General features: G+C 42.7%; 2 protein-coding genes across 2 annotated transcripts; both read right to left on the reverse strand.

The window, feature by feature from the left end:
* Positions 1-12509: 12509 nt before the first annotated feature.
* PKD2 (polycystin 2, transient receptor potential cation channel) lies at positions 12510-44357 on the reverse strand. The gene is made up of 15 exons (XM_074154782.1): positions 43856-44357; positions 35143-35256; positions 32138-32271; positions 31542-31792; positions 30092-30316; positions 29298-29526; positions 25940-26110; positions 23864-24045; positions 22680-22800; positions 20133-20231; positions 19311-19432; positions 18389-18506; positions 17973-18136; positions 16351-16498; positions 12510-15349 (listed from the first exon to the last, which is right to left on the reverse strand). The coding sequence occupies exons 1-15, from the start codon at positions 44250-44252 to the stop codon at positions 15116-15118; spliced, it is 2709 nt and encodes a 902-aa protein (XP_074010883.1). The 5' UTR covers positions 44253-44357; the 3' UTR covers positions 12510-15115.
* Positions 44358-44678: 321 nt separating this feature from the next.
* SPP1 (secreted phosphoprotein 1) lies at positions 44679-49199 on the reverse strand. The gene is made up of 7 exons (XM_074155038.1): positions 49087-49199; positions 47784-47850; positions 47629-47679; positions 46614-46727; positions 46415-46459; positions 45902-46153; positions 44679-45401 (listed from the first exon to the last, which is right to left on the reverse strand). Exons 2-7 carry the CDS (start codon positions 47835-47837, stop codon positions 44994-44996), a joined length of 924 nt encoding a protein of 307 aa, XP_074011139.1. The 5' UTR covers positions 47838-47850; positions 49087-49199; the 3' UTR covers positions 44679-44993.
* Between the last annotated feature and the right edge of the window lie 22890 nt (positions 49200-72089).

The following is a 72089-nucleotide window of genomic DNA, read 5'->3' on the forward strand; positions in this document are numbered from 1 at the left end:
TCCAGCGAAGGACAACGAAGATGATTCAAGGATTGGAGCATCTCCCTTATGAGGAAAGGCTAAGAGAGCTGGGACTCTTTAGTCTGGAGAAGAGAAGGCTGAGGGGAGACCTATGCCTATAAGTATCTCAAGGGTGGGTTGAAGGAGGAGGGAGCCAGACTCTTTTCAGTGGTTCCCAGTGACAGGACGAGGGGCAACGGACACAAGTTGGAACATAGGAGGTTCCACTCGAATATGAGAAAGAATTTCTTCACGGTGAGGGTGCCAGAGCCCTGGAACAGGCTGCCCAGGGAGGTTGTCCTCTTCTCTCCATCTTCTTTGGAGATTTTCAAGACCCGCCTGGATGCAGTCCTGAGTAGCATTCTCTAAGCAATCCTGCTTCAGCAGGGGAGTTGGACTAGATGATCTATACGGTCCCTTCCAACTCTAAAAAAATTCAGTTAAATTCAGTGAAAAACATCTTCTCCATCTCAGTGCACGTCTCACACTTTTCTATTTGGGAATCATTACTGCTCTGGAGTGTACTTGATTGATGCCACCAAGCTCGAGTGGTAGAAACATTATTTTTTAAATAAAGGTGACTGTGTATAATAAGAAAATTCTGCCAGTTTGCATAATCCTTGTACTGAAATTTGCATTTTCTCTGTGTAACTGCAAGACATCTTCACTGACCTGTAATTACTGCTATTGTGAGTTCTTAGTCTTTTTTATGGTGACCAAATTCAAATGTACAGCTAATCAGGATGGTACCACATTTGTAAGAGCCCATAGGTGGCAGCAATCCCTTCCTGGCAGCCCAGCTTTTCCCCTACCGTACGCAGCAATGGTAGTTCCTCTCCTTCCACTCGGTACAGATGCAGCAGTGCTTCCAGCAAGGACCTCTGCCCTTATCACTCCCCGTTATTATTTCATGCAATAAAATTTGCTTTATTTTAAAGACCTGTTGCTTAATTTTTGCTGTGGTCTAGGGACTCCTTGCCAGCGACCCCTCCTCTTGAGTTTATTTAGGAGTCGCACGTGCAGTACAGTAACATTATGGGGGACCGTTAGCCCAGCTGTACAACTTCACCAGTGTATCTGCCATCTTCCACGAAAAGTCCACACGCATCTCTTGTAGATGACTTGGTTTTCTCCTTGTATGCAGCCCGCATGTTGCAGTAAAACTACATGAGCGGCCCGAGCCAGGGTTTTGTCCTGCGAGAGGCGGGAGGAGCAGGCGGGCAACCCCGCAGAGCCGGGCAGAAGGTTCCCAGCTGCCGCCTGGGCAAACGCTCCACGTGCTCTCCAAACACAGGTCCTGGGTATAGCGGTTCCCTGTCTGACACATTTTCAGTTGTCATCTAACATCAGATTAAATTATTTGAAAACAGAGTGATTGCAATGCAAAGGATTTTACCTGCAGAATTATGCATAAAAACACATGGAAGACACAGCTTCCCAAATATACCTGCAAGTTGAGTTTTATCATCTTGACAGAGACGTCCTTGCAGTGAGATCCTTGCTCTGAGTGAAATTGCTATCTCATGCTCTCACAGGCTTCTTTTGTCGCCAGCAGTGCCTGTCCTCAGCTGTGACAGGGGAGCAGTTCCACCACAGCAGCCAGCTGTTGGAACCCGGCACCGACGGCTTTCCCACAAATTTGTTTTCTGTAGCCAGACACGGGTTTTCCGGAGAAGCTGCTTTACTTTCCACAACATCTGCTACAGAATTGTGAAGTGGCATTTGATGTTATCAAAAAAGTTGATATTTTAATAGATATCAAGTAGGTGTTTTTAAAAACTTAATGTTTCGTACCTTTTTTCATTCACCTTTGTCACAACTCCACATAAGCATCCAGCAAATGGACTGAAAAGTAAACAATGAAAGAGTGTAATACATCTGTAATTACAGATTCACAGACAAAAAGCATTGAGTAAGTTAATGTTTCAATTTCCAGTTCACCTAGAAGGGGATCTTGTACAGAAAGGTGTTAACATAGACCTGAATTTTAGGGAAAAACACATGTAACTAAGAACACAAATAGAGTATCATACACAAAAGAGATCCCCAACATTACAACGAGCCTTGAAAAACTGAGGAAAACTTGCTCAATCATTAGTATTTCTGTGTTTAGTTATTTGAATGTAGCCAGTTTTCAGAAAATAGGTTACGACCCTGTTAAGTTTTAAAATCCATCTACATGACTCTTGCGTTACAATAGTCCACTGTTGATTTAAACTTTGGTAAAGTAACTTTTAAGTTTCTGAAAATAAAAACTTTTTCTTCTTCTTAGATTATCAGGAAACAGTCACCTTAAAACTAGACCAACAGACAGTTACACTGGTAATCGTCTACATTTACACTGGTAGGACTGAACTATAAGTGTAACCTCATCTATTTCTATGCATGTAACTAACAATTAGAACCAAATATGAATGAAATCATAGTTTTATAGTTCTCAGGCCTTTTACTAGTTCTTGACAGATTTTCAATTTTTTCATTTATATCAAAACAGACATTCAAATTAACAAAATGAATATACAAACAGAGTAATTTTGGTTTTGTTTTGCAGTGGGATTGTGAGACCCAGCCTTAATGCAATCTTGGGATGCACTGGTGTAGCAAATATTCCTACGTGTTCAAGCAAAATATTTGTTCCACATCAGCTGCATTTACTATCTATGGACACGTGAGCAAGCAGCACAGGACCACACAGTTTTGCTAAGGGTGAACAGATATAATAACCCTAAGCATTCTATATTGCTCCTGTTCAAGCCCAGAATTTGGGACACATACATTCCATCCTCGTGGCACTTCTTTGCTCAGATTAGGCACTTTGATGTTTAGTGACATGAGTTGCAGAGCAGAAATATTATTTGTGGCATAAATTTAAGTTCAAGACTTTTGCAAGACGGCACAAAGTTAGAAGAGATTGACAAAATGAAAAGCAGGTTTCTCAAAATGGCTGTTCCAGCTGTACTTAGTGACTGAACAAATTTTTAATTTGGAGAGAACTACATTTTATACTCAGCACAGAAGCAGGAAGTATCTGGTAACTAGACAGGCAAGCCGATTTTTACTTTGTTTTTATTTCTCTAGATTCCTTTCAGCAGGATTTTTTTTTTCTTAGGCTCTTAGATATTTTGGCTGCAAGGCAGAATGCACATGATCTCTCTGGAAACATTTTGATAAATGTACCTCTGGATGTGCAGTAGAGGTAAATAACTGCTTTTGCTGTTTATGTCCCCTAAGGGAAATACTGTGCATTAGAATGAACTGAGTCATTCCGTGCAGACTTGCACTAAGATGTCAGGTATCAAGCTTACTGTGATAAAACCTCTGCATACTAGTTTCCATATATCAGTATCAATAGATACTGATACTGATCAATAGATACTGATCAATAGATACTGATATATATATATGAATATATATTGAATATATTTCCATATATTGATAGATGGATAATTTATGTACATGTCACTGTTGTCCTATCTCCCATCCCATAATTTCATGAAAAAGATTTGGTTTAGGCTTAAACAACACATCACTGAAGACAGCCTCATTGCGTTAGCTTTATCTTGAAGTCCTTGCTTATTCGCTTTTTCTTCAAAGCATCTTTTCTGTTTCAAATTTGGGAGAGAGTCACAGTATTACCTTGTAATATTCAAATTTTATTTAGTTACTTGCCAGGAGAATTTATGACAACTAATTCAAGAATTGGGTCAGCCATTATTAAAAGACTTAAACTGAAGCAGATATTCTAGATTCTATTTCACAGCTTGCATCCATGAGTACTTGTGGATACAATTAAGGCTTGACTACTTGGCTCAGACCTGCTAAGACTGTAACATAGACTGTGTTTTAACCTCCTAAAGAATTCAGACGAACTTCTTAACATCCTGAACATAAGAAGTCCTTTGTTAATTTTTTGGAAGCTGAATGAGAGTGTTCATCAACTATGTCCAACATCATTAGAGATGATACTCAAGAGAAGTATGTGCTGTGTCAAATAAAAACACATCATTTCTTAACTGTGCATCTTCCTTGATAGTTGCAATAACCAGAAAATACTGAGGAATACAGAGAAGGTAAAGTGGCTTAATTAATTCCTTATTCCTGCCTCATTTAGCCCTCTGTCTCATGGCATTGCCCCAGTATGAATTTCTCCTCTGATTCCTTCCTTTGTGCAGAAGGCGACAGTGATGCGAATAAAAAAAGATAACAGAGCTTTCAGGAGTACAATCTTCCACTGTGACTGTTTTCTTGAAAATGGAATCAGTTAGGATTTGCGGTTTGATGCTGAAACATGTACTTCCTGGAATGCACCATCATTCTTGGTGGTAAAATTCTGATCACAAAATATAAGTCTGTTCAAGTCTTTCAGCTATGTTTTGTATTTACAAATCTGATCTTCAATTTCTATTCAGATTTTGTCTTTCCAGAATATTCAGAGCTGAGATGCTACTTGTAAATAAATGAAAAGATCTAAGCGTTTGGACAGCTCATGTCGGACAGTATGTTCTAAACAACATTTTGATACATACGAATTCAGGATTCTTGCTGAACTAATCCCTAATTATTGTATTGTTTTGATGGTAGTATATAGTGCTGTTGGGGAAAATGAATGCTTCAGAGTACAAAAATTGGCAGAAAGTGTTCTGTACCTTCAGTTTACTTACACATTTTTCCTTTCTAAGCAGAAGGAAACAGTGAGGAGGTAACAGTGATGTAGCTGTTGCAAAGAAATCAGCAGAGGAAGTACTTCAGATCCTCATACTACACAGAAATGGAAGCAGAATGGAGAAGTTGTGTTTGCAGAAAAAAAAAAAAAAAATCCATCAGCCTAGATTTAGAACTGTAGAATTCAACAGCCCAGGTAGTTGTAGCTGGTCCTTAGCACGTCAACATTGAAAGAGTTATAAATTTGATCACACTGTGTTCCAATCTGAAAATAAAATAAATTTCAGTATGCAACAGTCGCTTCTATGAAAGGAAATCATAGAATTATGGAATGGTTAGAGTTGGAAGGGACCTTAAAGATCGCTGAGTTCCAACCCCCCTGCTCAAAGCCCCATCCAACCTGGCCTTGAACATCTCCAGGGATGGGGCAGCCACAGCTTCTATGGGCAACCTGTTCCAGTGTCTCACAACTCTCACAGTAAAGAATTTCTTTCTAATATCTAATCTAAATCTCCTCTCTTTCAGCTTAAAACCATTACCTCTCATCATATCACTACACTGCAGATAAAGAGTCCCTCCCCTTCTCTCCTGTAGCCCCCTTTAGATATTGGAAGGTCATTACAAGGTCTCGCCAGAGCCTTCTCTTCTCCAGTCTGAACAACTCCAGCTCTCTCAGCCTGTCTTCATAGGAGAGGTGCTCCAGCCCTCTGATCATCATGGCCCTCCGCTGGACCCGTTCCAACAGGTCCATGTCCTTCTTATGTTGGGGACTCCAGAGCTGGACACAGTACTCCAGGTGGGGTCTCACCAGAGCAGAGGGGCAGAATCACCTCCCTCGACCTGCTGGCCACACTGCTCTTGATGCAGCTCAGGATGCAGTTGGCTTTCTGGGCTGCCAGTGCGCACTGCTGGCTCATGTTGAGCTTCTCATCCACCAACACCTCCAAGTCCTTCTCCTCACGGTTGCTCTCTAGCCATTCTCCGCCCAACCTGTATTTGTGCCTGGGATTGCTGTGACCCAGGTGCAGGACTTGGCCTGGTTGAACTTCATGAGGTTCACACAGGCCCACCTCTCAAGCCTGTCCAGGTCCCTCTGGATGGCATCCCTTCCCTCCAGCTGTCAACCGTGCCACCGAGCTTGGTGTTGTTGGCAAACTTGCTGAGGGTGCACTCAATTCCACTGTAATAATCAAATTAAGTTAAACTACTTACATTTTGAACAGACTTTGACACAGTATTGCACAGATAGTATTTACCAAGGAACTCCTAAACTTTTCTTGCTTTACATGACTCATTTTAGTAGTTGTCCATCTACAAGAATGTATTTGCATATAAAAATATTTTTCTTCCTGCACTGCCCAGTACTTAACTTTGTATTTCACTCTGCAGAGAAGTTAAACATACTGCCTTGAAACGACTTCATTTCCACTGAAGCAGCCCGTGTGACCAGACCACAGAAAATCCCAGAATTGTTGCCCAGGAAGAATTACTATTCATGTCAGTGAAAGGACAGACTCTGCTACTCTCAAGTGCATCACTTTTTAGCTTATTTGCTCCCAGTGATTTTGATGAGAATGCCCACACACTAATGAACTGACAGCAGCACAATCTGTCAAACAATCTAGCTGAGCTCTGCAGCTCTGTAATGAGATTTATAAAATTCTATACCTTAGCTCCATGAGCAGAAATTACAGTAGTAGTCATGTCAGACTTCACTGTCACATTATAGGCTTTAAATTAAGATTATATTTTTCTTTTTTTTTTTTTTTTAATCCTGCATTCTACTTTCCCTATATATCTGTATCAGAAGAAGACAGGACTAATAAATTGCAGGTTGATCACTCATGGCAGACAATTTTCTTGTACTGTCGAAAACAAACTGACAGTAGGCACTAATGCCAACCTGTCCTCATTCAAGATTAAAGTTAGAACTGCCAGCCCACTACAGCAGAAAGATGAGAATTCTCCTTTCCTTTCTGCATTCCAACAGAGAGGCAGACAAATCAAGCTGAGAGAAAAGCAGAAGTGAAATAAATAAAAGCTTGGTTCTCCACTTTGGTTTGGGCACTGACTACTACAATTAGATCGCTTGCACAAGCCAGGAGATACATCATCTGCATAGGTACCATAACATGTACCTTTATGAACAAAGAAAGCAGGAAAAAAACATAGTGATTAGTAGGAAAAGGGAAATGAGTCCAGAATCCCTGAGGTTAAAAAGGTTTGAGTATGTGTGTGTGTGTGTGTATGTTGACAGTATGGAGATCCTTAATAATTGCTTTGTAAAAGCTTGACCTTGTGACAAGAATTAGACTTGCAAGGATCTCGTAATACCCCAAGGTTAACAGTCCTGACTTGTTTCTCACAATCTTTTCTATCTCCCCACCCTCATTAGGGATGGATTTTACAAGCATTCTTTGAGAGGTACATGGCTCATTAAGCCTTTTTTCATTAATCTGCTCCAAATTGGTCTTGATATGATCCCTGCTTTCCACTGCAATTGGCTTAGGAGCTGAATTATCCCTGACATTTGCTCCTTTCGGTGGGATCTTAGCAATAGGGTACCATGGATCAAGTGGTTTATAGTGTTAAGACTCACGCATTGCTCAAGTTTAAAAATGACCAACTGCCTGATACCATTGTTTTCCTCAAATTTTTGTCATTTGAATTTAGTATTAAACAATTGTGATGTACATAATTTAATCGTTCTGATTATAACATGAACTCAATTGAAAACGTGTTTTTGTGTATGAAAATTCCTGTTTCAGTTTGCTTAAATTTAACAGTAAGTGATTTAATGGGGACTCTAGGAAACTTTAAGACTTACTTATGTTTAGGTTTTATGTGAAATTATTCAATATGGTTTAAGATTTTTTCTTTTAAATCCTCCATCTGAACAACTTTAAAATAATTAAACATAAATCACAAGCTGAAGGTTTTTACTTTCTAAAGAGGTAAATTCATTTGAATTGATTAGTTTGAAGGAAACTTTATGTAACAAAAATCTTACAAGCTACCACTTGACATTTTATTGCTTTCACTACAGAAAGTAAGGTTTTTATATTTTCAGTGCCAGTAACTGAAAGTAATTTCTCATTCCTTGTAATGAATGCTCCATTTGCTGTAATTGACTGAGTAATGCTTTCATTTTAAAGGTTTTAAGTCAAAGTTGCAGCCTTCTTCACAATGGTCATTACTGTCATCCTAACACCTATACAGCCAGTTTGATGGCTCTAGCAAAAGCAACTGGACAAAACACAGTGAAAATTGCTAATTTCCTAATAAACATTTATTTTGTTTTTATGATTGTGAGCACTGAAAGATTTTTCAGTTTCTTCTCCTGCACCTTTGATATGACACACTATTAGATTACTTGAAATAATAATTTCTAACGTACACTTTGAAACAACTCAGTGCAACCCCCTGGAAATTTGCAGTATGTTTGCAGTATTATTTGGAACAATATCTGACAACGCTGTCACACTTACTACACTGCAAACCTGATTCCTTTAATACTTGAAAAAAGAGCACGTCAAAAGGGCAAAGGTGCCTCGTGCAGAGGAAAACTTGTCTTTGATGCTCAGGCCTAGTTACCATTTCTGCAGTCTCTGTTATTTTACACTTAGCTCCTTGATGAAAGCACTTCACAACCGTATCACCAAGGCTGCACAATTCCTGACATGCTAACGTGCCACTGAAAACCATCTTTATCCAAAAAGATAAGGACATTACATAGAATTGAAACAATCATAAAACGAGGGTAAAAGAAGTCATCAGACATACTGATTAATCCACACAGCTCATGAACCCAAGAACAGGCAGGTCAAAATGTGTTCATAGACCTATACACTTTCTACCAGTTCTTGCCCCCGTTTTTGACTACATTCCTGCTGCAGAAATCCAAACATCACTAAGTCCTAACCTAGCCTGTTAAAATAAATAAAATAGTAAATCATGCTTCTCCAGTCTCATGAATTTCCTTCATATTCAGAGAGAAATACTTTTTGCCCCCCCGGGGTTTTGAGTCATGCTGTCTCAGCAGGCCATTTCATTCTCAAGAAAGCTGCCGTGCCAATATTCTAGGCACTCTTCTTCTTCAAATAACGCACCTCTGCAATTATTCCCTCACTCTCCGGTATTGTGAAAGAGCCACCTGCCTCCTGTAAGGCATTGATTGTATTTCCATTGACCTAGTGGGCACTGAGTCAAGTGCTTAGGATGCAACACCCTCCTCTGTACAACTGCAGACAGGCTCCTCAGGTAATGTGATAAGAATGGTTTCTGGACAGGCACTGGCATCAGGCCACGGCGAGTCAAACCTCTTCAAACAATCCCTCTTACGGATCTGTAGTTACATATTTCCTGTTTGCAGATTTTCTCTGGGATGCTGACAAATATTACAAGTATTGAAATTTTCCTTTCCTGGATGAAAAATTTCAGTATACCTCACTACAGCCTAATAGTGCTAGGTTTTCTGTACATTTTATTCAAATAATCTCCTGAAAGAAACCACCCTTTTTCGAAAAAAAAAAAAAGGAGCAGTGGTCTTCTAACACTAACTGGTAAATGCTATTATCATAAATGTCAACTTTTTCATAAACATCAATTGCCTCTTGCACATTCAGTAAAGTGGAACCGCTTGCTTTGTGTTTAGCTGCGTATTTTTACACAAAAGGTATGGCACAGTAAGAGAGTACAATCTGACAATGTAAATAGCAGCAATACCAAAAAAGACTCCTGGAATTGCTTCCCTGGATTTTCCATGTGACACACTTCTATTTTCTAAATAATCTGTATCTGTGTGATTATGGTTCTTACAGACAGAAACAACTTCTTTAAATCTAAATATTTGCCTTCTTTTTTAATGAGTTCCCCTTCTGTCAGATAGAGTGTACGTTTATCTCACTACTAGCTATCAAAAAAGGGAAAAGACTTCTGAACATAACATAAATTCTTTTTCTCTCCCAGTCTTGAGTCTCCCTCCTATTGCTTTCTCAGCATGAATTAACAGCCAGTTAAAACCCTTGTCAAACCTGGTTTTTTCCTCACTTGTTTTAAATTAAGCGAAATCCAACTGGCTTTTATTACACAGCTCTAACATAAGAACATTGAAAGAAAGGGCAATTTCTTACCATGAGAAATGCATGACTCATGCAAGGATTTCTGCCCTGCTTTCTAGGGGTTGAAATGACAAGGCAATCATTTTTTCTGAAATCGAAGTTGGAGGTTCTTGCAAGGGGAATTGCTACCTGTTTAGAAAAAGGGGTAGAAGTGTCCCAAATTTTAGGCAAATTATCTGTGCTCAAGTTTCTAAAGCCGTGCCTCAAGTACATCCACCTCAGTCCTTGATAAGCATTGCTATGATGAAACGGGTCATATTGGGAAAGGAACTCCTGCTAAAGGAATCTCCTCTTGACGTTTACCCGGCTCAGAAGGACTAATTGGCCAGGCACGACTAGTACCTTTACAGTAACAGTATCCAAAGCTCAGTAACATATAACAGTTGTAAAACCAGAATAGCTGCATGCCTTTTCTACATGACAAACCTACTTCAGCAGAGAGCTTTTCAGATCCTGAGCTGTCTCCTCCTGAGTCAGGAGATGGTTGGAAGGGAGTGAAGAGGCTGGGTGCTGCCAGCTGGGAAGACTGCCCAGAAGCCCTGGTCATGGTGCTCGCTGGAGTTAGTTGTTACTCTGGATTTGCAGTGGTAGAAGTCTCAGAATCTGGACAGCAGTTAAACAAATTAAAGCTCTATAAGTGTTTAATATTGTTGATCTGGTTTGTGTGAATAGTCTTTCAACGAACATTTAGTCCCTGTGAATATCTCCTAATCTATTCTTCACTCATTGCAAGGCTTTGCAAATAAATGAATTTACTGGTCTAAACTTTTGTCAAAGTGTCACCACTAAAACTGTAGCTGATGCAAATTGTCACCATCAGTCCTTTGGCAATCTGAGTATATTGAGTTTATTACTAAAAACTTCTTGAGAGCCACACAAACCCAGTACACTCCCCATCTCAAAAACTTCTTGCTCTCTTCCTAGCACCCCACTGCTGGTAAGCCTGCTCCAAAATACCCTGGAGCAGGAAAGCTGCTCTCACACCGAGTCCAAATTCAGGTCTGTTACAAAAGTTTGCTGCCTTTAGGCCTGCTCTTTGCTTCCTGGGATGCAGTTTCAGTCTCCCCGAGTATTTCTTGGAGTAGAAGCAAAGCAGAAGAGCTGCCAGAAATCTCCAGTCCAAGTAAAACTTGATTGTGATCCCACTGCTGTTTTAGCATTACTGACACTTAAGCACCAGCATGTTTATAACTGTCTTTGAACCAAGCTGGGACCGGTTGAATTTGTGTATTAACGCATCGGGGTGAGGCGACGCATATAAAAGAGAGACAACTCCTGAATGTCAGTCTACCACCCAAACCATTGAGCTGTCCCTCTACTTTTCTGTGCCTCTTTCGCACAATCAGCGCTTAAAACCTGGAAGGACCATTTTGGCACAGGAGGCACACAGACTTCCTGTGAAATCAGAAATCAAAAATGCATTCCTACGTTCCTGAAAACAAGTAAGAACCCAAGCTGCTACTTTTGTTAAGATTCCACAGCTTTTCTGCATTTCTCCATTGTAGAAGACTGGTTTGATTTGCAAACTATTTATTTTCTTTTGAAATGTATTTTCTGGAAGGCTGCATGGGGAGGGGCTAAGGACACAAACAATATAAACTTTCTCCCAAAGACTGCCTGCAGAACAGACTCTGGAGAAGGAGTCCTCCACCTTCAATTGCCATCCTCTTCACTCACACTGCATGTTGTATACAAGCAGGGAATCAAAAAAAGCCCCACTGGTGCCTAAATATACAAGTAACAGTTGCTTGCAGACATTTTAGCATGAAGTTATCTTTCTTCCCCTTTTCTCCTTTTTTTTCTTGTTTTGATTTACTGGAGAAAAGTATTTGAATATGCAAGGCATCCGAGTGATGCCTGGAGGATATGGAAGAATTATGTGGTTCTTATTTCAAACAGCATCTCAAACTGCACGTCCTTAAGAAATTTTCAGAAGTCAGCAACACTTCAGCATGCACACAGTATTAAATAAAAATGGTTTCCACTTCCCACACGCTGTGACTTTTATAACACACTGACTAAAGGCTTAATATACTTAATAAACTCAGTATGTATGTATTTCATCAAAGACTAAGATGGATTTACATTAAGCATTTAATTTTCATTAATATGGTATACTTTTGAACTGGTGAGACAGCTGCCCAGACAGAACTATGGGGCTTACGTGTGAGCGTGGGATTTTCCAAGGACTGTTCAACCCTCCAGATACTGTGGGATTCCCTGAAACAAAGGGAAAAAATAAAGGGGAGAAAGAGTAGAGAAGTTAACTTAGACAGCAACTGTAAAGTAATAAAGGGACAGTGCTACTAGCACTTGGAGCTGCTACCTGAAATAGCAGAAAATAGACTTGTGCCTTTGCACAAACACTAATGTGAAAAAAAGTGTTAAAAAAAGTACTGTTTGGGCAATGGAGAAGTAGGATCAGCCCAGTCCTCTCCGTTCATTTACACCCTGTACTCCTTTTTACATTATTAGGTAATCTGAAAATAAGGTATGAGACAGAAGTAACACACACAAATAAAATGTAGGATTCTTAATATTCCATTCTGAACAAACCAAGTGTATGGCACAATGTTTGCTTTATAGATTATACAAAATGTTTATTAGGAAATAAAGTGCTCAGTTTTACAGATCAATACATTCTTGATCATTGTAGAAGACCTGCATAATTAACAGCTTCCTAATAAGACCAAACACTGTACATTACTATGCAAAAATTTTACTTTTGTATTGTGAAAAATGATATTATAATCTAAAGTTGAAAAATGAAATAATAAAATGTTTATAACACTTGTCAAGTGGCCATGCACTTACTGCAAGACCCATTGTCAACACACAGGGGTACCCCATGAAAACTTACTGCACTTCAAGATGAAGTTTGTTATTAAGTAACGACACGTTACAGAAATACACCTCAACAAATACGGCTATGAATGCAAACATTTTCATAATAATCATATACTACAAATAAAAGACGAAACACGTGATTAAACTTATGTTTTGAAAGATATGTTTTTACAGGAAACCTATTAAAAACCATACTCACAGGTGTAGTTTTGCTTTCATCCCCCTCAGGAAGGCCCTGCCTCACCCCCAGATGACCAACAGATCACTTCTGCGTGCTCCCCAGTCCCTGCTGCCATAAACCTCCTCACCGGCCACAGGCATAAGCCTTAACACAAGGTATTCTTAGTAAGGTTCCAGCTGATTGCTGGACAACTCAAGTTGGGTCATTGATTTTAAGTACATGATTATTTAAATACTGTCTTTGCATTAAGGCAACCCTTGACCCTAGAAACCCAACATCAACTACATGTTACACACATGTAATTAGTTAGCATGCCTCAAAGTTTAAGCTGTAAATCATGCCACGTACCAGCACAGTACACATTTTGGATATGAATATAATGAGAAGGCTACGTATACTTAAATTGCTTTGTATTGTATTTGCTATTTTCCTCGCACACCAGGTGGTCATGTGTACAGCTCATGGGTTTGTTTGTTTGTTTGTTTAAAGTCAGAAATGCCAGTTCAACATGGAAAAGCTTTCCTCAGAAGGGTTTCTAAGGTCCAAAACCTTTCAATCAAGGCAAGACAGAGCTTAGTCTGAATGTCTCTCGTTTCATACAAACGCCCTAACCACTGTGCTGTATGCTGTTTTGGGAAGTTGACGGGGCCTCTTGGGTGAAAAGAGCATGAATTTCTTCCTAGTGCAGAACAAAATAACCCACAGAAAGAAAAAAAATACTTCACGTCGTTCTGTTCTCAAGCCAAAGCTACTAAGAAATTCCAGCCTCCACAATGAACTTCCTCCTGCTTCACCTTACATTGAGTTTCTGTGCATGCGGTTTCTCATAAACTTAAAAATAGGGAAAGACATGAAGTCTATTTAGTTTTAGCAAGGTATTCTGAGTCACTGCACATCCAGGCAACTCAGCTGTAAGATCAAATGCAAAACATAAGCTTTGCCCAAGCAGTACTACCAAAAGAAAAAGTGCTAACCCCTGGCATTTTTGAAATAAAAAGCATCAACATAACATATACATGCTACTTATACTTTGTGAAATAGACATTTTTTTCCTCTATATAGCCTAATAGCTAAGATGTGTTTGATTATGTAACTTTCAATTTTCTTATACACCGTTAGTCTTTTCAAGACAACTTCAGGAAAAAAGCACAATTGACAACCTCCCTCCTAAACTGGCATTCCACGTATGGAAACATGTTGGCTCGGCAAAACTACAAGCACTATGCCTCAACGCTTTCTATAGGAAACCATCGTAATTTCAGTGTTGCATCTCCTTTCAAAAGCAAAGATTCTACAACTTGGAAAGCAGAAGAAATGAAATACTACAAATCAGTGATTATACTCTGATTTTCTCAACTTCTCTGCCCTCTTCCCTGTCACATCCAAGGAAGAGTTAATGTTTTTCAATTCTGTGTGCTCTTAAAGAATGTATTTTCTGCAAAGTAACTATATTTACCAAAGAACCTGTGGAATGTTTATCCCAGGAACACTTAGATCATGAAAACATAGCATTAAAAAATGGCCACTTTGAACAAAGCTGAAAATTATTATGTTAGTTGGGTGAGAAGAGACAGTTCTTAAAAATAATTTTTGAAAGGCTAATGAAATGCAAAAACACATAATGCGTACAGTTTCTAGTATGGAATAATGTGATTTACAGTTGTATAAACTAAGTGCAACTAGTCTTCTATTTAAAGAAACATAGTATTTCTCAAAAACAGGAAAAAAATGAACATTTTAAGTTAATTAAATTGTTTGTACACCAAGAATCTCTCAGAAAAATAGGCAGAAACTCAAAAAAAAGTGCTGTTTTCTTTGAAAAATGTCAGCTGTTATAATGAATGAGACAAACTGATGCCATGTTTTTTTTGAAATTGCTTATAAAAGCATTTAAAAATCCTATTTTCCAACAGAAAGCAGAAAGCTCACAGACTTTCATTTCAGTGTTTTAGCCACAGCATATTAGTTTGTCTAAAGTTGCTGCCCTCATTAAAGTGTTCCCCGTAATACATATATGGAACCAAAATTTTGTCTAGGTGGATTTTGTCAGACCTGGTTTCCATTCGGTTTCCTGCATTTTCGTTTCCAAGGCTGACAGTCTCACTGTTGGTAACTTGATCATGACACATGGCTTACACAGGTCTGTAAAATGCCTTATGAAGAGAATATTTACTTTTGCCCACGAGTAAAAATTGTCCTTAGCAGGCTGATCAGGATGATCATCTCATACTCAGAAACAGTGTAGTAGTGTATTTGCTGGCTTAATACTGCCCTGAAATAATTAGAATCATCTACCAAGTTAATCCTACATGTGGATGTTATTCCCCCCATTTCCTCCTCCCCCATCAATACCATCTGACTGGGAGGAAGATGGCCGAGAGTTCCTCGAACGAGGCTGGCCATTCAGTCCAAGTGGTGTTCCCAACCGATGGCTCATTTGGGATGCTGTATCATCTGATTCCCATCGCTCCAACTCCTCTCGCACAAGTCGCTCCATTTGTTCCCTGTGGATTTCATTGTCACGACCCAGTCTTTCATCCTAAACAGATCAAAAGACACAAGCTGGAAGAGCATCTTCCCAACTCCAGTCTAAGCAAAACCCTATGCAAACACGGGAAATTATTACGCCACTCAAGTATTTCCACAGGCTAGTGAAGAAACACAGCTACTGCAGTAAATTATTTTCTTTCCAGTGATGTAACACCCAGGTTGTCACCTTCACTTACCAAAGCACAACTTGTACTACAGCTTCTAGTATTTAAGTCCATGTCCAGAAATACAAACTATACTGAGGAGAACACATACACAAGGAAGCCCCATCTCAAGAATCAAGCAGAATTAATGGCTATAATAACAGTAACAGCCACGAATACCCTATCTGCAACAGGGCAGCTGCAAGTCTGACCTACATAACCCACCAAGACAGTCCACCTTGCCCACCCCTGAACAGCCCTGTTCTGGCTGTTCTTGCTCCATCAGGAAGCTGACAGAAATAACACGTTTGTCTCACTGGCCACTTCCGTAAGGCCCTCAAGAAAGACAAGGTGGGACGGGAGGCAACAGAAGCTAGATAACCCTGGTGACAGAAGTCACCACCCACCACACACAATCCCGGAAACAACATGGGAGAAGAGGAGCGGGCTGCAAAGGATTGCTGGGCTGGATCCCCCACACTCTCACAGACTAGTCCATAGAAACCTTTGTATTAATCCTAACAGATACCAAGGGATAAAAAAGATGTTTCAGCTGCTACAAGTACCAAACACCACTGCTGTCCAGTTCAGGGGTTTAAATCGTGCTGTTGCCTCAGCGTGATGGAGGTCTGCTAAAAGATGGGTTGTCATGTTTGAAGCTTGCATCACGTCCCTAACATTTCATGTTTTCCTAACACAAAACTGAAATCACTTGGCCGCTGCCAAAGCACCCACCTCATCTTTACCACCACTTCCTCAACCCTCCCAAACCAAGCAGTAGGAAGAAGTGCCAACAGTAAGCAAGCCATGCAGGTTGTCACCAGACAAGAGAGAGTGGGTTTCTTACCTCTGTCACTCCATCTAAGAGTCTTCCCAAAACATCTCTCCTTTTTAGCTTGGCTCTCTCCATCGCTTCAAGCTTCACAATAACCGCATCAATTTTAGAGACAATACTACCGATAGAGTGTTCCATGCGATCAACCCGCCTCATGAGTCTGAGGGTAACAAGTGTGAGCTTCAGTGGCTCTGATATTTCTGAGTCAGTATCATTCTAGCACGTCAACACACAGAGCAGATAAGGATGAGAAAGCATTTTATTTCAAGCATGAATCTAACTTTCCACAAGTAAGACCTACTCTCCAGGAAGGGACAAGGTACACAAGACCAAGAAGGTAACACAGGGGTAAAGCAGATGGGAAGAAAGCACACATTCCACTCTCTTTTCCCTGCTTTTAGGGCATCCTCATCAAAATTCATTGGTTCTAGTTACTCAAATTCTTCATTCAGCTAGTGTTGCTGTAATTAATTAATATGGAGATATATTATTTTAGAAAAAAATACACACTTGCAAGTACCTTAATCTTATTAAAAAAACAGAGGAAGTTCCTGAACCTAAAACAATCTCAAGGTTTCATCACTTAAAAAAACCCAAAAGTCTCCTGGTATTATTGTAGCATGACTATTTTCTCTGTCTTTTCAATTGTCAGGTTTTAAGGACAGGGGTTTTTTTTGTTGTGTTTTTTGTTTCTTTGTTTTATTTTTTTGTTTTCTGATTCCCATGATCCTCTCTAAAGGATCTCTATCCAGTTCAGATATTACTTGAAAGCTACTAAAAGGAGTGACTTAAGCACCTTAAAAACATAACAGTTTTCATAGAATCATAGAATTGTCTAGGTTGAAAGGGACCTTTAAGATCATCTAGTCCAACCATCAACCTCACCCTGATAAAAAACCATTACTAAACCATGTCTCTAAACACTATGTCAACCCACCTTTTAAATACCTCCAGGGATGGTGCCTCAACCACTTCCCTGGGCAGCCCATTCCAATGCTTAATAACCCTTTCAGTGTAAAAATGTTTCCTAATATTCAATCTGAACCTCCCCTGGTGTAACTTGAGGCCATTTCCCCTTGTCCTATCACCTGTGACTTGGGAGAAGAGACTGACCTGCGCTTCTCTACAACCTCCTTTCAGGGAGTTGCAGAGAGTGATAAGGTCTCCCCTCAGCCTCCTTTTCTCCAGGATGAGCAACCCCAGCTCCCTCAGGCTCTCCTCATAAGACTTATTCTCCAGACCCCTCACGAGCTTTGTTGCCCTTCTCTGGACTTGCTCCAGCACCTCAATGTCTTTTTTGTGGTAAGAGCCCAAAACTGGACACAGCACTCGAGGTGGGGCCTCACCAGTGCCCAGTGCAGGGGGACAGTCACCTCCTGAGTCCCACTCACCATGCTGTTCCTGATACAGGCCAGGATACTGTTGGCCTTCTTGGCCACCTGGGCACACTGCTGGCTCACGTTAAGCCCACAGTACAATATTTATGAATATTTTTATAATGATGATAATAATAATAATGATTTGAGTTATAGGACAGACTACTATATAACTAAAATCAGAAAACCCATGAGGGGGGAGGGGGGGAAAAGACAACACACCATGCAGATTCATCCCCTTCAGAAGGATAAACTTACACTTGGAACTCTTCATAGGAAACCCCACTAGAGCTGCTGCCCCTCCTCCTGGAGCTGTGTCCACTGTCTTCATCCTCATCCTCCTCAGAGTCGTCCAAGCTCCGAGGAAAGCTGCGACTGCTCAGAGGACGTGGCAGAGAACTCCTATCCAGGTCCAGATCCTCCTTTGTGAAAACACAAGCCACGGACAGAGATGATGTAAAGACTTTCACCTGTACAAGGGGGATGGGGGTGTCAAGGTCTAAGATCTCCTGCCCTTCATCATCTCCACTGCCTTTTTACAGTTCTGCTCAGATAGCCAGAGATGAGAGCAAACATGAAGGGAAACAAGAGGATTCTTGTGGGGCAGCAAACCAGCACAGGGAGAAGGCTGGCAGACGGTGCTGGTGGCATACCACTCCTGATGCTAAGCTCACCCTCTCTTTCTCCAGGTCATCTCTCATCTGCTGATGTTCATGCTCTGTCAATTCCTGGTCCCCATCCTGGTCATATTTGGTAAATATTGCTTCAATCTCTGCATCTGTGTGCCCCTTCCTGAAAAGGCAGTAAAAACAGTTCCCTTACTTTCCATTTTTCAAATGCTGAACAAACTTCAAGAATTAGAAAAACACTTCACTTTGAAGAGACTTCCATCCCCAAGCCAAAGACAGGACTGATCCCAGTGCTGCCTATGAATTCACAACACTGATAACTAATGAAATGTAAGGCCTGAGCTTTCTGCTAATAGCACAAATCTCCCCTAGGCTGCACCCTGCTCCTTCACAACATCCACTTCATACATCCTTATTTGTTCCCCTTCCTTGGACTCCTGCCTGTTCACAAACTCCTGCAGTGGCTCGGATAGAAACATCACCATTTCCTCAAAGGCCTTAGACCTCTGCTTCCCCAGACCCTTCCTCCCCCACAACACACCAACTCAAGGAGGTTGCACCCCAGAGTGACAAATCCTTGCTCCAGTGTGGGGTGCCACCCCACTGCAGCAACACTAGCCATAGTGCAGACTCCAGGCGCCAGAGCTCAGCAGATTTCCTTAGTTAAGCCTTCTCTTCCACCTCAAACTGACAATTCTTTTCCCTCTCTTCTGCCTTTTTCCACAGTCCCATGCTACAGTTTGTTTACCTGTACACATCTGTTTGTTTCCATAAGCCTTCCATCAGATACAGGAAAAGCACAGGCTTTGTTGCCCACTAACTAAAAGAAAAGTACTCTGCTGTGTTTTCTTTATTCACATTAGCATACTCTTGCCACATCACAGAAGTGAAAGAAATTTGCATCAAAGACTTAACATCACTTGTCTCTGGAGTTACTATTCAAGACGAGAAGTAACAGCTTCCTTACCCTTTTAGATCTTGACGGAGTTCATCAAAATTTAGTTTTCCCCCACCCTGTCTCAGACTTTCTGAAATGTCGTCAACAGTAGTTTTCTTCAATTTAAGTTTGATCATGGCTTTGTTGTAGCCCTAAAGTAAAAAGTGAAATTTCGTGTTTTACTTGTCCTGAAATGTTAACACCTGATTTCCATTAACTTTTTTGATTACAAAAATCAGCCAGTGTACACTATCATTCAGTGTGTTCCAAAAGCTCTGCAAGAATCTCTTTTCCTCCAGTTTATCCACCTTTTATTTCACCGTTTAAATGGGCAACACACAAACACCTTTGCAGTTAGAAGTAAGGCTTTCATCATTCAACTTGCACTGCAGGAATGGAGTATTTTTGTCCCAGTAAGACACCTTTGGCAGTTACTGATATTGAAGTGACAGTTTTAAATAAAACTGACAAAACAGGTACAGCTTTCTGACTGCCAACACGTTATCTAAGACTTGCCTCATCTTCTTGCCTGAAATGAAGTAATTCTGAATTCTATGACCGAACCAAACAGCAGTTTTGCTCCATCAGTTCAATATTTCTGTATGGACCTAGGCAGACAAATCCTATGTCACACTCAGTAGGCTGATGATTCAACACAAAGTCTCAGATGACTAAAATACACTGCGACAGAAAGTTTTTATTAATTTAATTTACACTCAGCTCAGATTAATTTATTTTAATTGAGATGTGTATTTTCATCAGCTGCTACCAGCTTTACTTTGTACAGTTCATATAGCGTTTTATGTTCAGATGTGAGGAATGAGATATCAAAAAACAAAATGTTAGTTTTACCTTTCTGATAAGGTCAGACAGTTCCATTTCTGCCTTCTGTTGTGCCATATCTGATTTGACCTCGGAGTACGTATCATTGATAATGGCCAAAAACATGTTCTGTTCATGAGAGAAATGAAAAAGCCCACTTGAAATTTTCAGGAAGTCTGAGCCTTACTACTTCTATGACCTTCATGTGCAGACCTATACATTAATTTTTTTAAAAGGGCCGGGAGAAAATGGTGGGCTGTTTAAAAAGCACTAACATCCAGAGCTTGAGATATTGAAATATGATGCCCTGCAGTATAACAACTTTTAATCAAGACTACCGGCTACTAACATGACTGGAGAATTATTTTCCGGAGAGGGTTCATGCCTACACACAGCAGTGGCAATAAACCATGTCTGTTTAACGTTTCATGTTTAAGTTTGGCCTTCTATATGCAAGGCCAAACTTGCACAGATAACAACTGCGAATTAATCTAGGCAACACAGGTTGGCAACAAAATGCCCGAGGAATCAAGTTAACTATTCATCCTTTAATAACCAGCACAAACACAAGGTTCTTATATAGTTACAGCTCTGCTTGCACTTCAGACTAATGATAAAACCAAACAAAGCTTAAAATCAGACCCTTGGTATGTAGACCACCAACTCTGAAAAGAGTTCAGTCGCTTGTTCAGAAAGAAGAGGTAAAATTGGTCTCGCTAACCCTGTACCAAGCATATGATTTACTTGAGCCATGCTGTCATTACTGAAAGGGTCCTGCTGAACATGGAGTAAACATGATTGAATTGCAACCTGGACATTCAAGTTCAAAAAGAATTACTCAATTTACCAGTGTGTTCAATGTGTTGCTCTCATGCAAAAAGGCAGTATTAACCTCTATTTCCTCATGGACTTGAAAAAAATGTTTTAGGAGAACAATCTTTCAATGCTGTAGGTTTATGCAGTCTTGCTCAAACCAGAGAAGTAAGAGGTAACTTGACTACTCTCTATTTTGCTTTCAGATGTTTTGCTTTCAGGTGTTTCAGCACCAACATTAAAAGTTGGTGCTTTCTGCCCCATCTTTCCTAACTTAGTTTCCAGGTCTCAGACTGATCTCAAGGAGCTTATAGCAACACTTCAAATGACAGGATGCACATATGTTAATAAGCACAAAAATCATAGTGAACATTTTGATTAACCTCCTGTGCCTTCACATTCCAGTGCTTTTCTGCTAACCCTTAGAAAAAAAAAAATTATTTCTTTCCCTTGCTGAACCCTAGCCTCTGGATTTTGTGAGGTGCTTCTTTGACCAGAGTGACTAATATATTATTTTCTGATTGACCACCAGTCCATCTCACTGAACACTTCAGATTCTCTGCTTCCTTACCAGTGAATAGCCAAGATGAAGTCTTCTCCCACAAATAATACCTGTATGCCATTTCTCCTCATCTCAAAGAATATTAACAAGCCTCATGAAGTCCAAGGGTCATTAAATAACTAAAAGTTATAATGATACAGGACTGCTGTACTGTTCTAAGGTTAGTAAAATCCTGCTTTAATGCTTGCCATCTTTATCAAATCACCAAAAGACACACAGTTTGGGAGTAATCTGATGATTTCTTGCTCACATTAACAGCTTCCATCTGGTGACATCATCAGAAACAAAATTACCATATATATTAATGTTGACACCAAACTAACTGAAAACTAAAGTCCAGGTAGAAGATACTGGGGTTTTTCACTTTTATTGACAAAAAAACCCCAACATTATTTACTTGGCCTCCTACATTTCTAAAGGAGAAATCTCCTCCCTCCACTTTGTTATATAAATTATTAGTAAGACTGTGATATGAATGCAGTGCTAGAATCAACAGAGAGTATACAAAAGATAAGTACTTCCTCACAATATACTCATTTGTCAGACAATCATGTCTACATACTGCCTCTCAGATAAGTTGAGCTTCTTATAACACTGTTTGTCAAAAAGCATACAGGTAATGCACACTGGGAAAGTGAGAAAGACAGGGCCCAACTCTGCCCTGAAGAAGGAAGATGACAGAAAAGAGGCCTTTGCAGGCAAACCTGCCTATCTGAAAGCTGCTGCACTGCTGATGAATTAGGCTCTTCTAGCAGACAAGCTGAATGCTGCATGCATCAACTAGACTGTTGTAAACACAGCCAGCCACACACTAGAGCACTTTATAAACCAGGAGCCTGTATGGAACACTACAGCTACTTTTCATCAAAAGATACGGGCTTGCTGTGTATGCCAACGAGGCACTATTCAGATTTTAGAAATAAAAAAGTCTTTCAAATAATAATAAAAAATAAAGTAAAAAACCCACAATGTGGAGCACTATATGGGAATGACAACAAACATACAATGCAAATCTATTTTAAATGAAGTAAAAATTGAGAGTGTGTAGTGACTGCCCATATAACAGTGAGGCCCCTACATGGACTATACACTCACCATAAAAAAAAAGAAAAAAAAAAAGCCCCAAATAGCAGTAGAAATCAAAAAACAAGAGATACAAAACCAGCCACCTACCCACCCCACATAAAGAAAGGCATACATACCAAAAGAATGAAGAACATAAAGAACACAAATGTAGAGAAATAAATTGGTCCCAAAATTCGATTAGCTTCTTCAACCTCTGTGAAGTTGAAGTCTCCCAAAAGGATGCGGAACTGAGTAAATCTTAAAAAACAAAACACATCCAGAAGTTGAAACAAAACACTTTATGGATCTGTGCAAGAATTCTCAATCTATTTTACCCTAACAGTCTGACTGATAAGCAGCAGAGAAGTCTGCACTACTGTAATACTTTATCAGGCACTGCAATATTAATTCCTCAAGCCCATCTCTAAGTATAACCAAACTCACAGATGCCACACACACAGAACAAACCTAGGGTGGTTACTTCTGGCTTTCGGTCAGAACTGATAATGGGGGCAAGAAGAAGCAGAGCAAACCAATGACTACCATTGTGGAGCTTTAAGACCTACTCCTATCTCTCTCCTATCCCTTCTGCCTCTCACATACGTACTACCGCAGACCTCTCCTTCTAAGGCTGCTTGGCACTGTACAGCACCATCAGCATATTTCAATTTCCTCCACTTCTCTACAAGGAACTTTTTGCAACACTGCTCCAGTGTAAGGGGCCAGGGGGAACTCGGTAACTGAACAACTTGGTAATTACCTCAGTTAGAATCAGGTTATGTTGTACCAAATCAATACAGGAAAAACTGATTAACATCCCTATATTAAGTCCTCTCTCTCTCTCCTGGACTCCAGCAGATACTTACAAATTTACTAGTTGGCTGTCTACAATAGACTCCGTTTGTGAGTCAACCAACTACACGTACTGCCAGGAACACAGTGTTATTAAGCACACAACATTTCAGTAAGCATTACAAACATAAGTAAGCATGTAATCATTTAACTACTGAAGACAGAGTTACTGCTTTGTCTAGGAATGTGATGAACTGTTATAAACCCATGTCACTTCCACCAACCAAAACTTGCCACTTTTAGCTCACTGATCTAAATATATTATATCTTTAATCTCACAGCAAAGACAGTTTTTGAACTAAAAATGTTATCAAAAATACATATGCTACAGAGCTACATCAACAGTGATATGTCTGCAGCTTATCTGTTTAGATGGATGTCACGGGATTTGTTTGGTCTCTGAAGGGGCAACCAAATCCATTCCCCAGTGTACTGAGAAATTCTCTGCATTTTTTATTCTTGTACTTACATGCAGTCCTGGAAAGTGCTGAAGTCATCGATTTGAGTGCCAAAGACAAGATAGGCCAACTGAGCATATGCTAAGAAAATAATAAAAAACATAATAGCAAAGCCAATGACATCTTTGACGCAGCGAGACATGGTAGTGGATAACTGACTCATTGTTCTGTTGAAGTTAACAAATTTGAAAAGCTGTTGAAAGAAAAAAAAAAAAACAACCCAACAACTGTAAAGACAAGGAAGACAACAATTTCTTAACACAATCACTCTCTAGCCTTTTGCACATGAGATGCCTTACTGAATTTGACTGCAGACAAAGTCAGTTAATTTACATTTAGAAATACATCACCTCCTAAAAACACTGATGCTTGAAATGTGAAAAAAATACTGTGAAAACACCAACTTCTTGTTTGGGTGTGGGGTTGTTTGTTTGTTTTTTCACTCCTCTATTTGACACCCTGGCTTCAAAGCACTGTTACCGAAATGCTTCCAAAAGCCTATTTATCTTCAATGAAGATGTTAGCTATGAAGTAGTAAAATGTGAGAAAAGAAGGTCTCACAGCTGACTTTGCTCTGAGCAACTGGTTGGACTAGAGGAAGGTCCCCTCCATCCTGCATTATTCTCTTACTTTGCAGTTTAGTATTATTTCTTATAAATGAGCTACTTTATTTCTTAAACCATGATGCAAAAATTAGATGCAACTTTGTCTCATAAAACAGTAAGAAATTAGCTAACTTGCTTGATAAACCTATGCATCAGTTTGGAAATTCACTTATCATTGGTCTTAAATTTTTCCCCTGTTAGACAGTTTATTAACTAAATGTTCCTCTGCAACTTTACACACACAGAGGACAAGAAAAAGAGTATGGACATGAAAAGAACTATCACTAGAAAGCAGGCAGTAAAACAGAGAAATTAAGTTTAGGTAAAGTAATATACATCATTTTCAAATGAATTGGACTAGCTTTACCAACTCTTCTAAAGATTTACAAGTTTTGAATAGATAAAATGGGCACAGTTAAACCAGGCTAGGAAAAAGCAGTACCCAGTAAGAATTACTGACTTATCTATTCAGGAATAATAAAAACATTTCTTTATGTGTCTGCTGTGACAAAGCACTAGCACTGACTCCATCTGCTAGACTTAAACAAGGGCTGACTAAACCTGTGGCAAATTACAACCTTGCTCTGAACATGCAAAAAGTTACGCCTGTGCTCTGACTTTCTTGTTGTCCCAGTTTGAGGTGAAACAGAACCAACTTTCTGTTCAGTAATTTTACATCTTAGCTAGGCCTCTTCTAAATCTCTGAAATTACCAGCATACTGTGGAGAAAACTGCTCGTTCTCAGAGTGATAAGACCAATGTTTATAGTTCATGCCAAGGAACGGTGTGCAGAGGCCCTTGCTTATACTTATTGCTGTAACAACCAAGGGCAGCCAATTTCATTATTTGCCCTGTTGGAGGGTCAGAAATGGAAAAGGCATAGAGGGGTCCCACCTGTGGGGAGGAGCAGACAGGACAGGTGACCCAAACCTGACCAACAGGGTATTCCACCCCATCTGCCCCATGCTCAGTGTAAAAGCTGAGGGATCAAACAGTCAACACACTTTTTCTTCAATGGCCAATGTCCAAAAGGGACTCTGTCTGTTCATCTGCCTTTGATCCCAATCCATGTGTCCCTGACTCCAGAGCTGGAATCCAGTTCCCATCAGTCGCTGAGTCCAGTCTGGGACTTCCCCAGTGCCTGCCGGTGACATCATCCTGGGAGCTTGATAGGGTTTTTTATATATTGTATCTATTTCATGATTTCTTTTATTTATTTATTTATTTTAATATTAATACTTCATTAAAGTAGTTTAGTTCATTCTAAACTTATAAATCTCCTTATCTCTTCCTCTCCTCTCTTTTGGGAGGGGGGAGGGGGACACACACCTGTCATTCGATCGGCCAATTCGGCCCAAACCATGACACTTGTATGACCAATTTCACAAGAAACACGACTAGATCTCAATTAATATATCATGCGAAACTCCAAATACAGCTTACATTCTAGTGTTAGAACAAGGATGCATGTCTTGGAGTTACCTTAATCCAGACAAAAAACACAGTGACTGCAGCAATGTTGTTGAATTGCATTTGCCAATATGCCAAAGGTTCAAAATTGGGGAACGAGTTCTGATCTTCCAGTAGCTTCTTCAGGAGCATATCAATAGCTGATGTCCTATAGATGCTAATTCCTATAGCTACCACAGAGAGCTGAGAAAGATACAAAAGAAAGATACAAAATTACAAATGATGATTAGGGTTTTAAAACAACTTGGTTTAGTCACATAGGTCAGATAAGGTTAAGATGTTCCTGCTGGTGAAGGTCCCACTGACTGGAAAAGGAGAAACGTAATACCCATTTTTAAAAAAGGAAAAAAGGAAGAGCCAGGGAACTACAGGATGGTCAGTCTCACCTCTGTGCCCGGCAAGATCACGGAGCAGATCATACTGGAAATTCCGCTAAGGCACATGGAAAATAAGGAGGTGATTGGTGACAGCCAACATAGCTTCACCAAGGGCAAATCATGCCTAACAAATTCAGTGGCCTTCTAACGATGGGGTTACAGCATTGATGGGTAAGGGGAGAGCAACTGACATCTCCTACCTGGACTTGTGCAAAGCATTTGATGTTGTCCCACATGACATCCTGATCTCTAAATTGGTAAGGCAGGGATTTGATGGATGGACCAGTCAGTGGGTAAGGAACCGGCTGCCTGGCCGCACTCAAAGGGTTGCGGTCAAAGGCTCGATGTTCAAGAGGTGACCACTGACGAGTGGTGTTCCAGGGGTTGGTACTGGGACCAGTGCTATTCAACATCTTTGTTGGAGACATGGATGTTGGGATTGAGTGCAATCTCAGCAAGTTTGCTGATGACACCAAACTCTGTGGTGCGGTCGACAGCTGGAGGGAAGGGATGACATCCAGAGGGACTTGGACAGGCTTGAGAGGTGGGCCTGTGCGAACCTCATGAAGTTGAACAAGGCCAAGTGCAGGGTCCTGCACCTGGGTCACGGCAATCCCAGGCACAAATACAGGTTGGGTGGAGAATGGATAAAGAGCAGACTTGAGGAGAAGGACTTGGAGGTGTTGGTGGATGAGAAGCTCAACATGAGCCAGAAATGTGCACTGGCAGCCCAGAAAACCAACCACATCCTGGGCTGCATCAAAAGAAGTGTGACCAGCAGATCCAGGGAGGTGATTCTACCCCTCTGCTCTGCTCTGGTGAGACCCCAGCTGCAGTACTGTGTCCAACTCTGGAGTCCCCAACATAAGAAGGACATGGACCTGTTGGAATGGGTCCAGAAGAGCATCACAGCGATCAGAGGGCTGGAGCACCTCTCCTATGACGACAGGCTGAGAGAGTTGGGGTAGTTCAGCCTGGAAAAGAGAAGGCTCCGGGGAGACCTTATAGCACCCTTCCAATACCTAAAGGGGGCCAACCGGAGAGATGGAGAGGGATTCTTTATCAGGGAGTGTAGCAACAGGATGAGGGGTAACGGTTTTAAACTGAAAGAGAGGAGATTTAGATTAGATATTAGGAAGAAATTCTTTACTGTGAGGGTGGTGAGACACTGGAACAGGTTGCCCAGAGAAGCTGTGGATGTCCCTTCCCTGGAAGGCCCTGAGGCCAGGCTGGATGGGGCTTTGAGCAACCTGGTCTAGTGGGAGGTATCCCCACCCATAGCAGGGGGGCTGGAAGTCGATGATCCCTTCCAACTCTAACCATTCTATGATTCCAAGATATGAGGAACTTTATGTTATTTATAGCACTACCATAATCTGAGCCTTAAGTAAAAGCAAATATATTGTTTTCAAGATGTCCTGACTACAAAGCTAAAGTTTCAAACAGGAAAGTATCAGCTAGGGACTGCACAGAGCCTAGGAAGAAAAGAAAAAAAAATAAAATAAAATAAAAAATTCACTGATATCACTGATACAAGCTTCTCACAATCCTTCAGGGTCAACCCTGCTGGCGACTGATCACACTAGTGCTTATGCCCAGGCAGTTGTCAGGGCTGGAGGGTGCCAGGTTTCACCACCTTTTCACCTTAGAGTAATTTAACGGCCCAATAGCTGCTGTTTGAGATAAGATCCAAACTAGAATTTCTGGACATATGAGGAAATGCATTTCACAAGAAAATCATTATAAACTGCAGACAAAAAACCTGGGAATAACAAGATTTAGAAATCTTTTCCTTGCCACAGCTGAAGAACAAGATGACAGTGAAGCCTAGTGGGCTCAGAAAAATTAAGCTGTCACAGAGAAAGAAATATAAGGAAAAAAGAAAAGAGAACTCAAAAAGACAAAGGTGAAAAAGAGTAACGAGCAGAAAAGACAGCAGTAGCCAAAAGGTACTAGAGTTTCTCTGGCACACAGACTGACTAGTATTGCCCCGAACAAGCAACAGCAGAGAAGCTGTAGTTTTACCATACAGGTAAGGTTCTCGCTTTGACGTCTGCAAATGTACTTTTTATTAGTGTAAGTGAACACCATGTCATAAAGTACATAATCCTAAATTTAAACAATGTCCCTCAGACAAGGTATAAACATAGAATTTTGGTCTTTTGCGTGAACTGAATTTTATACTCACACTTGAATACGCTTCACTGACTGTTAACAGCAAAGCATCTTATTCCCACCCCCTGTAAGTATAACAAATGGCACACAGTGCCTGTAAACATCCTCCTAAATGGTTCATTTACAAAGCACTGTGATGCAAGTATGATTTCTCTAGATTGCAGGTACTAACTTCAAGACTTAAACCTTTGATTCATCCAAGCCTGAAGTCATAAAATGAGTGTGGGACTGGAACTGTTTCAGCACCGCTGGCTTTGCATACTTTTGGTAAGCTCAGCTTGTTACAAGTTCAGAGGGAATTACATTACGTAGCTTTAAATTCAAAGCTTGTATTTTCTGCTACACCAAAATTAATGATGTGCAATACTGTCCACTTAACCAAGAAAGCATCCCTGAGAGCTGCTAGCACTCTACAGTTTTGAAACACTTCTTCAAACTTGGCGTTAGCTGGTGAGCATTTTAATACCACGTTAAGTCTGTATCAGATATGCAGAAAAGAAATGAGGGCGAGTTTGTTACTCCCCATAATGGCTGTGCCTTTACAGACAAAAACTGTGAAAAAAACATACTGGACAAATACTCTAAGTTATCACCAGGACACGACGGTTGAAACCACCAAAGACAGAACAAGCAAGTTTGCAACTGACACCAACTTTACAACACAGACTAAAGTTGTCTTATTCAGACTGAATTGACCAATAGTCTGTAAGTATCCCTCCTAATGATGCCCCTATACCTTAAACCCACAACAGAAATACTGAGTCATTAATGTCTCCCACAAAGTGCATTTCAGAAGCCTTATTATCAAGATTACTTACCACAATGATAACGATATCAAGGCAATTCCAGAGACTTCTGAAGTAATGCAGTCTATGAATATGAATTTCTAAGATCTCTTCCACCATATAATAAAGAACAAAAAGACAAAATGCCACTTCACAGGCTGCCAGAAAAAAATCAAAAGTGGAGATGTAATGAATCAGCCTCACTGGCTGAAACTGCCAAGACGTAACAAGGCCTCCAGTCGCTGGAAACTCCACTAACAACCTTCATTTGAAAAAAGGCATAGAAAACAAATATCATTTACACAGCATTGATGAAAAGCATTACTAAAAGATACATTGTTTTATTTATATAATTATTTAAATAATGGAAACAGGCAACAGCCCACACGATTGACAGAAGACACTACACAGAACAAAAAGTGTAAACCTGATAGCTCTCAATTTTGACCAAAACCCAAAGCATTTCAGGAACAGTGGTAAAACAGAGACAGAAAGCCCTGTCTTCACCTGCATCTGCTTCATGCTGTCTAAACTAAAGACTGGTATTGTATAACCATGTATTTACTTTAATAAGCCACCTCACTAGAGAAGTCACCTGCAACCTGCACCAAGCCCATCGTGAAAGTCAGAACGGCCTCCAGATGGTGAATTCAGCTGCTATGTGGAGTCCCACTTCTTTGACAGGGAGGCATGCTACTTCAGCTCTCTGTCTTCTTTATACAAAACATATGCTTACCCATGTCCTCAAAACAAAGCAATCACAAAAAAAATCCCAAGTCTACAACCTACACTGTGCTATTTGAACACCGTCATGGTTCTGTTCATACCTGACCACGCAGAATAGGTTGATGTTTGCATTGTATACAGAGAAATCAATGAAAGCTGCTCTGGTCCCTCTGTCCAGCCACAGGTTCTTCTTAAGGCTAGCAATCTGCACAGCTGTCACTTCTCTTGTCCTTGAGAGGTCTTGGTAATAACCAGCCCCACTGTATGTGGCAATCAAGCCCCAGTGGCTGCTCCCATTCAAATCCTTCTCATTGGTGTATGTCCAACTAGTTCAGAAGTAAGTGAAACAGCACGTTAGTCCTTCCACCTTTCACTTAACAATTAACAAAACAGACACCAACAAAACCTCAGCAGAAAAAACCCGATCAGTTACTTAAAGCTGCCTTCATTTAAGAGATACGTCTAGAAAGTATCTCTGCTGGAGTGGGTCCAGAGAAGGGCAACAAAGCTCGTGAGGGGTCTGGAGAATAAGTCTTATGAGGAGAGCCTGAGGGAGCTGGGGTTGCTCATCCTGGAGAAAAGGAGGCTGAGGGGAGACCTTATCACTCTCTGCAACTCCCTGAAAGGAGGTTGTAGAGAAGCGCAGGTCGGTCTCTTCTCCCAAGTCACAGGTGATAGGACAAGGGGAAATGGCCTCAAGTTACACCAGGGGAGGTTCAGATTGAATATTAGGAAACATTTTTACACTGAAAGGGTTATTAAGCATTGGAATGGGCTGCCCAGGAAGTGGTTGAGGCACCATCCCTGGAGGTATTTAAAAGGTGGGTTGACATAGTGTTTAGAGACATGGTTTAGTAATGGTTTTTTATCAGGGTGAGGTTGATGGTTGGACTAGATGATCTTAAAGGTCCCTTCCAACCTAGACAATTCTATGATTCTAAAGTTTTGATGTACCCTGGAGAAAAAGCTTACAAAGTTCCTTTAACAAACACAACAAAATTAAGATAGAAAGATGGGTCATAAGTATGTTAATTGTCAAAAGAGAACACATCAATCCACTCACTCACAATTTCAATCCTTAGGGAAAGAAAATTGGCATTTATGTAGTTATGTTCCATCTCCAAAACCTTTTACAGTTCAACCGACACATTGTCCTCCAAAAGAGGCAGTGCTATTCCCATTTTTAGCCAGGGAAGACAACTCGGTGAAACATACTGCAGTAATACAATTTGGAATTACAGAACAGGTGCTCACAAATTGCAGTGCTGCACTCAGACCACAGCACACCTCCCAAGCATAACAGCTACCAATGGCACAATGACAGCACCTAAATTCAAATGGATTAAGAGAACAGTTCTCTCCAAGTTCGGTAAGCTTTCTCCATGAGCAGAACTGGCAGCAGCTCTGGATGTACCTGGCTTTATATACAAAACATACAGCAAATGCAGAGCTGCCTCTGCCGAGTGATTTATTGTGTAATTCAGCGTAACCCAAGTCAGGAAAAAAAAAACAACAAACCAAAAAAAACATGTCTACAGGAATACTACATACGCTGTTCCATTCCGAAGTCCAAAAGGAGCAGTATCTTCATTAGCTACAGAGTAGACATCATAGCAGTCTTTGATTTCATCCTTTAAATCCTCAGGTATTGAGCATGACCCATTTCTCACTTTTAGCTGCCGAATGCGAGGCACCCCTAAGAGCAGGTTCTCGTAATAAATGAAGCTTTTGTTTTCTGCCATGGTTTTGTTGTTGTACCACATCTCCCAGTAAAGACCGTCCAACAAAGGGCCTTCTGTGAACTGGGGAGGAAGACAGAATTTCAGTTTGCATGTTACCAGCACTGGTTTTATAGATTTTCATTCCATAGATGTGTTAGAATTGCAGTTGATAATTTTTCTGACAGAAGGCCTTCCAGTTACCTGTCCTCCAAAGACATTCCACAACCTTGTCCTAGCAGCATCACCTGGGTTCTAAACTTTCACATATTAAAGGCCTACTTTATTCCATAGCTTTGACGTTGTGCATAGATCTTCATGCACAACACCTACCACCTTAGAAAAAACATCCTGCAGATTAAATTTATAGGCCATGACAGGACAAGCAAATCACAGCAACAGCGAGATCAAAAACTAGTTTTAGATTACCTTCCAGAAGTCATCCATTGTGGACAAAGTTTTGAAATCAGTTTTCTCCATTTTTGATACAGGCGCTTCCAGGAAGAGCTGCGACATAACCCTTGTATAATAGTACATACTGGAACTCACTGTCCCGTAAGTCACTGCAAAAGATTTGGTAAGAAGTGAGAGGTAAAGTGGTCAGGGAAAGAGAAGAAAAAATAAATAATAAAAAAAAGAAAGACTACTTTGCTTGGTTTGTTTTGAACACATCAGGTCGTATTTGTATAGATTTTGCACTGAAAAGTTTAAGCTTCAGAACAAAAGAAAATCCACACCAAGCAGCATGTGTGTCAACTGTTATCAAAACATAAAAAGCAGTGAAGAATAGACTGATAGACTGATCAATCAGTTTAAAGTACTCCGTTCTCTGCCCCACACCTCATTCTATTATTAATGCTTCTACAAAAGCTAACTTCAAGAAAAACAACGGCATGATTCAGCTGGCTGAAGAGAGGCAGCTAGTGCCTCTTCAAGCGACTTGTGCTATCCAAGGCATCCGTAGAGGGCTGGCACGGATGGCACAAGACCTCAGGAGAACTATGCCCTGCTTGAGCAGATAATGACAGTCAACTAGGATATCACAGGGCACCATGAATGACATTAGCCACCTATGGTTAGAGAATGAAACTCCACCCAAGATGTGCTGTGCTTGAAAAGAATCTCCCCACAGAAAATGAATGACTGTGTGTTATTTCTTTTCCTCACACTGGGCCAAGCATTTATCTGAGGACCATAGAGCATAAATTATTAAGTGATGTACAAAGACAAGATGGCCTGAGAGAATGGTTTCTGGCACTGATACCGTTACTGACTACAACTAAAGCCATTTTACAGCTAAAACTCAGAGAAGCCTGAAAGCTCAAGTATACACTGAACAATCTCCATCAGTTTTGACAATTTTATAAAAATATTTTAGCACAGGGAAGAAAATGTTGTTTTCTTTAGCAACCAGAGAACAAGAACTATTTTTAACAGGCCTCTGCTGTAGCACATGGAATGTATCACAGGACTGTGCAATACATGGATTCTCTCTAAATATGTGCTCTCAAAAATACAAGAGTACAAGAAACACCCATAGCATTTAGCCTCCACTGGAAAGCTCTCTCCTAGGGCATGCCAAGCCACATACCAGTTTGTCCCATAGTTATTGCTTACACGTAAAATTAAAAAGGATAGTACTTAAAAAAATACTAATGAGTATCTGTAGATATTTAGCACGCTATACTTTTCCTTTACTCTGTTACCAACTATCTTTCCCTATAGCAAAACAAATTGTTAACAGCCTGCAGGCAAACTTTTCTCGCTGAAACCAATTTCACTTCATTTTAATTACAAGTCCCTCACTGGTCACCTCTCATGGTGGTACAGCATACAATCACTTTGTTCATAAACCTGCAGTAAGAACTCTTAAAGGACTCAGGAAGGAAAAACCATGATATCTAGTACATAACCATGCCTGCAGTACAACACCAAAACAGTTGTTTCAACAATATAAAGTTTGGGTTTTTTTTTTTAAGTAATTCTACTCCAGACAAGCAAGGCAGACTTGCTCTCACAGAGGCAGTCTATCAACGTAGTTTTGCATTTTCTTTTCCACTCCAAAATTCTCTCACAAAAAATAAAACCATCACCTTGTTCTGTTCAAACTAATCATAAACAACAACTTAAGTATCACTGACATTTCAGGCATTTAGAACACAACTGCCCACACTAAAAATTGGAGGCTTGAAACACATCAGCTTTCCAAAGATTAACTTAATGCATATAGACTTTGTTGTTATTCTCACTACTAATCAAATAAAACATCTATTTCACAACTCCATAGTAAGTTCTATTTTGCATTGTCTTGCTAATTTTTATGCAAATATACGAACATGCCATGTTTTGACTATTAACTTAAGAAAGCCTAGAAATCTTGAAACAGAACTGTATAAGGGCTTTAAGTTCCCAAAACCAGAAAAGAAGACTGCTCTCAGAACTGGTACATTATACTAGTCACAACTGTTCATGGTGCTCTGTGAGGCCTGTGTTAAACTTCCTGTATTATCTGTGCTCTATCACTAAGGTTCTTCACCCTGAGAAAAGAACAGCAAATTCAGTTCAGGCTGCTTTCTTAAACTCCATTTGGGTCCAAGAATATTGCTATGGATGACGCTGGAGATCCATAAAGCTCCTCTCTTCTGTACTAAGTCTGTATTTAGTAAAATCTGCTAACATCTTCAGTATTGATTCTAGAGCATCTACCTTAAAGCAGTCACCTACTTAAAATAAAAAAATAAAGTAATAATTTTAAAAAAAAAAGTAGGTTGAATGTTACTGTGTTGTATAGTGTTATGATACTTCATATGGTATCATAGACAACAAAACAAACAATCCACTTAAATCATCGAAGTCTCCAGCTGTGATTCATATATCCTTGAGTATACATAGACTGCAGATGTATTTAAAACATCCAGCATCATGCAAACATAGAAATATCAGATATTTCTAAGTAGCTAGCGTTATGTCTGCCTTTCCAACTACTATCAAGAACTTCTAGTATTAGAATGATCTGTACATAAGCTTGGTGATAAATTTGAAACTCAGTGATTTAATTTGATTTTTTGTCCTAGATGACTAACTCCTACTCTTCATATTTAGTAGTTTTGTTGAGTGATTTCAAAATGCGTAGCAAAAACATTACACTGCAATGTGGTACTACATTAAAAAAATGCTCCCTAAAAACAAAGAATAAATATACTATCATCCTGTTTAAATGTTCAACGCTTATTAAGGCACAGAAAGATGCAGTATTTTCAATTTCAAGCAATAATCCATGTGCAGAAACAAAAGAAAGATTTAATTCCAAATATTTGCCTACACACCTGCCAATTAATTCTTCTCCCACATCACTGAAACAGCCTTCATTCTGGAATCACAGATAGCAAGCAGATAGTACAGAATGGGATGCATCAAAGCTGCACGGTACTTACAGACACACAAGACCACAAGGAAAATCATGTACGTAACCAATTCCCGTAAAACACTTTTCAGATATCGCTCTCTGCTAGTGTTGCTTTCTTCCATGAGTCTTGTCCCCCACAGACCTTAAAAGGAAAACATATATAATGATGTACACAAATGTCTGATACTAGATACACAAATGACATAGTGGTTTTGAATGCTTAACCTATGTAATTTCTGCTGCAGGTTCTTCTATGGATTTTAAGCTGATCTAAGTTCAAGCAAGAACAACTTCTTCCATAGGCTGAACGTGGCCCAAAGCAGTATCAACTATTCACAAGATACAAAAATCATTTAGTAATAGCTCAGCAGAACTCTTACCCAGAATCTATTGAAGATCTGCTAGAAGTGCTGTCACTTAAAACCACATGGTAGGAAAACAGATACAAGTATACAAAGACATGCACAGAGAGCCATCCTTCAAGAAATGAAGTGCAGTGTTTTGGGGTTTTTTTAAATATGAAAAGCATTGTTAGATGAATGAAAATGCATGTTCAGTATCAAACCTTTCTTAGTAGTCTTAAGTAACTTTCTACCTGAAAGGAGGATATGTCAGTCAAACATATTTTTAAAGAAAACAAATCCTAACTTTCCTCTCCCAAACAGGCACGGCATACCCAACAGAGACACAGCAGGAATCTTGGTGAGCATTTGTACATGATTTCCTTCTCTGCACAACAGAGTTGTCATTGCAACATTAGCAGTGGTCTAAATGAGCAACCACTGTCTGCCTGTCAAACTGGGCAACTGCGTTAGCTGAACTACTGCTGCTTGCTACTAGCTTCATATTATACTTGGCATTCTCAAGAAGACAGTGTAAGAGAAGTTATTGAACTTTGGTGATCCATGCCAAAAGGGTAACAGAAAAGCAGAAGGATCTTTTAAATGGAGTCTCTGAAAGAAATAACCATTAGAAATAACTGATCTCATCAATGCTTATAAATATCTAAAGGGTGAGTGTCAAGAGGATGAGGCCAGACTCTTTTCTGTGGTGCCCAGTGACAGGACAAGGGGCAACAGGCCACAAGCTGGAACACAGGAAATTCCAGCTCAACATGTGGAAAAACTTCTTTACTTTGAGGGTGACAGAGCACTGGAACAGGCTGACCAGAGAGGTTATGGAGTCTCCTTGTCTGGAGATATTCAAAATCCGCCTGGATGCGTTCCTGTCCAACGGGCTGTAGGTGAACGTGCTTTGGCAGAGGGGTTGGACTAGATGGTCTCCAGAGCTCACTTCCTTCCCCTGCTATTTTGCGATTCTGTGATCTTGGGACAGAAAGCAGTTAATAACCATACATATTTCTTGTGCCTAATACAGAGTAGAAAAAGCTGGGAATAGCTGCTGATGTTCAGAGTAGAATTGCTACCTTCAAGGAACTTCTCTTCATTTAAGTCTAAATAGAATGGTTAGAGTTGGAAGGGACCTTAAAGATCATCGAGTTCCAACCCCCCTGCCTGGGGCAGGGACACCTCCCACCAGACCAGGTTGCTCAAAGCCCCATCCAGCCTGGCCTTAAACACTTCCAGGGATGGGGCATCCAAAACTTCCCTGGGTAACCTGTTCCAGTGCCTCACCACCCTCACAGGAAAGAATTTCCTCCTCATATCTAATCTAAATCGCCCCTCTTCCAATTTAAAACCATTACCTCTTGTCCTGTCACTACATCTCCTGAAAAGAGTCCCTCTCCGGCTCTCATGTAGGCTCCCTTCAGATATTGGAAGGCTGCTATGAGGTCTCCCCGCAGCCTTCTCTTCTCCAGGCTGAACAACCCCAGCTCTCTCAGCCTGTCTTCATAGGAGAGGTTCTCCAGCCCTCTGATCATCTTTGTGGCACTCCACTGGACCCGTTCCAACAGGTCCATGTCCTTCCTGTGTTGAGGACTCCAGAGCTGGACACGGTATTCCAGGTGGGGTCCCACAAGCCCAGAGTAGAGGGGTAGAATCACCTTCCCGCGACCTGTTGGCCACACTTCTCTTGATGCAGCTCAGGATGTGGTTGGCTTTCTGGGCTGCCAGTGCGCACTGCCGGCTCACGTTGAGCTTCTCATCCACCAACACCCCCAAGTCCTTCTCCTCACGGCTGCTCTCTAGCCATTCTCCACCCAACCTGTATGTGTGCCTGGGATTGCCACATCCCAGGTGCAGGACCCTGCACTTGGGCTGGTTGAACTTCATGCGGTTTGCATGAGCCCATCTCTCAAGCCTGTCCAGGTCCCTCTGGATGGCATCCCTTCCCTCCAGTGTGGTGACTGTGCCACCGAGCTTGGTGTCGTCAGTAAACTTGCTGAGAGTGCACTCTATCCTACTGTCCATGTCTCCGACAAAGATGGTGAACAGCACTGGTCCCAGTACCGACCCCTGTGGAACTCCACTCGTCACTGGCCGCCAATTGGACATTGAACCATTGACTACAACCCTTTGAGTGCGGCCATTCAGCCAGTTCCTTATCCACCGAGTGATCCATCCATCAAACCCGTGACTTTCCAATTTTGAGACCAGGATGTCGCGCGGGGTAGTTTGACCTTAGTTTATGGTGGGAGCAAAAGCATATCAAAATAAAAATTCACTCTTACAGAAGCGCACCAAACTTCCACCCTTTTCCTTTTCGGGTATTTTAAATGGTCAAGCTTCTAAAACATGCCTTAAATTCTCAGTAAATGGAAATTAAGTAACCTCAAACTCCCTAGGAAAAAAAAAAAATTAAAAAAAAAAAATTTTGATCCATCAAACATACCACCGTAATTTGAAGTCAAATGGAACAGCAACAAGGGATAGCCAAAACACATTGTAAAGCTGACAACACCACAAGAGTTCAGTTGCTTTGTAAGATAAGACGGAAAAAGGGCTCATTTGCCTGCTGCAGAACTTCATTAGCTAACAAAGAGATGGGAACAGGGAAGCTCTTCTTTTTACCTGTAAATACCGGGTGTATTCAGGGGAGAAAAAAAAAAAAAAAAAAAAAAGTGTTAGTTTTTTTTAGAAGCCTTTTTCAGCTACCACATTTTTAAGTTGTGACCTAACCACAAAGTCAACCAGGAAACTTCTCTATTCTCTTACAATAAAAAGTGCACAGCATGCACTAATAGTCTTAACATTAATCTCTGTTCACTCTCCTTAATTAGTAACTTGGAACCTTCACTAATGTCAGCTCCCAAAACAAGAGAGCTTTTTCAAAGCTGTTCTTTAAGCCTAAGTCTGAAAATTTACAGATAAAGACTGCAACTTTACTACACAGAATGCCAAATCCTCACCATTAGGTCATTCTTGAAGACGGAAACACAAAAACAAGAACATTCACAGAGTCGCTAATAATAAAGAATTCAACAAATTCAGCCTCTAACACACCACTATCTTGGACTAGCAACCCCCATAATAAAGGCAGGAAAACATTAGGGAAGAGAGGCTGGAACAGCCAGTGAGCTAAGCTGGCAAGAGAGCATAGTCCTGGATGTCAGCACATTACTCACCAATAAGAAATGTGGTGAGCAGAAAGCTTGCAAGCTTTAATTCTGTCATATTAGAATACTTAGGAATCAGTCAACAAGGAACAGAAAGTTACATGTGAAAAAAAACCAAACCCAGCATTAGAGATCATACATTGATATTTGTGTTAAATGAACTCTGAATTTGCTCATCAGCTAGCTTGAAGTTTTCATTAGTTGCTACATTTTCAGATGATACGTACATTATTCCCCTTTTTTGTCTTATTAGAACGTTTGTTTAGATGCATCAATAACAGCAGCGGTAAGCAGTGCTGGATTTAAATTGACATCTACTGCAAGCACTAAAAACGTTTTGTTTCTAGCCTTGATTAATAATTTTCAGTTCATTCCTTACATAATTTTTCTATTAATCAACTTTTCAGACAGAATCTAGTACTCTTTCATTTGTCAAATAAATCTGCAAATAACAATGCTCTCATACTCTGTAGCCCAAATGGTTTACACAAAGAGTACACAAACTCAGAAGAGTTGTCAAAAAATTAGGATCAAAGTAAAAAAAAAAAAAACATGAAATTTATCTTACGATAAAAAGGTCTAGCTTGTTAGACAACATAGGAAATTTAAATCTTTCTGTTTACACATATATAAAATGTTATATACACATGTCCAGGTGGCCAACAGCATCCTGGCCTATATCAAGAACAGCGTGGCCAGCAGGAGCAGGGCAGTGATGGTGCCTCTGTACTGGGCACTGGTGAGGCCTCACCTCGAGTGCTGTGTTCAGTTCTGGGCCCCTCACCACAAGAAGGACATTGAGCTGCTGGAGCGTGTCCAGAGGAGAGCCACCAAGCTGGTGAGGGGTCTGGAGAACAAGTCATACGAGGAGAGGCTGAGGGAACTGGGCATGTTTAATTTGGAGAAGAGAAGGCTGAGGGGGAGACCTCATTGCCCTCTACAACTCCCTGAAAGGAAGCAGTAGAGCAGCGGGTGTTGGCCTCTTCTCCCAAGGGAATAATGACAGGAGCAGAGGAAATGGTCTGAAGTTGGGGCAGGGGAGGTTTAGATTAGATATTAAGAATTACTTTACTGAGAGGGTGGTCAGGCACTGGAACAGCCTGCCCAGCGAGGTGGTGGAGTCACCATCCCTGGAGGTATTTAAGAAACGTGTAGATGTGGCACTTCAGGGCATGCTCTAGTGCCCGAGATTGTGGGGGGGTTTTTTCTGTGTGTATGGTTGGACTCGGTGATCTCAGAGGTCCTTTCCAACCATGACAATTCTGTGATTCAGAATATATATAATGTATATGTACTTACATATACACATATACCTACATAATCATAAAGCCAAGTTTATAAGGTACAGAATGCATATAAAGTAATTCAGATTTATGTAAAAGTCTTAAGTTCTGCAAGCGCTCAAGCCAAGATACATACCACTAACAGTTCCGCCTATACAGAAATTCAGATGCCAGGCAAAGAACCAGGCTGGGGGAAGGAGAGGAAAGTGACCCTCAGGCAAAGATGCTTTGTCCCCAAACAACAAAACACAGTCTCACAGTCCTTAGTTCACATTCCTTAGTAAGGTACAATCGGAGTGTGCACTAGTTCAACTCAGCAAAAATGTCACAATGCATTCTTCATGAACGTTAACCACTAATAAGTGACTGGAAATGATATTTGATACTTCCATTTAACAATAACTATGAAAACCTTTCAAGAAATTTCCCACATACACTCCTCAGTATTGATGCACATGAGTGACAAGGTGACAGCTCTGAGGGGCAATTACCTTTCCAGCCTAGCTCTGAAAACAGACTTTGCCCTTACCCATCAAAACTTTTGATGACTTTCTGCTTAACAGGGTTGAATATTCATCCTGTCCTCTCCCCTCAGCATCTGGGATGTTTGCTGAAGAGATCTGCAATACTAGAGGGACTAAAGCTATTTCACAGAGACTCATATCAGAATCTGAAAAGAATCCACAAAGAGAACCTAAGATACAGCTAATCTGAAGTAACTGATTTTCTATTCCCTTAGTAACTTCTGTTACAGTCTCCCCTATAGTTGCAATTACCAAAATCCCATTACCTTAAATCCTATCTGCATTTTTATTTCACAACTGACAGCAAGAGAAGTGTAAGCTGTCACTCAATATCCCCTAGCTGATGAGTGGCAAATTGTCTAGCCACGGTAACACTATCACTTTTGATATCCAAAGGATTAATCCCTCTTGTTGAATACTGCCTAGTGAAATATAAGTGCCATTTCATTAAATAAATCTATGCAAACTTGTATCTTGTGATCTTGAAATAAAACTAAGCGTGCCATTTTCCAGTCTTCAAAGATCCTCATGGTTATCCATGAAATGTCAAAAGAACTACTGAGTGCTCCTTCCAGTGTTAAAAACTCAGTAATGCTTCAAGTGCCTATATCAACTCTAGGCTTGAAATCAGCCCTTTTGCTGTGCAGCCTGTAGCAATCACATTCTTCAGAGAAGGTTGTTACCCATGCAGCAGGCAAGTACAGCACTCTGCAGTACCTCCACAGCACAAAAGTCACACCAAGCCATTTACTGTGCCTATGCATTAACGGTAACATTCTCATGAAAGAGCAAGAAAAGGATCTGCCTGCTACAGTAACTTTAGCTACACTTCCTATAAACACACAATGTAAGCAGGTCAGAAATCAGCAAAAACTGTGCATAGTAACCACAGGGATAAATCCACTCTGAACATTCCTAGAACATGAAACCAGGTCTTTTCATTTTATAGTTAAAAATAAAATACTGCCATTGTACACTGATGGTCTTAAACAGCAATAGCTGATCCACAGCCATTATTGAAAATATTTCTTTTGTTTTCAGGCACTGCAAGAATGTGTAACTTTGCAACGTTCTCCACACTGCACACACTTGATTAATAAGCTCACACCCAGTAGTGTGAAGAGAACCACAGCAGTCAAAAGGATGCATAATGTCACCATGTCAAAGATGGTCCTGATCTTTCAGCCAGAAAGCAGAATCACTAAAAGTTCAAGCTATGGATGCACATTAGCTCCCAAACTGTTTTTTCTAGCCAAGATACATTGCTTTTAGATGGATCCCTGGCCTGTCCTGCTGCCTATCAGAGCACGGCCAAAATATCTTCTCTGGCAACATCTGCCTGATGCTGAAGCCACTGAAGGCTCAGCTGCACTCACTCTGCCAGCACAGCAAGCAGCTTCACCAAAAGCCAATTCCTCTTGGTTTTGCTGCTTGCTCAGCTGAACAAGGTGGAATTGCATATAGAGGCTTAAAACCAAAAAAACTACTAGAAAAAAAGCATAATAATAAGCAACCTTCCTCCACCCTAAACCAAGCCTAAGCTGTAGATACAGATGAACTATTCAACACAGAATTTTACCAAGCCTTTGTTAGAATGGTATCTCATGGAGTGACGGAAGAGAGAAAAAAAAAAAAAAGTCTGCCTGCCTGCTGGACCTTCTTTCCATCTGCAAATACTGTGATCTTACACAAATCACATGTTATTAAGCTCTGCCTTCAGGTTCAAAATGCATCAGAAACCAGCACCAAAATCGGTCCTAGTGTGGATAATCATTTTGAGTATTACTGCAGAAGCATATGACGGAGATAAAACAGTAGCAACTTATGCCAGGTCGCGAGGAAGTCACTCATACACTCACCTCACCTCCAAACATCACTATTTTTCACCACAGTTAAAAGCATACGCAGGACGTTCCTTCTCAGCAACAACTAGTACAAAGGGAGCATCTGAACAGTCTATTAGACAAAAATTTTTATAAAAGGACTTTCTCCACATGAAGCAGCTCCTTTCCTAGGAATTTACGTATCTCAGCGACAGACTAAAATAAACACACCACTGAAACTCAAAACACAGCAGTGCCAGTTCATGCATAGCACATAATTATCATTGATACTTTTTCCTGGCCATTCTGGTTTCTTGTTATGAAGTGACTTAGCTCATTGAACACTCTCTCAATAAAATCTGCTGAAAAGAAAACATGCTCTATTCCATAATCTCTGCAAGTCTGACTTGCATCCAAGTAAAACACTGCAATAATCAAGAGGCATTTATTTTGGTGCAAGACAGTTGAAGACTGAGAAATCATTACAGCAAACGATTTTTGAATGCACGTGAAAATCAAAGTGAAGACATACAGGACATACAACAGCCTAATTTACAAGTCCCTGCTTAAAATCGAGTTCATTTTGACATCTCTGCTGATGCTGTGCTAGCCATCCATCACTTCAGAAAATACACATTTTAGAAGAAATCGTATTTTCTAAACATGGTTTATTTTTCCTGCAGCTTTATAAGGACTTTGTCTGACACTTAAACAAATCCTAGGTTTAAAATCTTCACAATTTGATGCTAACGTTTTAAGCTTCTCTGAAAAGGAAGGGGGGTTTCTCACATGTGGTCTCCCACAACCTTGAATCCAAAGACCTCCCAATTCACCATTTTCTCTGCTGTCACATCAACTCTGTACAGGGCCAGCTCAGCACAGAGTTAACACAGCAGGCTTAGAACAACACTCCAAATGCTCCCATTTATACTCCAAACTATGTTCCTGGTCACCAGTTGTGCATCAACAGGCGGCTCTGAACAATCGAGGGCATCTCCAAGGCACTGTGCAACATCGAAGAAAAGCAAAAGCAAATAAAACACCCTCCCAACAACCCCAGTCTAAGCAACAAATGCCATCCCAATCACTTCTTTTACAGGACAGAGAATGCTGAAAAAAAAGACAAGTGTTCTGCTCGAACCCTCCAAAGACCAGAATAGCCACATATATCCAAAAACTACTCAGGAGAGTCTCCTACACTGACAGCAGCCAGGACTAAGACCCGGGGGACAGAGAGCTCTATGCTCCACAGGAAAGGAAGGGGAAAGGTATGCGTATATATGTGTGTGCTGGGAGGCATAAGCAAGACAACAGATTAGAATATGGATGTGCATTAAGCGGTGGGGACACAGACAGGAACAAGCACGGATGGATACACGGGAGAGGGGAAAACAACACGGCTAGAGGAAAAAGAGGACAGATAGCAAGGAGGTGGGTGGAAGAAAAGGCAAAAGGACTACAAACAACTCATAAACGCTCCTCTCGGCGACAGAGTGCAGAAAAAGGCTGCCGAGCTGCAGGAGCCGAGAGCCTTGGAGCCACGCTCCGGCAGAGGGGACACGGCAATAGGGGGTAGGGGGGCAGAGGCTCTCACCTCGCAGCCGCCCCGCCAAGCGCTTGGCCCAGGCCGCGCGGTGGGGTGCGGCGCCGTCGGGCGGCACTTGGTGGCGGCTCGGCCCCTCTGCCCCGCCGCGCCCCGCGGGGAGCCGCCGCTGCCGCCGCCCGCCACTTCCCTGAGCCGCCGCTCCGCTGCCCAACGACGACGAAGCGCCGGCCGCGGGGCTGCCCCACTCCACGTCCATCTCCAGCACCGGCCCCGCCGCCGCCCCCTCCTCCTCGGGCTCGAAGCCCGGGTTGTCCCGGCTCCAGGCCTGCCGCGAGCAGGCGGAGAGCGGCGGCGACGGTGGGCAGGAGCCGGCCCGTGCTGCCTCGCCCAGCCGCTCCAGCTCCAACTGCTCCTGTCCGCGCCGGCAGCCTCCACGGCCCGCCATCAGCGCGCTGCCGCTGCCCGGGGAGGGGCGCCGCCGCTTCCGCGCCTTCCCCGCCTTCCCCGCCCTCCGGCGCCAGCCCGGAAAGCCCGGGGTACGGAAGGAGATGTAGTTGCTTCCCCATCCCCTCAGAGAGGGGCGCGGCCGCTAGGGCCGCACGCGCCTGCTGGCCGAGGTTGGGAGCCCCGAGCCGAGGCGGGAGGCCCTGAGGCGGGAGCGGTGCAGGGGCCGGAGCTGCATATTTCAGGCCAACTAGCCGCTCGTTCTCGGTAAAAGCAGAAGGAGGCCCCGCGGAGGGGTTTTGGCCACTTCATAAATTGCGGGGGAAACAGCTATTTCACATTATTTTAAGAAGGAGAGGTATTGAAGCTCCTCACGCAGCCAGAAAGCTTCCCCCCCGTCCCAACCCAGCAAACAGTAATGCAGTCTGGAGGTACAGGGTTTTGTGTTTTTATTTAAATCCAGTTACAGCAAAATACAGGCAGGCAGTACAGAGAGCAGCATGCCAGAGAGGTAACGCTCACTCTGCGCATCCAACAACATTCGCCTCACTGCCTCTGCATCCTGTGAGGCTGGCAGGGCTGGCGCTGCTGGCAGCCGAGGAGAGGCCACCGGGTAAAGAAGCAGCCTCAAACCCAAAAAGTCACCACGCGCCCTACATTTACAGTTACCCGAAATAAAGCTACACACCCCTCCCCTTTGGTAGGAATTGAATGAGAAGGGAACCGTTATATTTTTCTCCCTTTAAAGTGTGACTTCGTTATTTTCGATGCTGTGGTGTTCTTGAGCATCCTCGGCACTCTCCAGCGTTTGATTGCTGTTATCGTCGGGGTTCTTGGCTGAAACACGGACCTGGCTCTCCCTGCTTTCCATGCTCTGGTGGCTATCCCCTCTGATGCTAGCCTTGCTATGATCTCCTTCCGCCTCATAGCTATCGAATTTCTGCCGGCTGTCGTTCTCTGTGCTCTGGTCATGCTGCTTGCTGTCCAGCTCGCTGGTGTCCTGCCCATGGCTCTTGTCAGCCCATTCCCTGCTGATTGCGTGCTTCCCCAGGGAGTGGTGGGCAGCAGCACCCTCCCAGGAGAGCCCTGCTTGCTGGCTGCCTGCATCCAGGGAGCTCTCACCATCCTCGCTGGCATCATACACTCTGAGCTGTATTAGAAAGAAAAAGGAGAAAGAGCCGTTTTCACTCCTGAGGAACTTATGTGTCAACAGATGCTGCCGTACTGCACGCAAGCAAGCTGCGTGGGCTGTGGGGACACTCCAAGCTCCAAGCCTGTATGATACGTCTCTGCCTGGAGACACTGTGATCTTCTATGGAGTTACATGAACTTTTCACATTACAAGAAACTCAGGTTTGATCCTGGCCTCAGATTTCATGTGTGCAAGTATATCATGATAGTGCAAATGGCAGTGGTGCATAGCTTGCAGCAGCAGGCCACCCTTCTCCCTCAGCACATCAACAGCCCTCTGGCCATCGATACCCCCTGATTTGGGTTTCTCTTTTCAGAGAACTGAAATGCATCCTTCACTTACGCCTACTTTCACCCCACCAATCCTTTCCAAAACTAACTCCCATAAAATAGCATCTCTGTTTTCAAGTTCACTACCCTTTTCCCAAAACCTGGGTACCACTGCTCAGTGCTATTTACCTTTTTTGCAGCTTTGCGGAGTTTGCTAGACTTCACCACTGCAGCTTTTGGCCTCACCCTGTAGGCCACACTGTCACCTCTGCCAGTGTTGTCTCCCCGAGTGAAAGGGAAAGGTGGGAAGGGTACAGTTACTGGAATGTCTGTGGGGAAACTCGTGACAACCTCATCAGATTCATCCGTGTCATTGGAATCATTATCATCATCGTCACCATCCACATCTTCATGGCTCTTGCTTGACGCATCAGGAAAGTGCTGGAAAACATTTATTATGCATCAGGCAAATAAACATATATGTGACGTGCAGACTGGTATCTGTCCTGCTCACCCGGGGCTTATGTACTGTTGAGCTACGTGCACGAATTGCTCTGAATTTGCCTCACCCTGCCTGAAGCTTTGTTTCATTTAGGGAGAGATGTTATCACAAGAACTGTATTTAATTGAGAAAAATGAGTTCTGCTACACACTGGCTGCCCTGCAGCACTCAACTGACTTTTTGCTGTTCAAAACACTTACTGGTTGTACCGGGTCATCCACGTACTCTTCTGAAGACTGGAGAGTCTGAAAACAACATACAACTCACTATTAGCACACAAAGGCATATACGGTAGAGCTGATCAGCATGTTGGCTATTCTTTAAGCACTTAATCTTAACTTAATCCTAATCTTGGCATTGAAAGATGTTCTGCTTTCTCTTCCAGTTAGTTGCCCATACCTGCTGAGGTGACGCCAGGTCATTCTGTGGGTGCTGCAGACTCTCCCAAGACTGAGAATTCACATGGTGGTGGTGGTGGTGATGATATCTGTGTGAGTGATGGCCCCTGGGGTCCTTCAAAAGAAAAACAAAACCGGGGGGGGGGAGGGCTTAATCCACAAAAGAGCACACAGAACAGGCAAAGCTACTTGAATCACAACCTCCGTTTTCAGCCAGATGTGGCATCTGCAGTATACACTCCTTTTGTACAGGATGTGTCCTCTGCAGCAGGAGGAGAACTCAGAACAAGCTGTGATCCCAAATTAACATTATACCCAAACAATACAATACAGACGTGCTTCTTCCATTGACAGAGCCTGGGGAATTTCAGATCAGTTTCTCCAACTCCTTTTTAGCAAGTGAAATTTGGAGGTATATCTAATGTCCACCATTTCTGCTAATTCTCAGGTCCTTTTCCTAAGAGTGATTTATCTCCCACATCATGAAGACTCTAAACTAAATGCAGTAGCTGATTATCAGAGCAAAGAATTGATTTTACATGGGTAGTAGTTGGTGATGGAGTATAAATCAAATAGCTATATACAAGACTAATACTGTTCACTCACACCACTCCAAAAAATCATGGGAATTGGATTAAAGTGCTCTTCCAACACCAAATATTGCCATCTGATACATAATAATGAATGTGGGTTACAGTAGTTGTGCCATGCTACAGTCCTTTTATCTTTTTTAACTGACAGTTTACACATTTTTCATTAAGAAAAAAGGTTTCTAGTGCTGGTCCAGAGATGCAACTCACAAAACTTTGGACACCTAACATGGCAAAAATCTACTGACATCAGTGGCTCTCTGCTTTGGCTACCTGAGAAGCGAGCTCATAACAGGCAGGTGAGGACATGTTCTGCAAGCAGCTACAATCATAAAACAAGTATCAGACAATATGTATTAAAGAAAAAAAAAAAAAATCAAAAAGGATTTGTTAAAGAAAATGAATAGAAAGACAAAAGGAGCTTACATATTTTTCTTCAGAGCTGGCAGAAATGGCATGCTGCTTGGACTTACTTACCTTGAAGGGAGAAAAGACAAAAGGCATTTGTCAGTATTAATTTCTTGCTAATATGCAAAGAAAATATGCAAGTGATTGCTGATATGTATTTGTGATTTACTCACTGGCCATGCAGCGGTGATGTTGATAAGGCATAAACACAGAACTGCCACCTTCATTGTGGTATTTTACCTAGAAAATATTTTGGAACAGTGAGTCAAAAAGGTAAAATACCACAAAAATGCCATAGACTTTTTCTTTCTCCTGGATACTTCACTGTGCCAAGACCAGTTTCTGCTAAGGATTCAGCCTGCCCATGCCAGTCTTTTTCCTCTGTTCTCCATTCCCACCAGCTGGTTTTGTAACGACTTAGCAACTCAAAAGCTACAAGAATTTTAAAACCAGATACTGAGAAGTGCTGAACAGTGTTGAGAGCAGGCACACTGAGAAGGTGACCAGACTCCTGTCATCTACTGACTTGCACTGGCAAAGGAAAAGCTTTGTGAAAAACAAAGTGCTATAAAGATCAGCTTTTGTTTATCTTGATTCATTTTGTCAGAAGAGACAGGATAAGACAAACTCAGCTTGGATTCTCTTTTCAGTTATTTTAAAACTAGGTTTCAGGGTTATTAACTGGAGTCACTGTGAGTAAACTCAGTTTATATGAACATAAACTGCTTTTATTGATAGACCTTTATTTCCCTCTTCCAGAAGTTTGAACAGAATAACCCATGTTTCCAAGCCAGAGATGAAGTGAAGTGTCTGCTCACGTTGGAGTTTTTGCAGTTTAATAAATGCATCATTCCTGCTGAAATTAGGAGAGTGCTGAGCTACAGTAAATTTTGGTGCTGACAGACCAATTCCCAGGGTAAGGAACATCCTTGAAAAATTAAGCTGATTTATTGATGAAAAAGAGGCATTTAAAACTTAACTAAATAAAAGCAGGACAGAAAGGGGCCCATTTAAAATACATTAGTACAGCTGGCCCTGAGACAGGACACTGTGTTAGAGGTACTGCAGTTTCAAGAGTTAGGCAGAGAAGGGTGCATATCCTATCCATTCAGTAGCGTGCATCACAAACTGCTAGCCTGCCAGGAGAAACAAGGACACTGCCAAGCAGTGATTACATGAGGGAGGAAGCTTTCTGTGTTCAAGTACCAGCTTTGAGTTTCCAGCACTTGATTCACAGGCAGGGTTTACAGTAACATGCTCCCAACATTTATCAGCACAAAGCTTTAAAGTTATGATTATGTATAATACCTTGCATTGCTAAAGCAATCTTGCTCCTATAAAAACACACCCTTTTTCACAGAGAAACATCAAACATCCCTGTCCAGTGAAGCAGTTTTCAAAGATCTCCTGCCCAACACTTCCTTGACTAAAGCTGCAGACAGAGTGGCACATATCAGGTAAAAAGTAAAAAATTACCTTTTCTGGTGCTGGAGGAGTCAGCTGCAACAAGAGTGCTCTTAGTGATCCCAGCAGCAGCTCCAGTCAGTTGATTCCCAGCAGTTCTGGCTTTCTCCCCTTGTCCCCTGACTGCCTGACATCTCCAACCTCGGGGAATTTAAACCCTGTCCCAGGCACGGCCACCAATCCCCACGTGGCGGAAAAAGATGAGGTCATGAGGCTTCTGGCCACCATCCTGCCCACGTTCTCCAACACTTCCTCTTTGGCTTTGTGGCTTTTGAAGCAAACAAAAGCTAGTCTATGGTTAAAACATTACTTATGGACAAGATCATTAACCAGCAGGTCTGTTGAATGCACAGCATTTGGTATTGTGTGGGAGGACTTCAGGGCATGTCTGTCCTCCTTTTGTGAAAAGGCAAAGCCCAGTTTCCCAGAAACCTTCCCTGCCCTGTTCTGTAGGGGGTAAGAGTTTGTAATGTGTGCAGGAAGAAAGGGATCTGAACATAAAACTCCCTAAAAAGGTGTTAAAACTTCCCCAAAGTTGTACATTTGCTCTCCAGGTTGTATATGTTGCAATGGGAATCACAAAGACAGAGTGAAGAATATGGCCTTTTGCTGTTTTGGTCTGAACTGAATCAAAAATATGTCTAATATTAGTGTGTCTCAATACCGTTGTAAAGGTACACAAGAGCCGCTGATAGTCTAACTAAAAAGGGTTTGTGCAACATCATCAGAAATTCTCACTCCTTTTCTGTTCATTTATATCCATTCTGGGTCCTTTCTAGTTTCATTCACTCTCTCAGGTGGTTTTGTTGAATCACCTGCTACAGCTGTCTGCTGCACCAAACCTGCTCAAGAGCCCTTTTCAGGGACTAGATGCCAGATATTTTTCAAGCTAAAAAAAAATAAGGAAAAAAAAAAAGCAGTTATAGCTCCAGTATGAGAAGTGCCATGACTAGCATTGGGAAGCAAGGAACATCATGGGATGAAATTCCATGTCTGCTACAGAGCAGTGCATCAGTCCTGCTGATGGGTGACAGATCTATTCTGGAAGCGCCTCATTTGGGTGGCCATACCTTTGGATAGATTCTGCCTCATCTGTGATGTGCTGTAAGACTCTCAGACCCTCTTCCATTCTGTGATTCTTTAAAATGACAATGAGGTGTCATTCAAATACAGGAAAACATTCCATACAGCCCCTTTTGGAGGCAGAATGTTTATAACTGTTTCAAAGCGGTTGTCTTTCTCCTCATTTCTGATACCCAGCTTATGTTTGATGTGTTCTTAGTCAAGCAGCAGCAAAATAGATACCTTGATGTCCCAGTCCATGTTACCAATTATCCTGTGCTTACTAACACTTCTGTGGCTTGTTTAGAAACACCATCAGAAACATACCCAAGTTAGCTCAGCAACTGCCCATCACATCATCACACCTATCTAATTATATTTTTGAGCTGAGAGCAGCAACAGCTAGAAGTTTAGCTTAGTCTGCTTAGTAGAGTATCCTAATATCCTATGAGGAGACCTGGATAAAAAGATGGTACCTCATTTAATAGTTCTGCTTGTCCATAAACCCATGTACACATCCGCCTGAATGAGGACTATCCTAGCTTTTATTTTTGGACCTATGTAACCGTTATTATTTACTAACTCAGGAAAGACTTTTCAAGCAAGAAAGTCTTCAGTAACTAGGATATCAGATTTAGATAGCTAGTATCATCTCTCATCATATCTGCAGCTCAGTGCTTCTGGAAACCAGACAGTTTACTGAAGCCCTTGAATGCAGATGCAGGACTAGAGCTGTAAGCGGGTGCTATTTAGAAGTTTCAGCTTGAGCATTATGAGTATTATAATCATTATGAGTATCATTGAGTATCAGCTTGAGCTGATACACCCGGATTATAATATATCGCTATTACTTAGTAACTAGGGCTGCTTCAAATGTTGTTGACTCCAGGGAATGGCAAACCAGGCTCTTACGTAGCTGATCCCAAACACCGATACAAATGAACAGTGCATCTTGCAGCTCCGCTGAATAGTAAGGAGAAACTAACTCCCATGCGACAGTCCTCTGAGCGAGAAACTGAGACCGAGAAGCTCGGTGGCTCACACCACTGAATGTGAGACTGGGTATGCTGAGTCCTGCTCTCCTGTCCACATACACTCGATTAAATTTTAAGCCTGCAAAAACCTACTTTAACAACTATTCATCAAGGGACACATAACTGAAAAACAAAATTGTACTGAAAAACTCCCTAGAGCTCTTGTCTGGCCAAAACAATAACCTTCCAGCACCTGCAATCTGCATAATGGCATATTACTGTCTATCAGACTTTCAAGAAAATACATATTATGTCAGGACTTGTAAACAACCTGTTTCACCAAATTCAGCACCAGTTATCAGTCATGCCATTAGAAACACAGTCTTCCTGCAGTTGCTTAGAGACCTTCCTGTACAGGTCAATTATCGCTGTGGCTTTTCAAGGCAAATGTTTTCTGAATGCCTGGAACACTTGTCTCCTAGCAGAGATGCTATATGACCCCCAGAGAATTGTTTCTGGCAAACAACTGATATTTCCAGTGTGCCGGGAGGTGGCAGCATTTCTGAGTACCATTGCCAAATATGATATATTGACATATGGTTGATTTTGTATGAACAAAGGAACAACAGTGATGTTTTGCTGTAATCCAGAAGCAGGACGTGAAGCAACAGTTATTACTAGATGGCTTCATTTTATGCAAGATCAGCCAGTACAGAGCCGTAGTAAATTTAGCACTTGCCTCATACCCATCATTATGTGGTTGTTTATCTTGTAAATCATTTCATCAAACTGAAAAATCCTTTGCCTTGGCAGGAGGTAGTGCTTCTCGACCTCTCGGAGATAAAGAACAAGCAGGGCAGAAAGAGGGGAATTTCCACCGTTTTCACTTCCCACATTAGAATACTGGAGTGAGCACTTGGATGGTGGTGGCACAGCAGAAGCAACTTGCTCGAGTTTGTACAAGTGGGAGGGTACATGATTTCAGCTTTCAAGAGCTGTCAGGGTCTGTATGGAGCACAACTGAGACAGACTGTAATTTGTTGCACGTGACATTTTTTACTTGGCTATCCTGTCAAACAAAGCTTTTAACCACAATTTCTTCCATCTTGGGCTGTGTTAGGAACATGCAGTTAGGCTGCCATTTCATGTTGCTGAGAAGTGCTGTCAATGCCTCCCTATGCAACCTCCGACAAGTACCTAAGATCCTGAGCTGAGACATGGGCATGATGCCCGATGATATCTCTGGTTGGCGTGGGAAATCCCAGCCTGCCTGCAGTGATGTATAATGTGTAATGTCCAATCTTTCAGGAGAGCTGGCTTTTGTTTAGATTTGTTCACGAAAAAAAAAGTCTTGGGAGAGACCAGAGCAGCATCTTGTAGATAGCAGAGACTAAGACTGAGAGAGATTGATTCCCTCAGCAGCATTAAGAATGCCATCAAGTAAAAGCCCCAAGAAACCCCAACTTGGCCGTATTCGTAGAAACAACTGGTTTGCAACTAAACATCCCAAAGAAAAGCAGACCTAGTAAACAGAAACTGTGGTTTCTGTGAAAAACAGGTGAAAACCCAAACTTTTTTGCACTGCTACCATAAAATACTTCTGAAAAGTACCTTGGAAATTCAGCATGTCAGCCAATATAATATATCCCCCAAAGCCCTTACATTTTTGCAAGGAAAATTTCAAAAGTGGGGAAAAACTTACATTCAGCAGTTGGTAGGCTTCAAAAAATCTCCTGCTTCTTAAATAGACTACACAGACCACCACAGCCTGTGGCCTGGCCTGGGAGAGGCCTGTCCAGGCCTGGGAGAGTATTTGGTATGCAGAAGGGATACAAGTGTAAGATCTGTTTGGAAAAAAAAAAATTACAACAGAGATTTGCTCCTTACATGTGTGAGCAGGGCACTCTGATAGCATGTGCTGTGCAGCACAGCTGTCTGTCTTTTGCTTTGCACCACCTAGAGCATTTTCAAACCAGAGCAGCAATCAAACAAGCAGCGGCAAGTTTCTCCCAAGCAAAACCTCTTGTGGATTGACAGAGCAGTTCAGAACAATGTGGGGTCCATGACATTCCAGTCTCCCTGCCACTTCTGATCTGCAATGCAGCTCAGATGACTACTTGGCATGGCGAGCTCTATTTAGCCCTCATTCAGGCAATAAAGAGGGTTACGGCATCTTAGTTTTCCAGAGCCGGCCCTAGCCGCTCCTGGTTGCAGAACTAGGTACAACAGCAACCTAGAGATGCAGTAGGTGATTAACTGAGACAGAACAGAGTTTTTCTGTGAAACAACCCCACTTACGGTGGCCAACATACTAGAAGTTGCCAGTGTTTGACAGATAGCACAGTGTTTTGGTCTGTCCTTATCTCCCTCTACATAAAGAGAGCCCACTTGCTTGCCTCCTCTGAGACTAGTTGCTACCTATTCCCATTTTCAAATGCCTTTTTAGGAACAGCTTTGGAAACTGAAGAAAAAAAATAAATATTTGAGAAACTGCCATACAGCTGTGGCCCACAAATCCTAGAGGCTGAATAGCCTCAGTCAGATCCCAGCTTGCACAGAGCCCAGTGGCTGCTCCTACTACAGCATAAATACAGTCCAGCTGTCTGTAGCTCCCTAAAATGGAGCCCTACTGACGTTTCCTCCCTTAACTTTTACAGCCATCTAGAAAAAACAAATTTTTCAACATTTTTTTTTCCTGTCGAAATTCACGTATTTTAATACATGGAGCATTAGAAATTAAACCAGCACAGAAACATTATGTTATCTTCAGGTCATCATAGTTACCAGTTTGAAGAGCAAAATACCAGATATTCCGGTGCTGGTTTTGTGGCTGTGTTTCAGCTCTGAATTGACAGAAAAAGGATTGCATTTGTTTGAATTGAAAAATTTAATAAACACAGTAATCGTCTGAACTACTATTAGAAACAATCAACCAACGAAAGTATATATGGTGTATGTTTTCATGACTGTGCCATTTTGTGATCTATGTAACCCTCAAGAGGTGGTTGTTTGAGAACAGGAGGATGAGATTTTCAGCATCTCAGTGGCAGCTGAGCTCAGTCCACTCTCATAAGATGCTGGCTCTGAAACCTGAACACTGCTGCAGAGATAATGCTCCAGGATGAAGGAAAGCACGCAAGATGCATGTGCGTAAATCCTCTATATGCTCATACGAAAGTAACCATCAGTTTTCCAGCTCAGGGCTCACAGTCTGAGTACTGAGGGGAATTTGAGGGTAGGAAATATCTTCACAGAAGATTGCTTTTTCGACAAGCATTGCAAAAACTTTGTGACAAGTTGTTTCCTTCTCTCCTCTCACTGCTACCTCAGTTCACTGTTTCCTATCCTACAGCAAAATTTTCTCCTCCTGGTGAGGAAGGATACTAACGGAAATGTCTGAATATGCAGAATGGGTACGGAAAGAACAGCATCTTCTTGCTCTGCATTGTGAAACTGTTGGAAAGTCACAAGATGCCTGTTCCACCTAGTGCAGTGACTTTTGGCAGGGCACCACAGGAACAATTCTGCACACTCAGCACCCCTCCGCTTGCATCTTCACTAAGCTCTGCTGGCAAAGCATGAAGAGCCACCCCCTCACTGCAAGAAACAGAACAGATTACAGCACAGCCTGACAGAGAAGAGGTGGACAGGGAAGATGATGGGCCAACTCCTCCTCCACAGTCACCCACACTCTGCTTCTGTACATAACTGAGATGAACACTGCAACCCTATACTGCATGATAGAGGGAGAGAGGGAGAGTTGTAATAACCATGCTCTGGTAATCCTTATCACACAACAGCCTTGATTTTGCATTCCGCATGTACCATGTTAAGCTCGTGTCATGTTTCCACATGCAACCACCCAAGGCTCACAGCATGAGGAACAGAGAGTCCAAAAAAGGTTGCTACCAATCCCAGAGACAAACCTTTTACAAGAACATACTTTTTGAGTGCCTCCTGGGAAGGGCCAGCACAAAACAGATAATTTGGAGACGTCCTGGGCATTACGCAATGCAGGATTGCAGCCTGCATATCTGTGGTTATCTGTACACAAGGCATCTTTTCTGCAGCCTGCCCTGACTTCTCAGTTTCCAGAAGGTCTGGGGAATGTGAAGCGTGTGCTGCACAAGCAGTGCAGGACTGCTAGGATGGGTTGTGACCCTGTCAGTAAACCTGACCTCGGACCCAGGCTGGGCTACACACCAGAAACCCTTTGGATTTTATGTGGCTTCAGGTTTTTTTGTGAGCAGTTTTCTTAACTCTCGGTCTAGGGCTGCTATGGTCTGAGGTAGGACAGATGCAGAACTGAGTCAGTGAGAAAGCAAACATCTCCTGGGCACTGTGCACCAGGGTGTGGAACCCCTGTTGGTGGAGTGGGAGGAAAAACCCATCTGTGGTCCTGATGAAGGGAAATTAAAGAGTTGGGGACCGGATTTGGGGAGGAAGTTGTTTGGCTGAGAAGCTGATTTGATTTTGTGGGGGAACCAAAAACCAGGAGGGTAGGATCAAGGCCTCTGCTGTCCTGACTGAGTCATGAAGAGATTCCTCACGGCTTGCTCAAACTCGGAGGTGATGAGGCTGTTTTCCCTCGAAGGCCATCCAGGCAGGAGCTCTGCAGGAACCAGGCTTCACTGCAGCAATGCATCATTTTGGTTCTGGTTTGGAAAACCAGGACATCTCCTGCATGTCAGGATACTTCATCTTAATTGGTATTGGGGTAGCCACCCCTTGTACAACAAGCAATCAATGTGGCAATAGAGAACATCACCCAGACCCAGCAATTTATCCTTCTGTTTTGCATATTAAAATTGTATTAATCCTTTCAGTTTTTAAAAATTGTTTGGGTTTTGTTTTTTTTTTTAATGGAATGGAAAGTAGTAATTCACACTTGACAAGTGTTACCATCAGCAAGTCAAACTAGATCTTAATTTTCCTAATTGTATGGTTTTTCAAGTAAATAGGATAAACTGATATACTGAATAGTTCAGATTATGGATAATACAAGTGTCTGGGAAAAAAAAGTAAAAAGGTTTCTTTTCATTAGAAAGGTACCTTCCCCTCCCGCTGCTCCTCGCTTGTTCAGAGGGTTTTCTTTCCCTTCCCTTCCTGCCTCCCTTTTAGCAGGACTGCATTGCAAAAATATTTTGTTTTGGAAAGTACCGGTTTACTATCTTCTGATCTGGCAGCTCATGTATGTAAGGTACCCTTCCTTACTCCCCAGATTTGTCACCTCCTGGACTGGCCAGTCCCTGACCCTGCCCAGCACTGAGGACCAGGAGCCCAACAGCCTGTGGTAAGAGGGAGCTGCGTGGAGGCACACTGAGCTTGCGTAGCCAGGAGCACAGACAGCCTGTGAGGTAGGGGAGCACAGCAGCACAAACACTTCTGGCAAGCCCCTGCTCTCCTTCCTTACCTACCAGCTCTCTTTGGAAGGGAAGTGCTTTTTTGGAAATACATAGTTGAGAGATAATCACATCCAGATTTAGGAAATAATGTTTTGCACATAATTCATACTGGCTACCTAGATGGATTATTGGTTGAGCATGTAGCTATAAATTTGGCAGAATAAAAGGCAAACTGTGGTTGGCATACGGATGCAAAGCAGGAAGCAAGCTGCAGCTATACATTAACTAGAGGAAAGGAAAGCCTAAGAAACCGGGTTAATCAGCAGGCTCTGAAGCAAACAATAAGAAGGGGCAGCTGACGGGGCAACTGACTTTTGAGGGGCATATGCAGCATCAGGGCTCTTTGCATTAGGAAAAACATTACCAGTCAATAAATAACAAGCCATAACTGCTGTTTTCATCACTGAGTCTTGTTTATCACAAAGAAAAATGACTTCTCCTCACCCATGGAAAATATGAACACAAGCAATTTTGGGAAGCAACATCCGTTCTGTATGGAGAAACTTGATCTGCTGTACCCAAAATAACTGATGTTGAAACAGACTAAATCTCATCTAAGCAATTGATTAGACAAAATGAGGAAGCACAACTGCTTGTTGAAGCTGTGTTGGTCTTACCTCAGCAGGCCAGTAACAGAGCAGAGACACATGGGCTAAGCTAGACTGGAAATCATAGAAACTGCAGATCTAAGGAGGCAGGTTGTCAACAGATAACTCTGTGCCCTCAGCAGGATGCTGAAAAGCATTTATTGTGACACTTGGTCCCTGAAGAAACCACTACAGAAACTCTGGCACTTGTACCTTCATTGGCACTGATGCAGTCACAGCCCATGGGAATCTGTTTGTCTGAGTCCTGCAGGATCACGCTGCTGCCCACATCCCTGACGTTCCTACTCCTGCACTACCCTAATAGTGCAGGCAACTGCATATCAACTCAGCTACTCTACCGAGGCTCCCTTAATGTGATAAACAGAGGAAAAGAAATAGTGTGGTGGCTACAGCAAAAACCAGCAGTGGCTGCAGGTCAGCATTCAGCTAGCAAAACTCCTTAGTTAAATGATTTGTGCAGAGTAGGTTCTTCTATATTCACCTTTTGCAAAAAGAAGCTAACTTCCTCCGGGAGCGAGGGGATAGAGAGAGACATCCCAGTGTTGACCTCAATGCACAAAGTGGCTAGAATTTTACTGATTGAAAACTGGAGGCATAATTACATCCCAGGCTGAAAGTCTGATCAGCAGCGCTGCTTTGCTTTGGCTCAGCCACAGCAATACACACACTCAGAGATGCACATATATACTAATGTACATACGCACATATAGTTAATATTTTAAATTCCAATTTCTGGACCAAATGAAATTCTGGAGTTCTGTCTCATGGAAGTAACACAAAAAACCCCAAAAATCAACAACAAAAGAGAGCGCTGGACCATGACAAGTACCAGTGAGACTAGTCTGAGCCCCCTGTCTCAGGGTTGAGTAAAGTTAGAAAGAGAAGAGCTTAATTTCAACAAATATTCATGGCCATGGATGCCTCCTTTGCCTCTGCAGGAGGCAAAGTAGTCAGGCTGATGCAGGGGGCATTTTTAGATATACCTTCCAATCTTTCTGATCAGTTGATTCATTCATCCTACCTCTTTACTAGGTGGCTGCTGTCATGAGAGGGAGCAGTGTAACACAGCGGCAGTCCTGTTTGACACAGATTCCTGCAAGAGGAAATGCAGGACCGAGTCTCAGAGCCAGGACGACAGGAGGTGGGCTGTCCAGGGAACACTCACCATGGCTTTTTTTTCACCAGTGCCATGAGTGTCATTGCTGGGATATAACACTATGCTTGCTGGCTTGTCTGAGGTCTTACAATGTTAGGAATAATGTAGATTTTCCAGTGATAACTAAAAAAAACAGTAGCATCAAAATATTAAGAAACGCAAACTACCATGGCAAGAGTTTTTTGAAGTAGCCTTTCTTTTAACATTGTGTATACCATACCTGCCCTTCCAACACTGATGTTATAGCATGTGACAAATAATTTTCAGCAAATACAATATCCATTATGGCTCTGATCTTGCAAAGCTACTGTATAGGCACAAGCTTTCTCTTATTCATCATACAGTTATCATATCCGGTCAGTGGATAAAGACTACTAAATATATTTTAAAAAAGGGGGCAACTGTAAGACGATGCAATAATAATTTGCCCATTTTGTTTATCAGCTCCTGGCTTGGCACTGCCAATACATCAGACAAAGCACAGATGCCTGGGAGATACTAAAAATCTCACTCTGAATTCGCCATTATGCTAGCATTTCTCTAAATACATTCATTTCCCGTCATTAGCGTCATGTAAAGCAAGGAACAATACAGAGGCAAAATAGAAAAAAAAAAAATTAACCTGGCCAAATAATTGCATTCTTTGGCTGTAGGTTTTAAAGATCTTTCTTTAACAGGAGAGAAAGTCTTCCCAGTAGATTTCAGTGGAAAACAGCTATGTTTGCAAGTACACAGATTGTGCATTGGAGGCAGGGAAAGAGGGCAGCTTTTTTTATTACATGGGCTACACAGACACTGAAATTGAAGCTTAAGACAGCAGAGCTGCTCCTGTTTCACCATAATATGGCCTGCCAACAATTAGTCTGTCTGCTTGGGCTGCTCTTCTTCCCTATCTCATCCCTGCATAGCAATTAACAGGGGCAAGAGCAACTCTGTGCACTCCCTTGTTACATGTTGGAGCAGCTGCTTGGGCTATTCAGGGGCTTCAGCGGAATAAGCAGAAGTCCTTTCCTGGAAAGCCAACAATTCTTCCAGCCTGAATTTGTAATATGGACAGACTAAGAGAGTCAATCACTACAGTACAGGTGAAACATACCAGAGCGTGAGGATTTGTGGATTTTTTAGGCTAAACCAGACCATCGTCTACTTTGACCCCCCTGCACAAATCAGACTGAAAGACCATCTTCAGATACTACTGAGCCTAATAGCTTTCATTTGGCCAAATGCAGTTATTGCTCCTGAATTGGAGTTTTCCATAAGGTCATACTGATGAGCTCTAATTACACGGCCCATCTGTAACTCTCAGAATTAAATTATGCACAGGCTTTCCCATTGTTTTTTGTGGGTGAGAGATTATTCATGCCATTTACACAATTCAACTGTGTATAAACACAACAGGCCTGGCTCACAATTACCAGTTGTATTCCAGCCCCTCTGGTACTGGTATTAACAAATTATATTCTGGTTTTAAGAGAGATAATCCCAGTGGCAATGCTGGTGAGGTTTTCCTAGCACCCTTCTGCTCACAGTTAACAAAGCCTCCCCAGAGCGCTGGCTTCTTGCCCTGCTCCAGTTTCAGACTTTGCTGCCCAAGAAATCCTTGTTTTGCTGTATGGCAAACAGGTCTGTGCTCTCTAAGGAAACCGGAGCTCCCCCAACTCCATTAGTCTAAGTGCACATCTCCTGGCTCTCTGGAAATATGATTTCTCCTCCCAGTGATGAAATCTGAAAGACAGCAAGACGGTTAAAGTAGCTGAGCCACTGATGGAAAAGGGATTAGAAACACACAGGTATTTAAGAAACCTAAAGATTAGTTCTGGAAGTGACCAGTGACAGTATGTCTCGATTCCCTGTCACTCACTGTCTTTTTATCCCACTCCAAGTTTTTTGCTGTAGAAATCCAGAGGAATAAGTTTTCTGGATTCAATGGAATTAAAGCAGAAGTGTGGGGGAAATCCCCAAGTGGAGGATCCTTCCTGCCTGACACCTGTTCAGCATCTCTGTACATAGGAAGCAACATCGCAGCTCTTCAGGTTACTCAGCGTGGTGCAACCCAACCGCTCTGTGCAAGGTGCCCATCTCAGCAGGGTCTCATCTATGTACACTCTCTGTCTCGGTGAGGCTCTGGCAGGGTCAGCATCTGTCATGCTGGGTCTACCAACACTTCTGTATGTTGTCATTATGCGGGGCCTGTGCCCAGCAGGAGCAATTCTTTGTGCAGGTTATTCAGCTATTACTTCCAGGAAATCCTTCACCAGCATAGGCCCTTTTCTAATACGCAGCAAGGCGGAAATTAGGCTCTCCAATGAAAACAGCTATTGCTTTATTTGTTTGGTGTTTTATTTCAACATAGTAATCTCCCTACAGAACGTTCTAGGAAGGCACAAGAGAAATATTTCCTCTGTGAAACGTAATTAACATAGTTTTCTTCCTGTTGCAAAGTATAATTGCAAATATAAACCAAAGCACAAGAATGGGGTTATTTTGGGCAATGGTTTGTGCATTTCAAAATATGGTGACGAGTTTGGTTTGTCAAACTGAAGACAGGGCAGACGTCTCTCTCCCTTCCTGTTTAAGCAAGAGATCTGGGAAGGGCTGCGGTAACCTATAATGATGGTTAGCTTGCTGAAAGTAACTTGTTTCCCCCAATCTATAAATGCAGTTTTCCAAAGTTTGAACATATGCCACAACATGCAAATGCTTCATGATCCTGCGTGACATGGCAAATCCTGTTCTGATCTCAAGTAAAAATAAAACTTACATAGAAATATTCAGTTCTGACAAACCTGATACATACACTTTCTCATACACAGCTTGCATGAAGATGTGGAATACTCCTTCAAAGTCAAAGAAATGAGTCAAACTTTCTTCTGCAAAAGCATTTCCTAACCATGGAAGAACGTAACCAAACATGGGACCATTTTTACATTTCACTGTATATTTGCAATTGCTCTTGAAGTGGCAAAGCATTCAAACACGCGTACAGCTGAGCCCCAAGAGCTGCTGAGAGAAGCGGAGTGCAGCACGATGTGGCTGAGCAGTCTCAGCCTAGGAAAGCAGTGGTAAGGTACCTCCTGGCTGAGGTCATTTTACCCAAATGGGTAATTCCCTGCAACATGTCCCCACATGCAAAATTTACAATACAAGATGGAAACAGAGGACTGAAATAACAAATGGTTTACTTGCCCCTGCTCTCCAAACAAGTTCAATCATTAAATGAAAATGAAGAATTACATTCTCTCAGTGGAAAGCCTCACTAATATAAGTAGGTATAACACACTTACTGAACATGTTTGTATCTGGGCTCAGTAGTCATTACTATAAGTTTTTCTGAGCCAACCTAACTCAAAAAAAATCAGCTGCTTCCTATTTTATTTTCTTAACTCACTGCAGGAATTTACAAGTAAATATTCTGGCCTCCATCCATAAGAAAAGACACTGCAGCACAAGTGGCATGGCTGAATAAACCATTGGGCAAGAGCAGGCAACAACATCACGCAAGCAAACTCCTCACATTGTACGTACCTCAGGTAAAGCGAAACAAGTCTGCTCTGGCAGGGACCACGAGAGCAATACCATTTGCCTGAGAGCTGCTCTCCCCTGACACCCGAACACGGGAGTGCTGCTGTGGCTCTCCTCTCCCTCTGTCTGGCCATCCCTCTGTACTGTCAGGGCCTGGGGGCTCCAGGCGGACTTGCACATCTCAGCAAGAAATGTGCTGGACAAATGTGTTACTGCCGCTGCCCAGGGATGTGGCAAAGCAACCTAGGGACTTCGAGGGGTCCTTCTCCCAACAGTCAAGGCATGTGTTAGAAGGCTATAGGAGTGCACGTGACTAAGCAGAAGCAGCATATGCACATAATATATATATTTGAAATTAATTTTCTAGATATCAGAAGATATCTAGATAACTATCAGAAGGTATCCCCATCCCATCTGGAAGCTGTTTGTAAGATCTAAACCACATTTTCCAAGACAAGAGGAGCAACACAGGAGGAAAAAGAGGTGGAAAGAAGACTAAATATTTTGACTTCCAGGTAATTGCACAAAGGGCACTGGACAAAATCTGAAGAGTTTCTTGAATCAAATTCCTGCTGAAAGCCAGAAACCTTAAACCTTAAAGGTGTCCCCTCACGTGTTTTACAATGTTTTGGCCCATTTGGTCTGGCAACTTACTCTGTAACAACACAACGTTGATGGCTAGGGCTCAGCAAGGGTTTTCCCAGAGACCTGACACATCCAGCAGCATTTATTACCTTCTAGCTCTGTTTGTGGAGCCTGTGACAGGTCTAGCCTTGCCCCAGGAGCAGATGCCAGGGACAGATATGCTGAGACTGTTTCTCTCTGCAGCTAATGCACACCTCTACCCTCCCAAAACACTATCAGGGTGCTGCTGCGAGCAGCTGTCCTCCTGCCCACCCCGATTGTGGGTGAGCAAGTGCCAGCAAGTTGTGCGCAGCCTGAGGCATCAGACACATTTCACTCTTGCCTGCCAGCACGAACCTGCAAGGAAAATTCAATCACAAGTACATAAGTCACTTCCTTCCGTAGCAACATGCATGAGGCATCAAATCCTAAACCAGCCCCATTACTCAGGAAGGCTTCAAGATCCAGAAGCATTTTGCACTGACACAAGCAGGGTGCTGACAGCAGAGGATACATCCATAACACCCAAGGTCATGGTGGCCCGAGTGGCCCTTGCCTGGCCAAGGGGATAACACAGGCAAGCAGGTGTGAGGAGGGTGGGGGTGCTGGGCACAGCATGGATTTAGCATTCATCTGACGCTGGCAGTGATCACTGGGATTGCTGCAGGGTCACAGTCACAATCATGTTTCCCTTGGCCTGTCAGGATGTACAAAAAGGCTTGGAGGTCTTTTAAGGAAAAACAAGCAGGGAAAGGGACAGAAAATTTGCCAGTCAAATCACGGAGCCAGCCAACTCATGGGGAGGTGGTTTAAGCCAACCATTGCGTGCATTTGTTTGCTTTTGAAGCCTATTGCAGGTACACATCTCTCAGACCAAACACCTACAGGCGCCAGAGAACCAACCTGACCATCAGGAAGAGCTGAGGTCCAAATTGCCCCTTTGTGTATCAAACACAAAGAAATTCTGAGCAACTCCAGAGGTGCGACAGATTGCTTTGTTTCAGTAACATGTAAAGCTTTTAAACTGGGGTTTTCCAGCAGCATCCCAGTGCCAGGTTGGCAGCTTATGAATCATGTTTTGTCTGTCACATCAGCAAGGTAATTGTGTCAATTCCTGCAGCAAAGGGGATTAAAGCTCTCTGTTGTTCACCCTAATGAGAACAGGCTTCAGGATGAGCAGTGCTTTACTCTCTTTCAAAAAAGAGGAAGATGCTCACGCCAGCCACAGAACATCTCTCTAGTACAAGCTTTGCCTTCCTGGGGGTCTTTAATGACAGCACACCGTTACGAGACAATAACAACTCCAAGTAAAAGTCTCTCTTGAGCACACAAATACTGAATATCCAGCAGTGTTAGGAAACATGAGTAGCTGTCAGTAGGCACTTGAAATATATATGAAATATATATGAAATGAAATATATATGAAATGAAATGAAATATATATGAAATGAATTGAATGATACCAGCACTTTGCTACCTACGCCGCAAACTAATTCCTTTATGGTTTCTGCAAGAAGACGAGGTAAAAAAAAGCATGCCATGCCACATACCTTGAACAAAACCTTCCCCTTGTGCCTGGCATGCTGGCTGGTCACTGGCCCTTGCTAAGGGTCAGAGCCTGCGGCTGTCTGTCTCCTGAGACTGGCATCCGTGGGAAGGGGCCCTCTTTTCCCCAGGGCCCTGGGTAAGGCCCTAACATGAAGTTGTGTATTAGTCACTTTGTCCCTGACAGCATGCTGTTTGAGCAGGAGAGAAACCAAGGCTAACATCAGCTACTGGTAAGGCTTTTGTACCATGAGGCAGGAGTATTTTATTGCTGTCATTAAAAATCCAGAGATTTAGTCTCAATGGTGTCCTAATGCATACCTTATTAACTTAATCTCATTTTCTAGTTAGTTATAAACTCTCAGACTGCATTCATGCCTTTAAAGGAACAGGACTTTCAGGGACGAAGTGTGGTGCATAACTTGCTGCTGCCAAATCCAGCTAGTACCTTCCCCTCCCTTTAGGTGTGCCGGAGAGGGCTTCTCAGACAGCATGACCCAGGACAGTGCCTGGCCAAGAACTCAGTCCCTGGGGCATCGGCACCTCAGTTTCGCCACCTGAGAAGCAGATGCAGTGGCCATGGGTTGTGGCAGAGAGGATGAAAGCTTCTCCCTCACCACAAAACTCTGCCGGATAACATTGATGCCCCCCAGTTCCCCTCCACATCCCCAAGAGGAGAACACAAGCCCCCATCCCAAGAAATGCCTCCACCTACCAATTTGGGGGAGGTTTCCCTAGCTCTGAAAACCCAGGCCTGGGCAGTGTTTGAGCCGCAGGGAGAAAAGGCACAGTTTTGTTTTTCCAGTGACTGTAGCGATGGTCTGCTCTTTTCTGGCGTTTGGCCTTTTGTTTTAATTGGCCCAGAGCCAGGCAGCACTAGTTAAGCAATAGCAAAACAGTTCTGGTCTAACACAGTCCCTGTTAAAATCTTACTCCTGGCTCAGTGACCAGGAAAATAAAAATTAACTACCTCCCTCAAGCATGCCTCCACAAAAGCCCCTTTTGTAGGGCACACCAGTAAGGGCAGGCAGGACAACATGGGCAGGGGGAAAGGGCTAACGGAGAGGGGCTGTGCAGGGTGGCAACAGGGAGTGGAGATATCCTCCTGAGCAGGGAGAGGGCGAGAACATGTTAGACCTTGTCTGTCACAGCCTCTCACCTTAAACACATTTGGTGCCCACCACGGCCATGGCCGTTGGCAAGAGAGAGGACACCCGGGGGGACAGAGGTCACTTTTTCCAAGGAGAAGGGCAGAGTTTCCTGCCACCCATTTCCAGGATGACTTACTCATTGCTGGGAAGTGCTGAGAGCAGCGTCTGTTCCCCAGTTCTTGTCACAGCAAATCCCATCTTGTCCCCAGGCATGTGTCAGAGCTGGTTTCCAGTGACCAAAGGAGGCCCATGCAAGCTGGGAGGCAGCAGGGCAGTCACTGGATCCAAACAAGGTGACAAAATCATCAGCTGCTTGTGGTGCACCTCAAGCAACTTTGTTTTGGGCAATTAGCTTGGAGACCAACATACCTACCTGTTAGTGATTTACATTCATAATACCTTAACTGCATGCATGGGAGCTGCCTGTGAAACCCAGGGAGCCTGTCCAGGGAAATCCAGCCTGAGAAGTCCCTCGTTATCAGCAGCACAAGCCTCCTTCTCCTCCTAAGTGGAGGTGGGACCTCTACAAACTAATCTACAGGTCTTCAACATTCGAATTCTCTCATCACCAGTATAACAGTTATTTCCTTTTTACAGGTGATCATTTCACAGCAAGAACCATTCCTTTGCACTAATGATCTTGACTCAGACGCATTAATAATAAACAGGAATAAAGGCAAACGTTTTCCAGGCAGCGAATGAGACTCCGAGGAGGTCTGTCAGGCCACAGCAGTGCTAGGTCTCTTGAGCATCTCCTGCAGCCTTCCCCACAGAATCTTCTTTATACTCCTGTTTTGGCTCATTTCAAAAAGCAGAAAATGAAGCTTGGAAGCATAGAAAAACCATATACACTGGATAAGCAGGATGCTATTCCACAGAACTGATATCTAAGGAATTTCATTAAGGAATCCCTGGACATCCATTTAGCTGGGGATTTTGGACAGTCGGAGCAAGAGCACCAGTTTACTCAGAATGGAGCAGAGGCGGTGAGCTCTGACAGAGGGCAGAGCATAGAGAAATGAAACACCAGGGTGGAAACACATAGCAGAAAAGACAAGGCTGGAGAAAAAGGAGTGGAAAAAAAGGCCTAAGGGGAAAAATGCAAATAGAAAAGTCAGAAGCCTGGCAGGGGAGGAGGCTTGAAGCCCAGGAAACTGAGCTGGAAAGGGGGGAGGGAAAGCAAAATAGGGAAGAAGAATCCACTCCAAAAGGCAGAGATGGTTAACCAGAGGCAGAGCTGAAGCACAGGGAAAGAGCACAGTCCCAAGCCACCCTGTCCCCACCAGCACTACACAGCCTTCTGCCCAAGTCTGTGGCAACTGTCCCTGCTGGGGCAGGTGCACCAGCATCTATACTCCTGCATCAGCTCTACTTTCAGGAGCCTGATCACTTAATTATATATTATCCTCAGGGAATAAACTTGCAAGCTCTGCCTCAGAGCTTGGTGCAATCTGCATAAAAAACATACAGTGTAAGCTTAAACTGCAGCTTGGGGCACAAACCTTGGTGTTCACACAGTGGTCTGAATTTCTATAGCTTATCTAAAGGTGTCCCTGCTATCACTAGCATGTACAGCATACACCGTCAGCAGGACTCCACTGAAATACACTGACAACAGCAAATATTTTTATTCAATTTCTCCCAGGGCATTTTCCACACATATCAGCACCTCCTATCCTGCTCCTCTTCCATATGTAACAGGTTGAGCACAAAGTCAGGGACTAAATGAACTCAGTGGACATTGAGTAGGCATTTGTGGGCATTTTACAGGGGTAGTCCATAAACTAGGGGAATGATACCTGTGTAATATACCAAAGTATGGGAAGGGGTGTGGGTGGGAATAGTTAATGAGGAGGTATTGGATAGTGTGGGACCCGAGCATGATGTAAATGTTATGGAATAAGGGGTGGAGAATGTCATGGTATTGTCTGAGATAGAGTTAACTTTCTTACTAGCAACTGGTATAGTGCTATGTTTTGGACTTGGGATGAGAATAATTTCAATAATGCATTAATGGTTTTAGCTGTTGCTAAGTTCTCAAGGCCTTTTCTGCTCCTCACATCACTCTATCTCGAGTAGGCCAGGAGTACACAAAAAGTTGGGAGGAGACACAACTGGGACAGCTGACCCTAACTGACCCAAGGGATATTCCGTACCATATGACATCATGCTGAGCCTATAAAACTGGGGGAAGAGGAAGTAAGGCGGGGAACATTCAGAGTTACGGTGTTTTGTCTTCCCAAGTAACCACTATGCATAATGGAGCCCTGTTTTCCTGGGGATGGCTGAATATCTGCCAGCTGATGGGAAGCAGTGAATGAATTCCTTGTTCTGCTTTGCTTGTGTGCATGGCTTTTGCTTTACCTATTAAACTGTCTTTATTTCAACCTACAAGTTTTCCCTCACTCCTCTGAGTCTCTCCCCCATCCCACAGGGGTGGGTAGGGAAATGAGAGAGTGGCATGGTCCTAGTTGCCAGCTGTTTTAAAACCATGACAGTCAGAAAACCCTGTGCTGGAGCATCACCATATTTCTGCATGGGCTCTTGGGGCTGGGCCACCTACTGCCAGCCCTCCTGGCTGCCCCTATCTGCCTGCATGGGGGCAGACCGGCCCCACTTTGCTCAGGACGCAGTAGTGATCAGCACTTCACTGCCATTAGTGTATGCATTCACCTGCTCTAATAAGAAATTAACAGGAAAGAGTTAAAAGCCAGTGTGTTCCTCAGCTATGTGACTGATACTGCCTGAGCATAACCATCCTTTCCAGCCAAGTCTCTATTTCCAGCCCTAAAGATTCAACGCCCTCTTTCATTTGAGCAAGATGCTTTTTACAAATGCTGCTTTGCACTGCTAGATCTTTCACCTTCAAGAGTTAACACCCCAACTAAAAAAACATATGTATGTTTAATATATATTTCCAAAGCATGTTCTACAGCTCAGACAGAAGTCAGGTCTTTAACGCAGGAATTAGTGGCTGCAGGCATGTCGATGCAGTATGTTGTAGCCAGCAACACTAACTCCTGCGTCCATAACTTTTGGCTACAGGTAGGGTAAGGCATGCGACAGAAGTATCATAGAATGACAGGTTGGAAGGGACCTCAAGAATCATCTGGTCCAACCTTTCTTGGCAAAAGCATGGTCTAGACAAGATGGCCCAGCACCCTGTCCAGCTGAATCTTAGAAATGTCCAACACTGGGGAATCCACCACTTCCCTGGGGAGATTACTCCAATGGCTGATTGTTCTCATTGTGAGAAATTTTCCTCTTGTGTCCAATCAGAATGTCCCCTGGAGTAACTTCTACCCATTACCCCTTGTCTTTTCCATGTGACTCCTTGTAAAAAGGGAGTCTCCGTCTTCTTCATAGCCACTCTTCAAATACTGGAAGTGGTGATAAGGTCTCCCCTAAGCCTTCTTTTCCTCTGAAAAAAACCCAGTTCTCTCATCCTTTCCTCATATGGCAGGCTTCCCAGTCCTTGGATCACCTTGGTGGCCCTCCTCTGGACCAGCTTGTCCATATCTTTTTTGCATAGCAGGGACCAAAACTGAACACCATATTCCAGATGTGCCTGACAAGCACTGAGTAGAGTGGGATAATGACTTCTTTATCTCTGCCAGTGATGCTCTTGTTGATGCACCCCAGCATCCTGTTGGCTTTCTTTGCCACAGCAGCACACTGCTCACTCATGTTGAGCTTGTTGTCCAGCAGGACCCCTAGGTCCCTTTCCACAGAGCTGCTCCCCAGCCAGGTAGACCCCAGCCTGTGGCGCACTCCTGGATTATGTTTTCCCAGGTGCAAGACCTTTCATTTCTCTTTGTTGAACTTCATAAGGTTCTTGTTAGCCCACTCATCCAGACCTATCCAGGTCTTCCTGCAGGGTGGCTCTCCTTCCAAAGTGTCCACTTCCCCACTCAGTTTTGTGTCATCAGCAAACTTTGCCAGGGTACACTTGATCCCATCATCCAGATCACATATGAAGATATTAAGCAGCGTTGGAGCCAGTATTGATCCCTGGGGCACCCCACTTGGGGCACCACACTAGCTTGAAAAAGAGCTATTTACCACCACCCTCTGGGTGCAGCCTGTGGGCCAGTTCCCCACCCACTGCACAGACCGCTTGCCCTGGAGAAATCCAGGTAGACAACGTCCACCACTCTCCCCACATCAACCGAGCAGGTTACTTTGTTGTAGAAGGCGATCAGGTTTGTCAAGCATGATTTGCCCTTGGTGAATCCATGTTGACTTTTCCCAATCACGTGCTTCATTTGACTTGTGGTAGCCCCCCAGCAGGATTCATTCTGTAACCTTCCCAGGGACTGAAGTAAGACTGATGGGCCTGTAATTTCCTGGATCTTTCTTTTAAGCCCTTCTTGTAGATGGGGGTGACATTAGCCTTCTTCCAGTCTTCTGGGATGTCCCCCAAACTCCATGACTTCTCAAAGATTATGGAAAGCATCCTTGCAACAATGTCAGCCAGCCCTCTTAACACCCTTGGGCGGATAATGTATGACGGATATAAGGACGGATAATCCTATCGATTTGTAGGGGTCAAGCTCATGTAATAGATCACATACCAACTCTTCTTTCACTGGCAGTGGGTCTGTGTGTTTACATCAACCTGGATTGTTGTTCCCAAGGCCTGGGGCCCAGCAGTGCTGGTAAGGACAGAGGTGAAGAAAGCACTGAGAATGTCTGCTTTTTCAGTGTTGTTGACGACTAATTCCTCTCTTCTGTTTAACAGCCGGCCAATATTTTCCTTCTGTTTCTGCTTGTTGTTTACGTACTTAGTGAACCTTTTCTTGTAGTTTTTGACATCTCTGGCCAATTTAAATTTGAGCTGAGCTTTTTCTTTTCTAACTGCATCTCTGTAGTTTTAGGAAGAGATGCTCCTCAGCAAGGATGTGGGATCATGACGCGACCAAAACAAACTGTTTAATGTGTGATGGCTGATCCACATCATTGCTTCCCGCAGCAGCATCCCTTCGTCCCTGCCAAACAATCATTACATGCTTTTGTTAGATTTCTATATATGCTCTTTTCTGCAAATTTAAAGAGGACCTTCCCTTCCAGTAAATTACAGCTTTCTTTTGGCTTTCAGGCCAGTCTGCAGCTCATGTTTTCATACAGTCTGAGTTGCTCGCATTTGGCTTTTCCAAGGCACTGACTGTGGAGAAGGTCAAGCAGTTTAGTGGTTGAGTTGCTGGTACAAAAACAAACCTACAGATTTCTTATCTGGAACACACACCAAAACAACATGCTATAGAGAAACAGCCCAACTGGAGCCAAGTATACGTGCTATTGCATTACACACCCCTGATGTTTATTTACAAAGCAAGCCAAATAGGGCTGCCATCCCTCCAGGTTTCCTTAAACATGTACTTTTCATGCTCAGAAGTTGTCTTTGGTTCAGTTTTTTTGGTGGGAGAGGGTATAAGGTGGCTATGTGTGTAGGACGTGGACAGCAGGCTTCTCCAACACATCTACCAAGAGGCAAAACGCAGGTGTGCATGGGAGGGCTTGTCCACTGCTGCTGTGGGCTCTGAGACACCTGAGACAACAGTGGGTTTTCTGCACCTGCGCTGTGGCTTTCCTCCCAGAGAGCACACCCATCGTCCCACCCGGGGGACCTCAATTGTCACCACAGGAGAAAACACCTTTCCAGGCACTCTGCAGCTTCATGCAGCTGCCCTGCACACCACAGTCCATAACCCACGGCACTGCACTGAGCTGGGTCAGGGACCCCCCCAGAATCTACAGGACCATTTCCAAGTTTTGAACTGGACCAGTCCAAGGATTGTGAGCGCTAGTAAGGTGAGGAGAGTGGTGGCAAATGTGCCCCAAAAAGGGGAATTTCCCATAAAGGCTGGGGGACTTGATATCAGTACCTGGAGCTGCATACCAAAGTCTCTGCTAGCTTTTTACAGTTTCACAAAAGCCTGGATTTTTTTGCTCTGCACACTCATCTTATTAGGGGAAAAAACACTTCCCCCACCCTCCCCACCAAGAGATGAGATGTTTTAATTCTCAATTCAGCACAGCTGTGCAAGTGACAATGCCAGGCACATGAAAGCCCTTCACTTTATAAAAATGTATCCTCCTTTGTATCCTCCAAGAGCTGAAGCAGTTTGAATGTTAATAACTATTTTCCAAAATCCCACTGACATTCATTTACGCTATTTGTCCGTGGGCTCAAAGTCCTCTAGACCTATCGCTCCAGGGCAACAGATTCCTAATGACCTAGGTTACAGCATCATCACCACCAGATTAACAATTGGGAGGTGACTGAGGCCACGTTACAGACCTTGATGATGAGAAGAGGTGATAGTTCACCCAGTGTGCCCAAGGAGCCGAGGATGTCTGTGAGGCACCCACAGCCGCAGAAAGTCCAGCTGGCAGAGCCAAACACACACATGGCAGAGCAGCTCACTTCATAGAAGCCCTGATACAGCCACAAGGCATAAAGCCACAAAGAGTAATTACAAAAAGAACTATTTTTAAGACACATAGCAAAGGCTTAGCGAGTTTTTTTTATCATCCCTCCTTCCCTCTTTACAGCAGAGGCACTGGGGAGTCAGCCAGATTCCCAGTCCCCAGCATGCCCAGGTAAAAGCCTGCCCTAGGCAGGAGAGCTGAGGAAAGGCAGAGCAGAGCAGGCTGGCCCTCTCTGCCCAGCAAACCCAGGGAGACACAGCCCCACTCACACCCCACTGCTGGAGTTGGTACTTGCAGTGCTGCCAGTCCCAAAACAGGGAGCACAAGTCGCTGCTCCCATCCTGCTCCAGTGGCCTTGGCACCCACAGCTCCCCAGGCAGGGCTGAGGGTAGGTTTGCAAAGGAGCTGGTACTGGTGCCTAGGACAGGGAGCAGCTCACAGCCAGCTACTGCCCTCTTGGAAAAGATAAGGCGGCTTTCCCAAGGAGCTGAATACCCAAAGGCTGGGTTCAGCAAGTTTCCTTAATGAGGATGCTG

The sequence above is a fragment of the Numenius arquata genome, chromosome 10 (genome assembly GCF_964106895.1).
Source record: "Numenius arquata chromosome 10, bNumArq3.hap1.1, whole genome shotgun sequence".
Classification (NCBI taxonomy): Eukaryota; Metazoa; Chordata; class Aves; order Charadriiformes; family Scolopacidae; genus Numenius; species Numenius arquata.

Excerpts from the sequence above, each read along its gene's own strand:
- PKD2 (XM_074154782.1), bottom strand. The coding sequence starts at position 44,252 with ATGGCGGGCCGTGGAGGCTGCCGGCGCGGACAGGAGCAGTTGGAGCTG. Across the intron at positions 24,046-25,939 it reads TGTTTTTTGTCTGGATTAAG|CTTTTCAAATTTGTTAACTT; the intron begins GTAACTCCAAGA and ends TTCTTTCAACAG. Across the intron at positions 15,350-16,350 it reads TCTTAGATGGAGTGACAGAG|GATGAAAGACTGGGTCGTGA; the intron begins GTAAGAAACCCA and ends TGATCTGTTTAG.
- SPP1 (XM_074155038.1), bottom strand. The coding sequence starts at position 47,837 with ATGAAGGTGGCAGTTCTGTGTTTATGCCTTATCAACATCACCGCTGCA. Across the intron at positions 47,680-47,783 it reads ACATCACCGCTGCATGGCCA|GTAAGTAAGTCCAAGCAGCA; the intron begins GTGAGTAAATCA and ends TCTCCCTTCAAG. Across the intron at positions 46,728-47,628 it reads CCAGCTCTGAAGAAAAATAT|GACCCCAGGGGCCATCACTC; the intron begins GTAAGCTCCTTT and ends TTTCTTTTGAAG.